The sequence below is a fragment of the Ranitomeya imitator genome, chromosome 1 (assembly GCF_032444005.1).
Source record: "Ranitomeya imitator isolate aRanImi1 chromosome 1, aRanImi1.pri, whole genome shotgun sequence".
NCBI classification, from domain to species: domain Eukaryota; kingdom Metazoa; phylum Chordata; class Amphibia; order Anura; family Dendrobatidae; genus Ranitomeya; species Ranitomeya imitator.
In genome coordinates this window covers 611794283-611866371 of record NC_091282.1, presented here as the reverse complement: position 1 = coordinate 611866371, position 72089 = coordinate 611794283, and the positions used below count along the sequence as shown (strand labels likewise).

General features: G+C 57.5%; 1 long non-coding RNA gene across 1 annotated transcript; it reads left to right on the top strand.

The window, feature by feature from the left end:
- The first annotated feature begins 35421 nt into the window (after positions 1-35421).
- LOC138637355 (uncharacterized) lies at positions 35422-69126 on the top strand. Its single transcript, XR_011312386.1, has 3 exons — positions 35422-35696; positions 37638-37955; positions 69005-69126. It is a non-coding gene; the product is annotated as an uncharacterized lncRNA (long non-coding RNA).
- The last annotated feature ends 2963 nt before the right edge of the window (positions 69127-72089 follow it).

Below are 72089 nucleotides of genomic sequence, written 5' to 3'. Positions count from 1 at the left end.
CTGCATAGTGAGTGTGTCTGGTATGGCACCTCGGCGACATTATCACCTCCTAAAATATTATACATCATATACTATAATTGAAGATGCTTATAGGCTGTGAGTCAGATCACAATAGAAGATAGCAATGGAGAGAAGAGTTGAGGGGTGTACAAAAATGTGCTATGTGGAGTTTGTCTATTTTATGTTATAAAAATGTAATGTCTACCCCCTCTGCACAGCAATGTTTCAACACACCAACTCTTATCTTCTCCTTTGTTATCTGGGAGCCTCTGAGATGTATGTGCCTGACATCAGAAGGGTCTAGTGCAGACAGCCTGGCTGTGGAGATGTGAAAGGCTTTGACCAACTGATTTTCTTCATTACCTCTCTTACCACCTCCTGCCGCCCCAGTCAGTGAACAACCCTAATGCATTCTGTGCTGTGTACCTTCAGAGCAAAATCCATGTATTACTGCCAAAGATGGCTGATCTAGAAGTTGCTCAGTGTTCATTGTCACTTTTTTTTTTTTTTTTTTATCAAAGGGTGGCTTTAAGGTACCGTCACACATAGCGACGCTGCAGCGATACCGACAACGATCCGGATCGCTGCAGCGTCGCTGTTTGGTTGCTGGAGAGCTGTCACACAGACAGCTCTCCAGCGACCAACGATCCCGAGGTCCCCGGTAACCAGGGTAAACATCGGGTAACTAAGCGCAGGGCCGCGCTTAGTAACCCGATGTTTACCCTGGTTACCATCCTAAAAAGTAAAAAAACAAACGCTACATACTTACCTTCCGCTGTCTGTCCTCGGCGCTCTGCTTCTCTGGTCTGGCTGTGAGCGCTGGGCAGCCAGAAAGCAGAGCGGTCACGTCACCGCTCTGCTTTCCGGCTGACCGACGCTCACAGCCAGAGCAGGAGGAGTGCAGAGCACAGCGCCGGGGACAGACAGCGGTAGGTAAGTATGTAGTGTTTGTTTTTTTACTTTTAGGATGGTAACCAGGGTAAACATCGGGTTACTAAGCGCGGCCCTGCGCTTAGTTACCCGATGTTTACCCTGGTTACCAGCGAAGACATCGCTGAATCGGTGTCACACACGCCGATTCAGCGATGTCTACGGGGAGTCCAGCGACGAAATAAAGTTCTGGACTTTCTTCCCCGACCAGCGATCTCCCAGCAGGGGCCTGATCGCTGCTGCCTGTCACACTGGACGATATCGCTAGCGAGGACGCTGCAACGTCACGGATCGCTAGCGATATCGTCTAGTGTGACAGTACCTTTAGTCATCTGAACGACACCGCTGGTCAACAAGGCTTCCTGCAGGACCTTCAATGATGTTGGAGATCAACTGATCTCTGAGTGGCCGGGATCACACATGCGAGAAATACGTCTGAGTCTTGCATGGTAATACCCGGCATTGCCGCCGTCACTCAGGAGCGAAGAGTGTGGCTGCATAGCAATACATGGAGCCACACGTTCCGCTCCTGAGTGACGGCAGCTATGCTGGGTATTACCATGCAAGACTCAGACGTATTTCTCGCATGTGTGATCCTGGCCTTAAAGGTCCTGATGCACTGCAGGAAGCCTCGGTCAGCAGTGGCAGCATTCAGGTGTTTAACCCTTTCAACGCTCTGGGACATGATATGTGGTGAACTGTCATATACCGGAGTGTGGTACAATTATTGTTATTATATTGTAAACCTCCTCACAGTGCTAATTAAATATTGGCCGGAGCATGAACTCAGTCGAACAAAAAAAACTTGCATGATGTGAGGGACCATCGTTTAGTGTCCGGTGTGTGGCTGTGCACAATTGGAACGCTAGTGGCTCATCACCAACTACTGAGCGACAGTTGCTTAATGGTTGTGTATAAAGGCGCCTGGTGCTAAAATCTCAATGACAATCGAGGTGCTAGATGTGGGTGATCGCATGATAAATCCTCCCTTGTAAAAGGACTTTCACAGGACTCTGCACCTACACTTACATCTGGCTTGCTTCATCCGGATTTTCCAGGGCATGCATTATTATTGTCAGGATTCTGAAGACACGCCGACTTCTAACCTACAGAAAGAGTAATGTGATTGAGGATGGAGAACAAATGGGAACGTGGATAAATATGTGGGCAGGACATTACCCGGATGGTAAACACCTCTTCCTCACAACACAAGTCATAATTAGACTCTGCAGAATCCTAGAAAAAAATAGACATCTTAATAAGGACAAAGAATCTGAGTCAATTTGAATTGTACATCAATCAGAGCATGTGCCATTGTGAAGTATCTCTGTAAACCGTGCTATAAATTATAGGAAGCATGCTCATCAACATATGTAAGTCCTAAATGAATGGGATTCTTCATAGTGAGCTACACAATTATATCTCCGTGGCTGATGCACACAGCCACTAGGTCTTTAACAGGGTTAGAGTACAGAGTCTCCCACAAATTTTAAGACCCCCATCACCCTGCTGTGACTTGGGGTTCCAGAGAGATTTGCCCAAAACAGGGACCCCCCCATCCAAAATGCTTCCAATGCATGTCTATGAGAAAAAAAATGTCCAAACTCTGGGGTCACAGCTCTGTGGTGGTAAGTACTGAAAACGAGCCCTTTTAGGGGAAGAAAGCCCAGGGTCTGCCCTTCAAATAGACATCAAAGCCGGGTTAGTGATTTATGCACTTACAGTTTGTCTCCCAGCCATCGTTCCTCACAGGCAGTGTGAAAGCAAGTAAAGACATGCCCTGTAGGCAAATCATCCCCTCCACTTCCTCCTCTGGATGGTCAGTGCTGTCACTCAAGTCTAAGACCACACCCCTTAAAGAAATAGTGCAAGAAATGATATTGAATCAAGCAGACAATAAAGTATTCGAACACTAGTCACTGCAAGCAAAAGTGGAAACACTACAGGCTGAGCCATCTACATTCAAGGTGTAGAGCAGTGTTCCCTAACTCCAGTCCTCCAGAGCCACCAACAGGTCACATTTTCAGGATTTCCTTAGTGTTGCCCAGGTGATGGAATTATTGCCTGTCCAGGTGATTCAATCATCACCTCTACAATACTCAGGAAAACCTTAAAACATGAGCCATTAGTGGCTCTTGAGGACTGGTGTTCTCACAGCAGGAGGCCCGGTCCATGTAAATTACCATATTGTGAGTTGGGTAACAGCAGCCCATTTCCCCTTGTTCCTTCCTGGGCTTAAAACGAGGGTGAAAAAAAATCAAAGTCCTAAATGAATGGCATTCTCCATAGTGAATCAATCATTATTATTTTGTAATAATCATTAATCATTAATATCATTAATATTATTTTGCTTTAATTATTGTATTGTTAACGTTGTTACTTATGACTTTTGTGTTTGAAACTGTTAAACTGTAAAGCGCTGCGGAATATGTTGGCGCTATATAAATAAAGATTATTATTATTATTATTATTATATCTCCATGGCGGTGGCACATGCCTACAACATCTTTCAGAGGGTGAGAGCATGGAATCTCACCAACATTTTATGACCCCTCTCTCCTTCCTACCACTTAGTTAGCAGAGAATATTGTTCATTTTGCCTGAAATGAAAGTGAAATGCTGCATTAAATAGAGAACAACTAACATTTTCCATAAAAAAAGCACGCCATTGTTTTTCTGGTGAAATTCCCTATACGATTGACATATCACACGCTTGGGGAAAAAGTTTTATATCCCCCAGAGTTCCCTGTTAAAATGGCCGACATTTTCATTTTTTTGGCAGATAGCTCCGCAGCCAAAGTGCACAGACACTACCCATTTTAGGGGTTGGAAGCCAAGTAAATTCCCCAGATTTTAAGATATGTTCGCCTAGCTGCGACTTGCGGTTCCGGAGAAACTAGGCCGTGGTTCTGAGGGCCACCACTCCCGTGCCGTAAATGCCAGACATTCGCCCTTACCAGAGTGGACCGCTGACAGTCTGTTCTTCAAATAGACACTGAGACACGGTTACTGGGACTTGTGGTTCCGGAGAAGCGTGCCTGGAACTGCAAGAACTCCCCTTCCATCTGATTGACAGTATCGAGAGATGAATAACAAGGGGAATGAGCATCCTTTACCCGGCACTACCCATGGGGAATGGTATTGAAAGGGAGCTCACGATCTCGGCCCCTGTTGTACGGTACCCCAAGTTACAGCTGGGTGAGGATGGTCTTAAAATTTGTGGCAGACTCTATGCTCTCATGCTCTGAAAGATTTAGTTTCTGAGTAGGTCAGCCACGGAGATATTATCGTTTAGAGGTACTCTGCCAGCAGGTTTTTACTATGAAGACAACATGTTGCAGGGGTTAAATAAACAACCTTGAAATCTCTTGCTCAGCAGTGCTTTCATTTTTGTTAACTTTATCTTACATCTCTTCAATTTAGTGATATAACATTGTTGCAACCAGAGGCACTTGTTAATTTCTATAGAAAGCCTGGTGTGGGGAGAGGCACCTTTCTTAAATCTTCTGCTTTGTTGAATGTACAGAAACATTTAGGGTAAGTTCACACAGGACGTTTTTGCTGCTTTTTTTTTCTGCAGCAAAACCTGATCATCTTGCCAGGAAAGAAGCGGTGTCAAAAATGCAGGTTTAGATGCGTTTTTGGTGTGTTTTTAGTGCGTTTTTTGGTGTTGTTTTTCTCTTTGTCCTTGCTAAAGTCCTTGTATTGTCAGCAGCAAATAATGATACCTGCGTTTTTGCTGCATTTTTTTCAACAATTCAAGTCAATGCGTGAAAAAACGCAGCAAAAACATTGAAAGAAGTGGCCTGCTCTATGTCCAAAAATCGCAGTAAAGCACAAAATACTGATCAAACAAAAAACCAATGTGTGTGCATGAGATTTCAGAAATCTCATAGGCTTTGCTGGGACTGTAAAAAGCAACTGAAAATTAGTCCAAAAATGCAGCAAAAATGCCCTGTGTGAACTTACCCTTAGAATTGAGAGTCCTCAGTGGTTGATACCTTTTAATGGCTAACTGAAAAGATGGTAACAAATTGCAGCTTTCAAGACTACACAGGTCTCTTCATCAGCCTTTATTATTATTATTATTATTATTATTATTATTATTATTAGGCACAGAATAACACATAATAATAATAATAATAATTTTTATTTATATAGCGCCAACATATTCCGCAGCGCTTTACAAATTATAGAGGGGACTTGTACAGACAATAGACATTACAGCATAACAGAAATACAGTTCAAAACAGATACCAGGAGGAATGAGGGCCCTGCTCGCAAGCTTACAAACTATGAGGAAAAGGGGAGACACGAGAGGTGGATGGTAACAATTGCATAATATGAAGAATCACATACAGTATGTATACACAACATAGCAGAAAGATAATGCAATGGATTAGACAAGTGACCTGAAGCAGAGCTATCATTATGGGAGAGTGGGACAAACTTTTGTGGCCATAACTACTGGAGCGTTCACAGATAAGGAGTGTGAATGTTTTATGGTCTTCTGCTTCAAGCCTGGCTCTGTTATGGTGACCCCCAGCAATTAACAGAATATTTTGTGTAGTGTGGCCCCAGACTGATGGCTAGGTGAGTTCCATATCTTGCACAGGGGGGGGAAGGTTTCCATATATACAGCTATATAGAACTTTGGTACAGGTCTTGAAGGAGCATCTTGCTATTATTCAACTGTACCAAATATTTTTTTTTCTCAATCTACTGGAAGATGGAGATCAACAAGCTGCTCTGCAAGTTTTGTTTTAAACTTCAGAGACATTTGCGGGATCACCTACACCGGGTTTGCAGAAAAACTGCTTCATCAGAGGAGCTGGAAAATTACCTGGACGAGGCTAAGAAAAATAGATATAAGCTGCTCACTTCATTGAGCACTGTATCTTATGACGCTCTTGATGTTAAGAAGAGCAGATTTTTAGACCCCCAGTCATTTTTGGTGGATTTTCTGGAACACCGTGGGTGTATCGTCTCAGATAAGCCATCAGAAAGGTAAGAAATCTATACTATTCAATATATGAATGTCCAGCATTTATTTAAACATTGTAACCAGGAATTCAAATAGGTGAATAATTTAAGATTTTATTGATAGCAGTCAAGTGTCAGAATCCAGTGGAAAAAAAAACAGTGTACAAAACGTTTCGGTCAGTAAACTTTGACCATCATCAGTCTTACTGGTATTATCGTAACAGGAACACATGGGCTGGGTATTATCGTGCCTAGAGAAGGACAGCCTGTGATAATGGCGTTCATGCAGCAGCGACATCCACCACTGTGCAAGAAATGCCCGTACACTGGAATCTGACACTTTACTGCTATCAATAAAGTATAATATTAATCATCTGTGGAGTGCTTGGTTACAATTTTTATTGTTCACGGATTTGGTGCCTACCAGAGCACCCAACCAATACCAGAAGTGCCATACTTTTCTGATTCAGCATTTATTTGAAGACTTAATTGAATGCAAGTAGTAAGTCATCTTTCAATGGAAGCCTATAAACAGAGGATGGACAGAAACCTGTTAGTGGAACCCGAACTTTAATTTAAAAAAAAAAAAAAAAACAGAACAAAAAAACTTGATCTTTCATCCCTTCTCTTCTGTTCGCCCTTCTTTCGGCCGAGCACGGGAGAAGGGTGGAATGGCGGCTTCAGCACCACAGGCAGAGGACAGCGCTCACTGTAACGCTATCTCTCCTGTGGAGGTAAGTGCACACGGAGGAGAATGCACACTGTTTTACATGTGCATGTGCGCGGGATGCTTTGCGGACCCTGCTGCCGGAGAAAATCAGACATGTCTATGTGTTTTCAACATGGACACACGGTCCGTAGAAACAAGCAGACATGTGCATAGACCCATTCATTTGAATAGGTCTATGTGTGTCAGTGTCTCCAGTACGTGAGAAAACTGTCACTACATGTAACGGAGACACTGACGTGTGAAACCGGCCTTAAGCTGATTTCACACGGCTGATATATTCCTGAGCCGTTATTTGTGGAATAATGGCCGTATGTGCAAAAAATCAATCCCTTTTTTCCCTGACTTTGAAAACAATTGTGTGCTTTTTTTTGTTACATAAAACAATCTGAATGAAAAGTTATTGAAATTGCTTAAACACATGATATGCTGCCAAACACGTGTATGTATGCAAAAATGAATTAATTGCAATTGTCAACATCTCTTTAGGCTACCAAATGATGCCAAGAGCATCTGTGATGAGGATGTTTCTGAAGAAGCTGGGTAAGTTTCATTTACTAGTCTGCCATTTGTAGCCACACGAATATTAGTAGGTGTTCTGCTGGTTGTAACATGTGCCCAAACATTTCAGGTCGAGCACCCACACCCCACAGCGTAGGAGACTGGCTATTGCTGGGGTCTATAAAAAACATAATTTAGATCACCCCCTCTTGGAAAGCTTCAGAAACTTTTTGAGTAAGGAGTTTGGTCAGGCAAGCATCGGTGCGATGGTAAGTGTGGTTTTCTATTAGTCTACCTGTATTTGATAGTTTCTTTACACATTCAAACACAGCATATTTCACCTGCAGGACTTTTCGCACTTCCGAATTTCAAAGCAAATTTGCTGCGTCTGAATTCATACGTGTGAAGGACTCCTTGATTTAAATGGGTCCATTCACACTATCAAAAATGTATTGGCAAGTATGCACCTGTGAATAGGTTATTGAGCATGTCCGATAATGGTGGGAAATGACACAATTATAGACATAAGCTGTATAATATTCCCCACGTAGTCACAAGTACATGTGAATAAAAACTGCACCACCAAATTCACACTGCACTCACGGTTGAGTGTGGAGCAGATTTATGGGTAGTGCATTCACAAGTGTGAAAGAGCCCCGTGTTTGACATGTATGCCCTAATGTATATCTATGTTTAATCACAGATGGACCATGTCGCAAAATTTTTATTCTATTTGGACCCAAGTGATGTGTCTACCAACTTTTTGAAATGTTTTGAGAAGAGCGAGGAATATTTCAACAAGTTTTTGGTTTCAGACACAACTGGAAATACAGTAAAGAAATACCTTGGGCATATTAAGCAGTTTATTCGTTTTTTATCATCAGAGGACTGCCCAAACAAACTAGATGAAGAAAGTAAAACAGCTGTTGGTCCTTATTTAGAAGGGTTAAAGAAAATAGAACAGAAGGCAAACCAGAAGGCCGCTAAGAGCAGAAAAGGGCCGTAAGTAGCACTCTAATACCACTGCTAAGCTCTGAGCGTATACAATGATGTTGGTAGAAAACGCATCGGAGAGATGGGGAAGTCGCAGAGATTATCACATAAGGTCTAGACTTAATGTTTCCCACACAGATTAGCTTTAAATGCTGAACTTAACAGTAGTTATAATTTTCAGTGATTAATGCTGCCATGGTAGTTTTACTTAAGCTACTCTACTCCTTCCTTGAAAACAAACTTTATACTTCCATGCCTACTTTTTTATCACCCACAGTTTGAAACATGAACCCCCTACCTTCATGTCATGTCAGAAGGTCCTCCAACTGGCAAAACCCCAAGTGAAAACCATATTTGAGCAGGCAAGCTCGGGGAAACAGCTGAGTGAAAGACACCAAACCCTGGCTGTTTATTATCTGGAGGCACTGCTCCTCCTCAAACACCTCCGTAAACCATCTCTTCCCCAAAACCTGAAGGTAAGATTTTTATAATTGCTGAAAAATAGCTGCTGCCCATTGGAAACTCGCTCCGTGTAGTGATATAAGGGGTCTCTAAACCACTATGCCAAGAAAAGTGGGCATACTCACACCTTCCTTCCACCCGCTGAATCTTCTGTTCAGTCCCCCATCCCTTAGGGTCACCGGCAGCCACCCTGGGATCTTCCTCTATTTGCTGCACTTTCAGACTTTACAGCTAATTTACAGTCACGTGATCAATGTAGGAGTGTGACATCACACGCATACCCTGATCATGTGACTTCAATGCAGCTAAGAAGTTTGAGATTCCTTCAGAAGAGGAAAATCACAGCTGCTGGTGGTGACAGAGGGATGGGTGACTGAACAGAAGCTGTGGAGGTTGGATGGAGAGTCACCAGGACATGGTAGGCAGGCGAGTATGCAGTTTTGGGATTTTATGCGATCTCACTAGCGCTAAGTCGCCATGTGAAAAGGCTCCCAGCAAACTTATCATGCAGCGCACTTGACAGGTATCGGGGACAGCAAATCACCTGATAGTCTGTGTAATGGGACCCTTATGCCATTTGTTATCTACCTCCTCTTCTAGACCAAAGAATGGCTTGAGAGGCGGCCCTATGAGACCTCAGATGGACAGAGGCTGTGTATCATAAAAACAGAGAAGGATCTAATTATATTGGATGATGAGGATGAGCAGGTGAGGCTTTTTAGGGTTATATGAATTATATAGAGCACCGTATTGTTTACCTCCTTCCAGAAACAGTGCCCCTTCTGATTTGTGGGTATGTGTTATATTTGCAGCTTAACCCTATTGAGTTTAATGGCGCTAATTTGTAACACCACACAACTGCAGATCAGATGGAGTGCTGTTCCTGCAAAGAGGAAGCAAGGCTCTACCATCACCGGAGGACCCCTCTAACACAATGTCTTCATTTTCACAGAATTTCCAAGTATATTTTATGCACATAAGGCCAAATCTTCAAAGAAAGAAAAAAAAATCAGTGCCCCAGTTCCTTGTGTCCACCAAAGGCCGACCTATAAAGAATTCAAGCAGAGACTTGGCTCGGCTTTTTTCAAGGTATGCCAACGGTGGGAATAACAATCTGCTTTTTCCTGTAGGGTCTTCCATGCATTTACCAATACAAAATTCCTGTTTCCCCTCAGTTTTCAACTACCCCAACTGTCCTGGAAGGCTGCAAAGGATGCGTTTGACAGGTGGGCGCTGGATGAACTTCCAAAGGCCAAAAGGGAAAATGTGAGGGCTTACGTGCAATATCACAAAAGGAAAAGTGTGAAGAAAGATTTGGCATACTTGGTGAGCGGAATGCTCATATTGATGACTGTTAAGAAAGATACCGAACAAGAAACTGAAACGGCAGGGTAAGAGCCCTAACCTTCTCTGCGGGCAGCCTCACACGCCATGTTTCATGGCATTACATGTGAAATGGAACTCCGGTCGAGACAAGTTAGCCCTTAACTTGATAGGGCACAACTTGCTGATTGGTGGTGGTCCTGCCACTGGGACCCCCACCAATCACCAGAACGGGGCTCTGAAATATATGGATAGGGAATAACTTGTTTTCACTGCAGTACATCCTTTAAGTAATTATGGACTAAAATACACGATTGGTACCCAATTTTTGGATGGATGGTCAACTTGGACACCAACGTAGTGAGTTTATGGTAAATTGCTTGTCCTTAACTTCACAGATGTCCAGTGGTAAAGAGAAAGAGGATCACAACAGAGGAAAAAGACAGCAATGAGGAATCTAGCAGCGAGGAATCTGGCAGCGAGGAATCTGGCAATGAGGAATCTGGCAACGAGGAATCTGGCAGCGAGGAATCTGGCAATGAGGAATCTGGCAATGAGGAATCTGGCAGCTGGGAAAAAGAGAGCTGCTATCAGAAATTGCTTGAAATATTTCCCATTCACTTGAACCACCCTATTCCCAGGTTAAGCATATGTAAAGGCATAACCAAGAATAATGCTAAGTATTGCCAGGATAAGTGGAGGCGGAGGCAATATCAACTAAGAGTTGCAGATGTTGCTGGTGAGTTCTTATATATTCATTATAACGGTAATTCTATGTCTGCATAAAACCAGGAAAGGATGTGTTGGAAAACTACATCATTGTCAAAGCAACCTTATTATTATTATTAATAATAATAATAATAATAATAATAATAATAATAATAGTTCTATAGCGCCAACATATTCCGTAGCACTTTCCATAAGGACTTGTACAGACAATAGACATTACAGCTTAACAATAACCACAGATGAAAACAGATACCAAGAAGAGTGAGGGTCCTGCTCGCAAGCTACAGTCTATGGGGAAAAGGGGAGACACGAGGTGGATGGTAACAATTGCTTTAGTTATTCGGACCAGCCATAGTGTAAGGCTCAGGTGTTCATGTAAAGCTGCATGAACCAGTTATCAGCCTAAGTATGTAGCAGTACAGACACAGAGGGCTAATACTGCATAAAGTGTATGAGAACATGATGCGAGGAGCCTGGTTATGGTTTACGGTTTGTGAATGGGCCACACAGGAATACGTAGGCTAATGCGTTGAGGCGGTAGGCCAGTCTGAACAAATGTGTTATTAATAATGTAATGCAATTCTTTTTCCCCTTGCAGGGCACTTTAGGCATAGGCCTGAAAAGGATGAGGTGGCAGCCTATATAGAAAGTCAGGGGTGGAAAAGTAACTTACCAGGACTAGACCATGTCAGGCAAGCTTGGAAGAAGCCCGAATCCAGAAAAGAAACAGACAAGAGGATGTACATAATGGATATGGTTAAATCGCAGGAATGGAGAGGACTGGTGATCACAGCGGACCACAAGAGGGGCGGCAGGAAGCTAATGACAACGCATGAGTTTAAAAAGGGAGACATCGTGTGTGATTACCACGGAGTTCTTATGGACGCAAAGGCAGCAGAAGAGCTTCAACAGACAATTAGTGAAGGAAACTGCTATATGTACTTTTTTCACTTCAAAGAGAAGTGGATGTGCATTAATGCAACTGAGGAGCCTTGCCAGTGCCACCAAAATCTGCCATCTACTTTTGGGAGAATTATTAATCATTCTACAAAAATGAACAATCTTAAACCAGAAGCTAGATGCCTTGACGGCAAAGACCCAGTAATCCTCTTTGTTGCTTTAAATGACCTCAAGCCAGGGACAGAGCTGCTGTTTGACTATGGAGTCAGGAGAAACCAATTTGGGGAAGGAGCAGATCTCCCTTGGCTGGACAGCTAGTGCATAGACTTTGTAAGAAAATACAGCAGTGACCGTTGTGACATGCGAAAAGCTGGCCCTTATCACAGCTTTATGTGCCTAATGTTCATTAAAGGGGTTTGCACTTGCACATTAAAGGGGTTTGCACATGCACATTAAAGGGGTTTTGTCATCATGAACAAAAATGGGTCATGAAGCAGATAAATATCAGAGACACATATATAAGATTATCTCAGCACAGGAACATTTATTCTAAACACATCCAATTGTGGAAATTATTATTATTATTATTATTATTATTCCAAGATATATTGATTAAAATTAACTTTATTCGTGGGAAAACCCCTGTAACCCTTTTAACCATTGTCTGAAACTTACAATTTGTCAATAAAACATTTTCTCTATTAAGTTCAATGTAGCGTAATTATTATAGTTTTAGTAATTGGCAGCTTTATTCTTGCTAATGGTGCAGGGTTTGTATAGCTATCTTGTTACTCGAGAGTGAAGCAGTGGCCAGGAATAGAGGGTATGTACATGTGAATTTTCTGTGAACTTGAATTTGCGCTGCAAATTCACACAAAAAATCTTGCAGTTCCAGGCACGCTTCGCCGGAACCACAAGTCCCAGCAACCGGGTTTTGGTGTCGATTTGAAGAACAGACTGTTAGCAAGTCCACTCTGGGAAGGGTGAATGTCTGGCGCTTACGGCACAAGAGCGGTGGCTCTCAGACCCAGGTCCTAGTTTCTCCAGAACTGTAAGTCGCAGCCGGGCTAAACTGGTATTAAAATCTGGGGAATTTCCTTGGCTTTCAACCCCTAAAATGGCTAGTGGCTGTGTGCTTAGGCTGCAGAGCTATCCAGCAAAAACGGGGGGGGGGAGGGGAATAAAACTTTTTTGCCCCTCGTGTGATATGTCAATCGTATAGAGAATTTCACCAGAAAAAAACAATGGCGTGCTTATTTTCTGCATAATGTTTGTCGTTCTCGATTCAATGTAGCATTTTAGCATTTCCCTTTCATACCAAAAGTTACAGCCAGGCAAAATGGGTCTTAAAATCTGGGGAATTCCCTCTGCTCTCACCCCCTAAAATGATTAGAGGCTGTACGCTTACGCTGCTGAGATATGCAGCAAAATTATGAAAATGTCGGCCATTTTGACAGGGAATTGGGGGTGGGGGGGAGTTAAACTTTTTTCCCCATACATATGATATGCCAATCGTATAGAGAATTTTACCAGAAAAACATTGGCGTGCTTTTTTATTTTATTTTTTTTTACACTGTCAAGATGACTGAAGATCTTGTCTTCATGTAGAATAAAATCTTGGAAACATGGAAAGCAACCTCCTACAATGCTGAGAGGGGCTTCGTGGGGAAGGGGGGACTTTTTTGCACTTTTAGAAACTGGGTTGAGGTCCGTGCAGTAAAGTACAATGGCGCTAGGCCATAAAATGTTGTGCTGCCGTGCAATTAATTGGAGTCTTTCTAATCCCTTGTTTTTATCCCAAACACATTCAGTAAAACTGAAGGGAAGGTCTCACTGCCTTGCGCCAGGTCTCTCTTCCAAGAGGATTTTTTTCCAAAATCTGAAGACGCTGGATTGACGTCCGTGAAGCAAAGGGCGTTTGTGCGATGGCTGTAAGTCTGGCGGTGCAGTGCAGTTGATGGCACTTTCTGTAGGATTTTGGGTGATGTATGCGAGGCTGCCACTCGGAGTACCTTCCTTTCTGCAGCACACAACTTTTGCTGGCCATAGCAGAGGGGGTGATGTGTTTTTTGAGTGCAAATGGCACATGCTGGTTCTTGCAATAGTTCACCTAATCAGCTTGGAAACACAGTGCCACATTCATTGCCAAATGACTGGAGTTGTAAAATGGCTGCAATTGTCGGGTGTTTTCAGAGCTTTGCTGTGCGGCCTAGAGAACAATCCTCAAACATCTGTCAATAGGGCCCAGAAGGGTCACCCCTACTCTAATTTCTGAGGGTACCCTCAAGTCACTACACTGCACATGCAGCTTCCAAGATGCTCCAGATGAAGGGGTGCGTAGCTGTAACCAAAGGACTGGCACGTTTCCCATAGGATGTTGGGTGATAATTGTCGGGTGGCCACTTGGAGATGGTCCCTAGCAGTGGTAGCCAACTGAAAATGGGTACGGCAGGAGTGGAGATTTCTTTTCACATGGCTCATTTTACACCTATAATAGCTGGACAATGGAAACGCCATAATTATGGTCATTTCTGCAAAATCCAGCACCCCATTATCCACCGACAGAGACAAGCATGGCCTGGCTTCTTTCGGCCTGGTTCACAGTTTACCATAATTGCTGGATAGATGTAATTGTGATGCCCAATACACAGCTTTAATAAAATATATAATCATGCTGACGTTTAAGAGGTTGCACCATATAGGTTTCTGCATTGTCAAGAGGAGTCTTCTGTCTACCTGCGGTCACTAGTCAGGCTGGCTTCATGGTCACTTCATCAAGCTTGATTACAAAAATAAAAACAATCACCTCCATCATGTTGAGCTTTCAGAATAGTGATATATGTTGCCTTGGCCTGCTCTTGGAGATTAACCATTGTTTGTGCAGTTTTGCAATTTGCATCCTGGCCAGAATTAGCACCAGAATAGAAATCCACCTCACCTTTATAAGGCCTACCGGCTATCAGTGACAATGCCTAGCATAAGGAATTCAGGGGCCGTGCACATCTAATTTTCTCAATTTAGGTGCTTTATAAGTGGTCAGTGACCTTCATAGCGATGGAATAAAATAGACCTCACACAATCAGGTGCAAAAAAAACACATTTATGAACCATAACAGAAATCCTCCCACTGAAAAATAAATCTAAGTCCTAAATGAATGGCATTCTGCATAGGGAGCAAATTGATCGCATCTCCATGGCAGTGACATATAGACACTAGATATTTCAGGTGGTGGGAGCACAGACTCTCCCACAAATATTAAGACCCCCTTGACCAGCTGAGACTTGGGATTCCAGAGACATTGGCCCCAAACAGGGACCCCTCCATCAAAATGCATCCAATGCATGCCTACGAGAAAAAAACATGCTAAAATTCCGGGGGTCACCGCTCTGTGCTTGTAGGTCCTGCACAGTAGCCCTTTAAGGGGAAGAAAGTCCAGGGTCTTCCTTGGCTTTCATCCCCTAAAATGTCTAGTGTCTGTGCCCTTAGGCTGCAGAGCTATCCAGCAAAAATATGAAAATGTCGGCCATTGTGACAGAAATATTTACAATTGAGAGTCCGCAGTGGTTGATGCCTTTCGATGGCTAACTGAGAAGATGGTAACAAGCTGCAGCTCTCCAGACTACGCAGGAGTCTTTATTATTATCATTATTATTATTAGGCACAGAATAACACAAAGTATGAACAACAACAAAGCAGAAAAATAATGCAATGAAAAAGACAAGTGACATGAAGCAGAGGTTTCATTATTAGAGAGGGAGGTAAACATTCGTGTCCATAAATTTTGGATGGTTCACAGATAAGGAGTGTGAGGGTTTTATTGCCCTCTGATTGGGGCCTGGTTGTTTCTTGTGATGCCCTCACTGGGTCAGAGAAAAAAAAACTCCTTAATTTATGTAGACATGCTTTACTGCACTGAGAGGGTCAACAAGTGTAATACGTTAGCTACACTGACAGCATCTCTGAAATTTGAATTCCCCCTTTAACACAAGTCATTTCAGGTCAATAATGCTAGAATCAGGGAGAGAAAGATGTATTGGCACGGGTAGATCCATCCTTTCTTATGTTATTGTGTGGTGGTGAGAATCCATTGTTATTCCCAGTTTCTGCCCTGTCTCCCCCACATACAGACCCCCAGATGGACACTTGGTACAAATAATTAGGCAGGGGTGTCAAACTGCAATCCTCAAGGCCTGCAAACAGGTTATGTTTTCAGGATTTCCTTGTACTGCACAGGTGATTTAATCACCTACACACATAATGATTGCAGCACTTTGTGCAAAGCTAAGGGAATCTTGAAAACACGCATGGTTTGCGGCCCTCGAGGAATGCAGTTTGACACCCCTGTAATTGAGTACCCCACATTAGATGTGACGCAGCTGAAACTACCTGATATATTGTACTCCTGATATGAGTTGGGGACAGGGGTGTAACTACAACAGGTGCACCGGGCCCTGGAGCCTAGGGAAAAAGACTATTGCTATTAAAGATGTGAATTATTTGGGGGCCCCGTTGGAGCTTCCGCATGAGTTTCCAGCTACGCCACTGGTTGGGGATCTTTATTTTGTCCGTGGTCATTATGAATGGACAGATTTTTGCTTTTTTCTGGTTGCAGGGAAAGGTTCCAGTGACTGTTGTAAAGGACAGGGAGCTTCTGACAATGATGTTTCTTAGATTTGGGGGCTGCCTAAAACACAGCAGTGGAGGGTCTGGAAAAATGGGTTGTAGTTGGGCATCTTTTTGCAGTAAAGGTTGTAATTTCCGTGCAGCTCCCCTTAGCACCTCCAGATTTGGATTGTAGGTAACTACTAGAGGCTCCCGGTTATTTTATTCTTTACCTTTGTAATGTAGCAGGTGATTCCTTCATATTCTAGTTGCTCTTGTAATTTGGGCTTCAATTTTTTCTTGGATGGTAGCCCTGCTTCAAAAATTTTGACAGGGAACGGGGGGGAATATTTTTTTTTCCCCAAGCGTGTGATATGTGAATCCTATAGAGAATTTCACCAGAAAAACAACGGTGTGCTTGTTTTCTGCATAATGTTTGTTGTTCTCGATTCAATGCAGCATTTCGCTTTCATTTCAGGCAAAATGAACACTATTCTCTTAAAATCTGGGGAATGTCCTTGCTGTTCAACCCCTAAAATGGCTAATATTTGTGCGCTTAGGCTGCGGAGCTATCCAGCAAAAATATGAAAATGTCGGCCATTTTCACAGGGAACGGGGGGTATAAAACTTTTTTCCCCAAGCGTGTGATATGTCAATCACATAGAGAATTTCACCAGAAAAACAACGGTGTGCTTGTTTTCTGCATAATGTTTGTCGTTCTAGATTCAAAGCAGCATTTCACTTTCATTTCAGGCAAAATGAACACTATTCTCTGCTAACTAAGTGCCAGGGGAAAGAGGGGGGTCGAAAAATATTGAGGAGACTCTGTGCTCCCACCCTCCAAAAGTTCTAGCAGCTTCATTCAACCGCCACGGAGATACGATCGATTTCCAATGCATGTCTACGATGATGCTGGGGTTCACCACTCTGCGGTCGTGGGTCCAGCGCACAAATTCTTTTCGTGGAGGAAAGCCCAGGGTCTGCCCTTTAAAAACACACCAAAAGTGCGTCGCTGAGACTTGTGGTTCCGGAGAAATGAGGCCGGGACCGTGAGCTCCCCCTTTCGATCACGCGGTGTGGTCTGGGTAAGAAACGTGACATATAGCTTTTCTTACCCGGACCAAACCCTGCAAGTGAAAAAAATATTTCAAAGTCCGAAATGAATGGGATTCCTCATAGGGAGATAAACGCTTGTATCTCCGTGGTTGACTGACATATGCACTAGATATTTCAGGTGGTGAGGGCACAGACTCTCCCACAAATGATAAAAGACCCCCCTCGACCGGCTGAGACTTGGGATTCCAGGGATATTGGCCCCAAACGGGGACCCCCCGTCAAAACGCTTCCAATGCATGTCTATGAGAAAAAACATGCCAAAACTCCGGGGATCACCGCACTTTATCGTGTTCGTTAGCCCGGTCTAGAGTCCGCACCAACAGTACACATAGTGCTGGAGAATGCCGTCCGAGGCCCGTAGAAGTGGCACACGTAGTGCTGGAGAGTGCCATCCACTGCCAGACACCAATAGTACACCTGGTGCTTGAGAATGCCGTCCAGTGCCCACACCAACAGTACACATAGTGCTGGAGGATGCCGTCTGATGCCCGTAGAAGTGGCACACGTAGCGCTGGAGAGTGCCATGCACTGCCAGACACCAATAGTACACCTGGTGCTGGAGAATGCCATCCAGTGCCCACACCAACGGTACACATAGTGCTGGAGAATGCCGTCCAGTGGCCATACCAACAGTACACATGGTGCTGGAGAATGCCGTCCAGTGCCCACACCAACAGTACACATGGTGCTGGACAATGCCGTCCGTGGCCCGTAGAAGTGGCACACGTAGCGCTGGAGAGTGCCATCCACTGCCAGACACCAATAGTACACCTGGTGCTGGAGAATGCCAACCAGTGCCCACACCAACAGTACACATAGTGCTGGAGAATGCCGTCTGATGCCCATAGAAATGGCACACGTAGTGCTGGAGAATGCCACCCAGTGCCAAACACCAATAGTACACATGGTGCTGGAGAATGCCGGGGTCGGCCATGTTTTTTCTAGACCTGGCTAACGGGACGTCTTTATCATGCTCGTTAGCCCGGTATAGAGTCGCCCCTGCTGCTGCTGGAGAGGGGCGTGGTCGGCTAACGGGACGTCTTTAATCATGCTCGTTAGCCCGGTCTAGAGTCGCCCCAGCTGCTGGAGAGGGGCGTGGTCGGTCATGTTTTTCCAGACCGGGCTAACGGGACGCCTTTATCAGGTTCGTTAGCCCGATCTAGAGTCCGCACCAACAGTACACATAGTGCTGGAGAATGCCGTCCGAGGCCCGTAGAAGTGGCACACGTAGTGCTGGAGAGTGCCATCCACTGCCAGACACCAATAGTACACCTGGTGCTTGAGAATGCCGTCCAGTGCCCACACCAACAGTACACATAGTGCTGGAGGATGCCGTCTGATGCCCGTAGAAGTGGCACACGTAGCGCTGGAGAGTGCCATCCACTGCCAGACACCAATAGTACACCTGGTGCTGGAGAATGCCATCCAGTGCCCACACCAACAGTACACATAGTGCTGGAGAATGCCGTCCAGTGGCCATACCAACAGTACACATGGTGCTGGAGAATGCCGTCCAGTGCCCACACCAACAGTACACATGGTGCTGGACAATGCCGTCCGTGGCCCGTAGAAGTGGCACACGTAGCGCTGGAGAGTGCCATCCACTGCCAGACACCAATAGTACACCTGGTGCTGGAGAATGCCAACCAGTGCCCACACCAACAGTACACATAGTGCTGGAGAATGCCGTCTGATGCCCATAGAAATGGCACACGTAGTGCTGGAGAATGCCACCCAGTGCCAAACACCAATAGTACACATGGTGCTGGAGAATGCCGGGGTCGGCCATGTTTTTTCTAGACCTGGCTAACGGGACGTCTTTATCATGCTCGTTAGCCCGGTATAGAGTCGCCCCTGCTGCTGCTGGAGAGGGGCGTGGTCGGCTAACGGGACGTCTTTAATCATGCTCGTTAGCCCGGTCTAGAGTCGCCCCTGCTGCTGCTGGAGAGGGGCGTGGTCGGCTAACGGGACGTCTTTATCATGCTCGTTAGCCCGGTCTAGAGTCGCCCCAGCTGCTGGAGAGGGGCGTGGTCGGCTAACGGGACGTCTTTAATCATGCTCGTTAGCCCGGTCTAGAGTCGCCCCAGCTGCTGGAGAGGGGCGTGGTCGGTCATGTTTTTCCAGACCGGGCTAACGGGACGCCTTTATCAGGTTCGTTAGCCCGATCTAGAGTCCGCACCAACAGTACACATAGTGCTGGAGAATGCCGTCCGAGGCCCGTAGAAGTGGCACACGTAGTGCTGGAGAGTGCCATCCACTGCCAGACACCAATAGTACACCTGGTGCTTGAGAATGCCGTCCAGTGCCCACACCAACAGTACACATAGTGCTGGAGGATGCCGTCTGATGCCCGTAGAAGTGGCACACGTAGCGCTGGAGAGTGCCATCCACTGCCAGACACCAATAGTACACCTGGTGCTGGAGAATGCCATCCAGTGCCCACACCAACGGTACACATAGTGCTGGAGAATGCCGTCCAGTGGCCATACCAACAGTACACATGGTGCTGGAGAATGCCGTCCAGTGCCCACACCAACAGTACACATGGTGCTGGACAATGCCGTCCGTGGCCCGTAGAAGTGGCACACGTAGCGCTGGAGAGTGCCATCCACTGCCAGACACCAATAGTACACCTGGTGCTGGAGAATGCCAACCAGTGCCCACACCAACAGTACACATAGTGCTGGAGAATGCCGTCTGATGCCCATAGAAATGGCACACGTAGTGCTGGAGAATGCCACCCAGTGCCAAACACCAATAGTACACCTGGTGCTGGAGAATGCCGGGGTCGGCCATGTTTTTTCTAGACCTGGCTAACGGGACGTCTTTATCATGCTCGTTAGCCCGGTCTAGAGTCGCCCCAGCTGCTGGAGAGGGGCGTGGTCGGTCATGTTTTTCCAGACCGGGCTAACGGGACGCCTTTATCAGGTTCGTTAGCCCGATCTAGAGTCCGCACCAACAGTACACATAGTGCTGGAGAATGCCGTCCGAGGCCCGTAGAAGTGGCACACGTAGTGCTGGAGAGTGCCATCCACTGCCAGACACCAATAGTACACCTGGTGCTTGAGAATGCCGTCCAGTGCCCACACCAACAGTACACATAGTGCTGGAGGATGCCGTCTGATGCCCGTAGAAGTGGCACACGTAGCGCTGGAGAGTGCCATCCACTGCCAGACACCAATAGTACACCTGGTGCTGGAGAATGCCATCCAGTGCCCACACCAACAGTACACATGGTGCTGGACAATGCCGTCCGTGGCCCGTAGAAGTGGCACACGTAGCGCTGGAGAGTGCCATCCACTGCCAGACACCAATAGTACACCTGGTGCTGGAGAATGCCAACCAGTGCCCACACCAACAGTACACATAGTGCTGGAGAATGCCGTCTGATGCCCATAGAAATGGCACACGTAGTGCTGGAGAATGCCACCCAGTGCCAAACACCAATAGTACACCTGGTGCTGGAGAATGCCGGGGTCGGCCATGTTTTTCTAGACCTGGCTAACGGGACGTCTTTATCATGCTCGTTAGCCCGGTATAGAGTCGCCCCTGCTGCTGCTGGAGAGGGGCGTGGTCGGCTAACGGGACGTCTTTAATCATACTCGTTAGCCCGGTCTAGAGTCGCCCCTGCTGCTGCTGGAGAGGGGCGTGGTCGGCTAACGGGACGTCTTTATCATGCTCGTTAGCCCGGTCTAGAGTCGCCCCAGCTGCTGGAGAGGGGCGTGGTCGGCTAACGGGACGTCTTTAATCATGCTCGTTAGCCCGGTCTAGAGTCGCCCCAGCTGCTGGAGAGGGGCGTGGTCGGTCATGTTTTTCCAGACCGGGCTAACGGGACGCCTTTATCAGGTTCGTTAGCCCGATCTAGAGTCCGCACCAACAGTACACATAGTGCTGGAGAATGCCGTCCGAGGCCCGTAGAAGTGGCACACGTAGTGCTGGAGAGTGCCATCCACTGCCAGACACCAATAGTACACCTGGTGCTTGAGAATGCCGTCCAGTGCCCACACCAACAGTACACATAGTGCTGGAGGATGCCGTCTGATGCCCGTAGAAGTGGCACACGTAGCGCTGGAGAGTGCCATCCACTGCCAGACACCAATAGTACACCTGGTGCTGGAGAATGCCATCCAGTGCCCACACCAACGGTACACATAGTGCTGGAGAATGCCGTCCAGTGGCCATACCAACAGTACACATGGTGCTGGACAATGCCGTCCAGTGCCCACACCAACAGTACACATGGTGCTGGACAATGCCGTCCGTGGCCCGTAGAAGTGGCACACGTAGCGCTGGAGAGTGCCATCCACTGCCAGACACCAATAGTACACCTGGTGCTGGAGAATGCCAACCAGTGCCCACACCAACAGTACACATAGTGCTGGAGAATGCCGTCTGATGCCCATAGAAATGGCACACGTAGTGCTGGAGAATGCCACCCAGTGCCAAACACCAATAGTACACCTGGTGCTGGAGAATGCCGGGGTCGGCCATGTTTTTCTAGACCTGGCTAACGGGACGTCTTTATCATGCTCGTTAGCCCGGTCTAGAGTCGCCTCTGCTGCTGGAGAGGGGCGTGGTCGGCTAACGGGACGTCTTTAATCATGCTCGTTAGCCCGGTCTAGAGTCGCCCCAGCTGCTGGAGAGGGGCGTGGTCGGTCTTGTTTTTCCAGACCGGGCTAACGGGACGCCTTTATCAGGTTCGTTAGCCCGATCTAGAGTCCGCACCAACAGTACACATAGTGCTGGAGAATGCCGTCCGAGGCCCGTAGAAGTGGCACACGTAGTGCTGGAGAGTGCCATCCACTGCCAGACACCAATAGTACACCTGGTGCTTGAGAATGCCGTCCAGTGCCCACACCAACAGTACACATAGTGCTGGAGGATGCCGTCTGATGCCCGTAGAAGTGGCACACGTAGCGCTGGAGAGTGCCATCCACTGCCAGACACCAATAGTACACCTGGTGCTGGAGAATGCCATCCAGTGCCCACACCAACGGTACACATAGTGCTGGAGAATGCCGTCCAGTGGCCATACCAACAGTACACATGGTGCTGGAGAATGCCGTCCAGTGCCCACACCAACAGTACACATGGTGCTGGACAATGCCGTCCGTGGCCCGTAGAAGTGGCACACGTAGCGCTGGAGAGTGCCATCCACTGCCAGACACCAATAGTACACCTGGTGCTGGAGAATGCCAACCAGTGCCCACACCAACAGTACACATAGTGCTGGAGAATGCCGTCTGATGCCCATAGAAATGGCACACGTAGTGCTGGAGAATGCCACCCAGTGCCAAACACCAATAGTACACATGGTGCTGGAGAATGCCGGGGTCGGCCATGTTTTTTCTAGACCTGGCTAACGGGACGTCTTTATCATGCTCGTTAGCCCGGTATAGAGTCGCCCCTGCTGCTGCTGGAGAGGGGCGTGGTCGGCTAACGGGACGTCTTTAATCATACTCGTTAGCCCGGTCTAGAGTCGCCCCTGCTGCTGCTGGAGAGGGGCGTGGTCGGCTAACGGGACGTCTTTATCATGCTCGTTAGCCCGGTCTAGAGTCGCCTCTGCTGCTGGAGAGGGGCGTGGTCGGCTAACGGGACGTCTTTAATCATGCTCGTTAGCCCGGTCTAGAGTCGCCCCAGCTGCTGGAGAGGGGCGTGGTCGGTCTTGTTTTTCCAGACCGGGCTAACGGGACGCCTTTATCAGGTTCGTTAGCCCGATCTAGAGTCCGCACCAACAGTACACATAGTGCTGGAGAATGCCGTCCGAGGCCCGTAGAAGTGGCACACGTAGTGCTGGAGAGTGCCATCCACTGCCAGACACCAATAGTACACCTGGTGCTTGAGAATGCCGTCCAGTGCCCACACCAACAGTACACATAGTGCTGGAGGATGCCGTCTGATGCCCGTAGAAGTGGCACACGTAGCGCTGGAGAGTGCCATCCACTGCCAGACACCAATAGTACACCTGGTGCTGGAGAATGCCATCCAGTGCCCACACCAACAGTACACATAGTGCTGGAGAATGCCGTCCAGTGGCCATACCAACAGTACACATGGTGCTGGACAATGCCGTCCGTGGCCCGTAGAAGTGGCACACGTAGCGCTGGAGAGTGCCATCCACTGCCAGACACCAATAGTACACCTGGTGCTGGAGAATGCCAACCAGTGCCCACACCAACAGTACACATAGTGCTGGAGGATGCCGTCTGATGCCCGTAGAAGTGGCACACGTAGCGCTGGAGAGTGCCATCCACTGCCAGACACCAATAGTACACCTGGTGCTGGAGAATGCCATCCAGTGCCCACACCAACAGTACACATGGTGCTGGACAATGCCGTCCGTGGCCCGTAGAAGTGGCACACGTAGCGCTGGAGAGTGCCATCCACTGCCAGACACCAATAGTACACCTGGTGCTGGAGAATGCCAACCAGTGCCCACACCAACAGTACACATAGTGCTGGAGAATGCCGTCTGATGCCCATAGAAATGGCACACGTAGTGCTGGAGAATGCCACCCAGTGCCAAACACCAATAGTACACCTGGTGCTGGAGAATGCCGGGGTCGGCCATGTTTTTTCTAGACCTGGCTAACGGGACGTCTTTATCATGCTCGTTAGCCCGGTCTAGAGTCGCCCCAGCTGCTGGAGAGGGGCGTGGTCGGTCATGTTTTTCCAGACCGGGCTAACGGGACGCCTTTATCAGGTTCGTTAGCCCGATCTAGAGTCCGCACCAACAGTACACATAGTGCTGGAGAATGCCGTCCGAGGCCCGTAGAAGTGGCACACGTAGTGCTGGAGAGTGCCATCCACTGCCAGACACCAATAGTACACCTGGTGCTTGAGAATGCCGTCCAGTGCCCACACCAACAGTACACATAGTGCTGGAGGATGCCGTCTGATGCCCGTAGAAGTGGCACACGTAGCGCTGGAGAGTGCCATCCACTGCCAGACACCAATAGTACACCTGGTGCTGGAGAATGCCATCCAGTGCCCACACCAACGGTACACATAGTGCTGGAGAATGCCGTCCAGTGGCCATACCAACAGTACACATGGTGCTGGACAATGCCGTCCAGTGCCCACACCAACAGTACACATGGTGCTGGACAATGCCGTCCGTGGCCCGTAGAAGTGGCACACGTAGCGCTGGAGAGTGCCATCCACTGCCAGACACCAATAGTACACCTGGTGCTGGAGAATGCCAACCAGTGCCCACACCAACAGTACACATAGTGCTGGAGAATGCCGTCTGATGCCCATAGAAATGGCACACGTAGTGCTGGAGAATGCCACCCAGTGCCAAACACCAATAGTACACCTGGTGCTGGAGAATGCCGGGGTCGGCCATGTTTTTCTAGACCTGGCTAACGGGACGTCTTTATCATGCTCGTTAGCCCGGTCTAGAGTCGCCTCTGCTGCTGGAGAGGGGCGTGGTCGGCTAACGGGACGTCTTTAATCATGCTCGTTAGCCCGGTCTAGAGTCGCCCCAGCTGCTGGAGAGGGGCGTGGTCGGTCTTGTTTTTCCAGACCGGGCTAACGGGACGCCTTTATCAGGTTCGTTAGCCCGATCTAGAGTCCGCACCAACAGTACACATAGTGCTGGAGAATGCCGTCCGAGGCCCGTAGAAGTGGCACACGTAGTGCTGGAGAGTGCCATCCACTGCCAGACACCAATAGTACACCTGGTGCTTGAGAATGCCGTCCAGTGCCCACACCAACAGTACACATAGTGCTGGAGGATGCCGTCTGATGCCCGTAGAAGTGGCACACGTAGCGCTGGAGAGTGCCATCCACTGCCAGACACCAATAGTACACCTGGTGCTGGAGAATGCCATCCAGTGCCCACACCAACGGTACACATAGTGCTGGAGAATGCCGTCCAGTGGCCATACCAACAGTACACATGGTGCTGGAGAATGCCGTCCAGTGCCCACACCAACAGTACACATGGTGCTGGACAATGCCGTCCGTGGCCCGTAGAAGTGGCACACGTAGCGCTGGAGAGTGCCATCCACTGCCAGACACCAATAGTACACCTGGTGCTGGAGAATGCCAACCAGTGCCCACACCAACAGTACACATAGTGCTGGAGAATGCCGTCTGATGCCCATAGAAATGGCACACGTAGTGCTGGAGAATGCCACCCAGTGCCAAACACCAATAGTACACATGGTGCTGGAGAATGCCGGGGTCGGCCATGTTTTTTCTAGACCTGGCTAACGGGACGTCTTTATCATGCTCGTTAGCCCGGTATAGAGTCGCCCCTGCTGCTGCTGGAGAGGGGCGTGGTCGGCTAACGGGACGTCTTTAATCATACTCGTTAGCCCGGTCTAGAGTCGCCCCTGCTGCTGCTGGAGAGGGGCGTGGTCGGCTAACGGGACGTCTTTATCATGCTCGTTAGCCCGGTCTAGAGTCGCCCCAGCTGCTGGAGAGGGGCGTGGTCGGCTAACGGGACGTCTTTAATCATGCTCGTTAGCCCGGTCTAGAGTCGCCCCAGCTGCTGGAGAGGGGCGTGGTCGGTCATGTTTTTCCAGACCGGGCTAACGGGACGCCTTTATCAGGTTCGTTAGCCCGATCTAGAGTCCGCACCAACAGTACACATAGTGCTGGAGAATGCCGTCCGAGGCCCGTAGAAGTGGCACACGTAGTGCTGGAGAGTGCCATCCACTGCCAGACACCAATAGTACACCTGGTGCTTGAGAATGCCGTCCAGTGCCCACACCAACAGTACACATAGTGCTGGAGGATGCCGTCTGATGCCCGTAGAAGTGGCACACGTAGCGCTGGAGAGTGCCATCCACTGCCAGACACCAATAGTACACCTGGTGCTGGAGAATGCCATCCAGTGCCCACACCAACGGTACACATAGTGCTGGAGAATGCCGTCCAGTGGCCATACCAACAGTACACATGGTGCTGGAGAATGCCGTCCAGTGCCCACACCAACAGTACACATGGTGCTGGACAATGCCGTCCGTGGCCCGTAGAAGTGGCACACGTAGCGCTGGAGAGTGCCATCCACTGCCAGACACCAATAGTACACCTGGTGCTGGAGAATGCCAACCAGTGCCCACACCAACAGTACACATAGTGCTGGAGAATGCCGTCTGATGCCCATAGAAATGGCACACGTAGTGCTGGAGAATGCCACCCAGTGCCAAACACCAATAGTACACCTGGTGCTGGAGAATGCCGGGGTCGGCCATGTTTTTCTAGACCTGGCTAACGGGACGTCTTTATCATGCTCGTTAGCCCGGTCTAGAGTCGCCTCTGCTGCTGGAGAGGGGCGTGGTCGGCTAACGGGACGTCTTTAATCATGCTCGTTAGCCCGGTCTAGAGTCGCCCCAGCTGCTGGAGAGGGGCGTGGTCGGTCTTGTTTTTCCAGACCGGGCTAACGGGACGCCTTTATCAGGTTCGTTAGCCCGATCTAGAGTCCGCACCAACAGTACACATAGTGCTGGAGAATGCCGTCCGAGGCCCGTAGAAGTGGCACACGTAGTGCTGGAGAGTGCCATCCACTGCCAGACACCAATAGTACACCTGGTGCTTGAGAATGCCGTCCAGTGCCCACACCAACAGTACACATAGTGCTGGAGGATGCCGTCTGATGCCCGTAGAAGTGGCACACGTAGCGCTGGAGAGTGCCATCCACTGCCAGACACCAATAGTACACCTGGTGCTGGAGAATGCCATCCAGTGCCCACACCAACAGTACACATAGTGCTGGAGAATGCCGTCCAGTGGCCATACCAACAGTACACATGGTGCTGGACAATGCCGTCCGTGGCCCGTAGAAGTGGCACACGTAGCGCTGGAGAGTGCCATCCACTGCCAGACACCAATAGTACACCTGGTGCTGGAGAATGCCAACCAGTGCCCACACCAACAGTACACATAGTGCTGGAGGATGCCGTCTGATGCCCGTAGAAGTGGCACACGTAGCGCTGGAGAGTGCCATCCACTGCCAGACACCAATAGTACACCTGGTGCTGGAGAATGCCATCCAGTGCCCACACCAACAGTACACATGGTGCTGGACAATGCCGTCCGTGGCCCGTAGAAGTGGCACACGTAGCGCTGGAGAGTGCCATCCACTGCCAGACACCAATAGTACACCTGGTGCTGGAGAATGCCAACCAGTGCCCACACCAACAGTACACATAGTGCTGGAGAATGCCGTCTGATGCCCATAGAAATGGCACACGTAGTGCTGGAGAATGCCACCCAGTGCCAAACACCAATAGTACACCTGGTGCTGGAGAATGCCGGGGTCGGCCATGTTTTTTCTAGACCTGGCTAACGGGACGTCTTTATCATGCTCGTTAGCCCGGTCTAGAGTCGCCCCAGCTGCTGGAGAGGGGCGTGGTCGGTCATGTTTTTCCAGACCGGGCTAACGGGACGCCTTTATCAGGTTCGTTAGCCCGATCTAGAGTCCGCACCAACAGTACACATAGTGCTGGAGAATGCCGTCCGAGGCCCGTAGAAGTGGCACACGTAGTGCTGGAGAGTGCCATCCACTGCCAGACACCAATAGTACACCTGGTGCTTGAGAATGCCGTCCAGTGCCCACACCAACAGTACACATAGTGCTGGAGGATGCCGTCTGATGCCCGTAGAAGTGGCACACGTAGCGCTGGAGAGTGCCATCCACTGCCAGACACCAATAGTACACCTGGTGCTGGAGAATGCCATCCAGTGCCCACACCAACGGTACACATAGTGCTGGAGAATGCCGTCCAGTGGCCATACCAACAGTACACATGGTGCTGGAGAATGCCGTCCAGTGCCCACACCAACAGTACACATGGTGCTGGACAATGCCGTCCGTGGCCCGTAGAAGTGGCACACGTAGCGCTGGAGAGTGCCATCCACTGCCAGACACCAATAGTACACCTGGTGCTGGAGAATGCCAACCAGTGCCCACACCAACAGTACACATAGTGCTGGAGAATGCCGTCTGATGCCCATAGAAATGGCACACGTAGTGCTGGAGAATGCCACCCAGTGCCAAACACCAATAGTACACATGGTGCTGGAGAATGCCGGGGTCGGCCATGTTTTTCTAGACCTGGCTAACGGGACGTCTTTATCATGCTCGTTAGCCCGGTATAGAGTCGCCCCTGCTGCTGGAGAGGGGCGTGGTCGGCTAACGGGACGTCTTTAATCATACTCGTTAGCCCGGTCTAGAGTCGCCCCTGCTGCTGCTGGAGAGGGGCGTGGTCGGCTAACGGGACGTCTTTATCATGCTCGTTAGCCCGGTCTAGAGTCGCCCCAGCTGCTGGAGAGGGGCGTGGTCGGCTAACGGGACGTCTTTAATCATGCTCGTTAGCCCGGTCTAGAGTCGCCCCAGCTGCTGGAGAGGGGCGTGGTCGGTCATGTTTTTCCAGACCGGGCTAACGGGACGCCTTTATCAGGTTCGTTAGCCCGATCTAGAGTCCGCACCAACAGTACACATAGTGCTGGAGAATGCCGTCCGAGGCCCGTAGAAGTGGCACACGTAGTGCTGGAGAGTGCCATCCACTGCCAGACACCAATAGTACACCTGGTGCTTGAGAATGCCGTCCAGTGCCCACACCAACAGTACACATAGTGCTGGAGGATGCCGTCTGATGCCCGTAGAAGTGGCACACGTAGCGCTGGAGAGTGCCATCCACTGCCAGACACCAATAGTACACCTGGTGCTGGAGAATGCCATCCAGTGCCCACACCAACGGTACACATAGTGCTGGAGAATGCCGTCCAGTGGCCATACCAACAGTACACATGGTGCTGGAGAATGCCGTCCAGTGCCCACACCAACAGTACACATGGTGCTGGACAATGCCGTCCGTGGCCCGTAGAAGTGGCACACGTAGCGCTGGAGAGTGCCATCCACTGCCAGACACCAATAGTACACCTGGTGCTGGAGAATGCCAACCAGTGCCCACACCAACAGTACACATAGTGCTGGAGAATGCCGTCTGATGCCCATAGAAATGGCACACGTAGTGCTGGAGAATGCCACCCAGTGCCAAACACCAATAGTACACATGGTGCTGGAGAATGCCGGGGTCGGCCATGTTTTTCTAGACCTGGCTAACGGGACGTCTTTATCATGCTCGTTAGCCCGGTATAGAGTCGCCCCTGCTGCTGCTGGAGAGGGGCGTGGTCGGCTAACGGGACGTCTTTAATCATACTCGTTAGCCCGGTCTAGAGTCGCCCCTGCTGCTGCTGGAGAGGGGCGTGGTCGGCTAACGGGACGTCTTTAATCATGCTCGTTAGCCCGGTCTAGAGTCGCCCCAGCTGCTGGAGAGGGGCGTGGTCGGTCATGTTTTTCCAGACCGGGCTAACGGGACGCCTTTATCAGGTTCGTTAGCCCGATCTAGAGTCCGCACCAACAGTACACATAGTGCTGGAGAATGCCGTCCGAGGCCCGTAGAAGTGGCACACGTAGTGCTGGAGAGTGCCATCCACTGCCAGACACCAATAGTACACCTGGTGCTTGAGAATGCCGTCCAGTGCCCACACCAACAGTACACATAGTGCTGGAGGATGCCGTCTGATGCCCGTAGAAGTGGCACACGTAGCGCTGGAGAGTGCCATCCACTGCCAGACACCAATAGTACACCTGGTGCTGGAGAATGCCATCCAGTGCCCACACCAACAGTACACATAGTGCTGGAGAATGCCGTCCAGTGGCCATACCAACAGTACACATGGTGCTGGAGAATGCCGTCCAGTGCCCACACCAACAGTACACATGGTGCTGGACAATGCCGTCCGTGGCCCGTAGAAGTGGCACACGTAGCGCTGGAGAGTGCCATCCACTGCCAGACACCAATAGTACACCTGGTGCTGGAGAATGCCAACCAGTGCCCACACCAACAGTACACATAGTGCTGGAGAATGCCGTCTGATGCCCATAGAAATGGCACACGTAGTGCTGGAGAATGCCACCCAGTGCCAAACACCAATAGTACACCTGGTGCTGGAGAATGCCGGGGTCGGCCATGTTTTTTCTAGACCTGGCTAACGGGACGTCTTTATCATGCTCGTTAGCCCGGTCTAGAGTCGCCCCAGCTGCTGGAGAGGGGCGTGGTCGGTCATGTTTTTCCAGACCGGGCTAACGGGACGCCTTTATCAGGTTCGTTAGCCCGATCTAGAGTCCGCACCAACAGTACACATAGTGCTGGAGAATGCCGTCCGAGGCCCGTAGAAGTGGCACACGTAGTGCTGGAGAGTGCCATCCACTGCCAGACACCAATAGTACACCTGGTGCTTGAGAATGCCGTCCAGTGCCCACACCAACAGTACACATAGTGCTGGAGGATGCCGTCTGATGCCCGTAGAAGTGGCACACGTAGCGCTGGAGAGTGCCATCCACTGCCAGACACCAATAGTACACCTGGTGCTGGAGAATGCCATCCAGTGCCCACACCAACAGTACACATAGTGCTGGAGAATGCCGTCCAGTGGCCATACCAACAGTACACATGGTGCTGGAGAATGCCGTCCAGTGCCCACACCAACAGTACACATGGTGCTGGACAATGCCGTCCGTGGCCCGTAGAAGTGGCACACGTAGCGCTGGAGAGTGCCATCCACTGCCAGACACCAATAGTACACCTGGTGCTGGAGAATGCCAACCAGTGCCCACACCAACAGTACACATAGTGCTGGAGAATGCCGTCTGATGCCCATAGAAATGGCACACGTAGTGCTGGAGAATGCCACCCAGTGCCAAACACCAATAGTACACATGGTGCTGGAGAATGCCGGGGTCGGCCATGTTTTTCTAGACCTGGCTAACGGGACGTCTTTATCATGCTCGTTAGCCCGGTATAGAGTCGCCCCTGCTGCTGGAGAGGGGCGTGGTCGGCTAACGGGACGTCTTTAATCATACTCGTTAGCCCGGTCTAGAGTCGCCCCTGCTGCTGCTGGAGAGGGGCGTGGTCGGCTAACGGGACATCTTTATCATGCTCGTTAGCCCGGTCTAGAGTCGCCCCTGCTGCTGGAGAGGGGCGTGGTCGGCTAACGGGACGTCTTTAATCATGCTCGTTAGCCCGGTCTAGAGTCGCCCCAGCTGCTGGAGAGGGGCGTGGTCGGTCATGTTTTTCCAGACCGGGCTAACGGGACGCCTTTATCAGGTTCGTTAGCCCGATCTAGAGTCCGCACCAACAGTACACATAGTGCTGGAGAATGCCGTCCGAGGCCCGTAGAAGTGGCACACGTAGTGCTGGAGAGTGCCATCCACTGCCAGACACCAATAGTACACCTGGTGCTTGAGAATGCCGTCCAGTGCCCACACCAACAGTACACATAGTGCTGGAGGATGCCGTCTGATGCCCGTAGAAGTGGCACACGTAGCGCTGGAGAGTGCCATCCACTGCCAGACACCAATAGTACACCTGGTGCTGGAGAATGCCATCCAGTGCCCACACCAACGGTACACATAGTGCTGGAGAATGCCGTCCAGTGGCCATACCAACAGTACACATGGTGCTGGAGAATGCCGTCCAGTGCCCACACCAACAGTACACATGGTGCTGGACAATGCCGTCCGTGGCCCGTAGAAGTGGCACACGTAGCGCTGGAGAGTGCCATCCACTGCCAGACACCAATAGTACACCTGGTGCTGGAGAATGCCAACCAGTGCCCACACCAACAGTACACATAGTGCTGGAGAATGCCGTCTGATGCCCATAGAAATGGCACACGTAGTGCTGGAGAATGCCACCCAGTGCCAAACACCAATAGTACACCTGGTGCTGGAGAATGCCGGGGTCGGCCATGTTTTTCTAGACCTGGCTAACGGGACGTCTTTATCATGCTCGTTAGCCCGGTCTAGAGTCGCCCCAGCTGCTGGAGAGGGGCGTGGTCGGCTAACGGGACGTCTTTAATCATGCTCGTTAGCCCGGTATAGAGTCGCCCCAGCTGCTGGAGAGGGGCGTGGTCGGTCATGTTTTTCCAGACCGGGCTAACGGGACGCCTTTATCAGGTTCGTTAGCCCGATCTAGAGTCCGCACCAACAGTACACATAGTGCTGGAGAATGCCGTCCGAGGCCCGTAGAAGTGGCACACGTAGTGCTGGAGAGTGCCATCCACTGCCAGACACCAATAGTACACCTGGTGCTTGAGAATGCCGTCCAGTGCCCACACCAACAGTACACATAGTGCTGGAGGATGCCGTCTGATGCCCGTAGAAGTGGCACACGTAGCGCTGGAGAGTGCCATCCACTGCCAGACACCAATAGTACACCTGGTGCTGGAGAATGCCATCCAGTGCCCACACCAACAGTACACATGGTGCTGGACAATGCCGTCCGTGGCCCGTAGAAGTGGCACACGTAGCGCTGGAGAGTGCCATCCACTGCCAGACACCAATAGTACACCTGGTGCTGGAGAATGCCAACCAGTGCCCACACCAACAGTACACATAGTGCTGGAGAATGCCGTCTGATGCCCATAGAAATGGCACACGTAGTGCTGGAGAATGCCACCCAGTGCCAAACACCAATAGTACACCTGGTGCTGGAGAATGCCGGGGTCGGCCATGTTTTTTCTAGACCTGGCTAACGGGACGTCTTTATCATGCTCGTTAGCCCGGTCTAGAGTCGCCCCAGCTGCTGGAGAGGGGCGTGGTCGGCTAACGGGACGTCTTTATCATGCTCGTTAGCCCGGTCTAGAGTCGCCCCAGCTGCTGGAGAGGGGCGTGGTCGGTCATGTTTTTCCAGACCGGGCTAACGGGACGCCTTTATCAGGTTCGTTAGCCCGATCTAGAGTCCGCACCAACAGTACACATAGTGCTGGAGAATGCCGTCCGAGGCCCGTAGAAGTGGCACACGTAGTGCTGGAGAGTGCCATCCACTGCCAGACACCAATAGTACACCTGGTGCTTGAGAATGCCGTCCAGTGCCCACACCAACAGTACACATAGTGCTGGAGGATGCCGTCTGATGCCCGTAGAAGTGGCACACGTAGCGCTGGAGAGTGCCATCCACTGCCAGACACCAATAGTACACCTGGTGCTGGAGAATGCCATCCAGTGCCCACACCAACGGTACACATAGTGCTGGAGAATGCCGTCCAGTGGCCATACCAACAGTACACATGGTGCTGGAGAATGCCGTCCAGTGCCCACACCAACAGTACACATGGTGCTGGACAATGCCGTCCGTGGCCCGTAGAAGTGGCACACGTAGCGCTGGAGAGTGCCATCCACTGCCAGACACCAATAGTACACCTGGTGCTGGAGAATGCCAACCAGTGCCCACACCAACAGTACACATAGTGCTGGAGAATGCCGTCTGATGCCCATAGAAATGGCACACGTAGTGCTGGAGAATGCCACCCAGTGCCAAACACCAATAGTACACCTGGTGCTGGAGAATGCCGTGGTCGGCCATGTTTTTCTAGACCTGGCTAACGGGACGTCTTTATCATGCTCGTTAGCCCGGTATAGAGTCGCCCCTGCTGCTGGAGAGGGGCGTGGTCGGCTAACGGGACGTCTTTAATCATGCTCGTTAGCCCGGTATAGAGTCGCCCCTGCTGCTGGAGAGGGGCGTGGTCGGCTAACGGGACGCCTTTAATCATGCTCGTTAGCCCGGTATAGAGTCGCCCCAGCTGCTGGAGAGGGGCGTGGTCGGCCATGTTTTTTCTAGACCTGGCTAACGGGACGTCTTTATCATGCTCGTTAGCCCGGTCTAGAGTCGCCCCTGCTGCTGCTGGAGAGGGGCGTGGTCGGCTAACGGGACGTCTTTATCATGCTCGTTAGCCCGGTCTAGAGTCGCCCCTGCTGCTGCTGGAGAGGGGCGTGGTCGGCTAACGGGACGTCTTTAATCATGCTCGTTAGCCCGGTCTAGAGTCGCCCCAGCTGCTGGAGAGGGGCGTGGTCGGTCATGTTTTTCCAGACCGGGCTAACGGGACGCCTTTATCAGGTTCGTTAGCCCGATCTAGAGTCCGCACCAACAGTACACATAGTGCTGGAGAATGCCGTCCGAGGCCCGTAGAAGTGGCACACGTAGTGCTGGAGAGTGCCATCCACTGCCAGACACCAATAGTACACCTGGTGCTTGAGAATGCCGTCCAGTGCCCACACCAACAGTACACATAGTGCTGGAGGATGCCGTCTGATGCCCGTAGAAGTGGCACACGTAGCGCTGGAGAGTGCCATCCACTGCCAGACACCAATAGTACACCTGGTGCTGGAGAATGCCATCCAGTGCCCACACCAACGGTACACATAGTGCTGGAGAATGCCGTCCAGTGGCCATACCAACAGTACACATGGTGCTGGAGAATGCCGTCCAGTGCCCACACCAACAGTACACATGGTGCTGGACAATGCCGTCCGTGGCCCGTAGAAGTGGCACACGTAGCGCTGGAGAGTGCCATCCACTGCCAGACACCAATAGTACACCTGGTGCTGGAGAATGCCAACCAGTGCCCACACCAACAGTACACATAGTGCTGGAGAATGCCGTCTGATGCCCATAGAAATGGCACACGTAGTGCTGGAGAATGCCACCCAGTGCCAAACACCAATAGTACACCTGGTGCTGGAGAATGCCGTGGTCGGCCATGTTTTTCTAGACCTGGCTAACGGGACGTCTTTATCATGCTCGTTAGCCCGGTATAGAGTCGCCCCTGCTGCTGGAGAGGGGCGTGGTCGGCTAACGGGACGTCTTTAATCATGCTCGTTAGCCCGGTATAGAGTCGCCCCTGCTGCTGGAGAGGGGCGTGGTCGGCTAACGGGACGCCTTTAATCATGCTCGTTAGCCCGGTATAGAGTCGCCCCTGCTGCTGGAGAGGGGCGTGGTCGGCTAACGGGACGTCTTTAATCATGCTCGTTAGCCCGGTCTAGAGTCGCCCCTGCTGCTGGAGAGGGGCGTGGTCGGCTAACGGGACGTCTTTAATCATGCTCGTTAGCCCGGTCTAGAGTCGCCCCTGCTGCTGGAGAGGGGCGTGGTCGGCTAACGGGACGCCTTTAATCATGCTCGTTAGCCCGGTATAGAGTCGCCCCTGCTGCTGGAGAGGGGCGTGGTCGGCTAACGGGACGCATTTATCATGTTCGTTAGCCCGGTCTAGAGTCGCCCCAGCTGCTGCTGGAGAGGGGCGTGGTCGGCAGTGGCTGGCCGGGGGGCGGGGTTACGGCGCTATGGCAACCATGATCCGGCCTGCATGGAAGGTGGAAGGGGGAGGAGTGGTGTGACACGCCGGGCTGCCTGTAGTGGAGGCTCGGGGGGCGGAGTCAGCACCGTGCAGCAGCCGCACACTGACATGCTCTCCCCGGCTCTTCCCGCCTCTTCCCGGTACAGTGAAGCCGGGGGAAGGGCGGCCGGGCTCTGTGTGTGACATGGCGCCGAGCCCGCCCCCTGCTTCCCCGCTCCGGCTGCAGCAGCCATGACGTCACCTGTGAGCGCCGGCTTTGAACCGTGGAGCTGCCGGCCGGTAAGTACGTGCCCGTATCGGCACCACCGCTGCATGTCTGTATGGGGTCAGCTGTGGGGGGCACGGCCGGGGAGACCGGGGTCCCTGCAGTCTGTATGGGGTCAGCTGTGGGGGCACTGCGGGGGAGACAGGCTGTCCCCGTAAGGGGACGGTGAGAAGAGCACAGTGTATGGGGTCAGCTGTGGGGGCACTGTGGGGGAGACAGGCTGTCCCCGTAAGGGGACGGTGAGAAGAGCACAGTGTATAGGGTCAGCTGTGGGGGCACTGTGGGGGAGACAGGCTGTCCCCGTAAGGGGACGGTGAGGAGAGCACAGAGTGTGGGGGCACTGTGGGGGAGACAGGCTGTCCCCGTAAGGGGACGGTGAGGAGAGCACAGTGTGTGGGGGCACTGTGGGGGAGACAGGCTGTCCCCGTAAGTGGACGGTGAGAAGAGAACAGTGTATGGGGTTAGCTGTGGGGGAGACAGGCTGTCCCCGTAAGGGGACGGTGAGAAGAGCACAGTGTATGGGGTCAGCTGTGGGGGAGACAGGCTGTCCCCGTAAGGGGACGGTGAGGAGAGCACAGTGTGTGGGGGCACTGTGGGGGAGACAGGCTGTCCCCGTAAGGGGACGGTGAGGAGAGCACAGTGTATGGGGTTAGCTGTGGGGAAGACAGGCTGTCCCCGTAAGGGGACGGTGAGAAGAGCACAGTGTATGGGGTCAGCTGTGGGGGCACTGTGGGGGAGACAGGCTGTCCCCGTAAGGGGACGGTGAGGAGAGCACAGTGTGTGGGGGCACTGTGGGGGAGACAGGCTGTCCCCGTAAGTGGACGGTGAGAAGAGAACAGTGTATGGGGTTAGCTGTGGGGGAGACAGGCTGTCCCCGTAAGGGGACGGTGAGAAGGGAACAGTGTATGGGGTCAGCTGTGGGGGCACTGTGGGGGAGACAGGCTGTCCCCGTAAGGGGACGGTGAGAAGAGCACAGTGTATGGGGTCAGCTGTGGGGGCACTGTGGGGGAGACAGGCTGTCCCCGTAAGGGGACGGTGAGGAGAGCACAGTGTGTGGGGGCACTGTGGGGGAGACAGGCTGTCCCCGTAAGGGGACGGTGAGGAGAGCACAGTGTATGGGGTTAGCTGTGGGGGAGACAGGCTGTCCCCGTAAGGGGACGGTGAGAAGAGCACAGTGTATGGGGTCAGCTGTGGGGGCACTGTGGGGGAGACAGGCTGTCCCCGTAAGGGGACGGTGAGGAGAGCACAGTGTGTGGGGGCACTGTGGGGGAGACAGGCTGTCCCCGTAAGTGGACGGTGAGAAGAGAACAGTGTATGGGGTTAGCTGTGGGGGAGACAGGCTGTCCCCGGAAGGGGACGGTGAGAAGGGAACAGTGTATGGGGTCAGCTGTGGGGGCACTGTGGGGGAGACAGGCTGTCCCCGTAAGGGGACGGTGAGGAGAGCACAGTGTGTGGGGGCACTGTGGGGGAGACAGGCTGTCCCCGTAAGTGGACGGTGAGAAGAGAACAGTGTATGGGGTTAGCTGTGGGGGAGACAGGCTGTCCCCGTAAGGGGACGGTGAGAAGAGCACAGTGTATGGGGTCAGCTGTGGGGGCACTGTGGGGGAGACAGGCTGTCCCCGTAAGGGGACGGTGAGAAGAGAACAGTGTATGGGGTCAGCTGTGGGGGCACTGTGGGGGAGACAGGCTGTCCCCGTAAGGGGACGGTGAGAAGAGAACAGTGTATGGGGTCAGCTGTGGGGGGCACTTCGGGCGAGACAGGCGGTCCCCGGAAGGGGATGGTGAGAGAGGCACAGTGAATGGGGTCAGCTGTGGGGGGCATGGCAGGGGTACAGGCAGTCCCTGGGGGGTGAGGGGAGGGTTAGGGGGGCTGTGTTGTCACTGCTATGAACACTAATTATAAAATACAATATTTCCCTTATTAATTTTTATTTTTTTCTTTCCCTGTCTCTCAGTAGGTAACAGAGCGTCACCCACAGGAAGCTCTTGGGCAGTCGCCGGCTCGCTGTGTCTCTGCTGGGAATATACGCTCATGGAAGAAGGGGTTAATGTACCAGTAGACTTAATAGGACTTAGAATAAAAATTATTTAAAAATTCAATAATTTCCTTTTTTTTTTTTCAAATAGGTAGCAAGGCATCGTGGACACTGGCTCAAGAACTGGCGGGACAAGGACTCCAAGTTTCCCTAATGGACGACATCGCTATGGAGGAACACTGCTCTCCGGCCTCCATCATCATGTGGAGCAGCTAAGCCTCTTCATCCTCGGTTCGGGTAAGTGACAATCCATGTATGTATGGTCTAAGGAGCTGTCATGGCACATGTACATACATGTATGTGTATACATGTATATACAGTCAGTTGTCATGGCACTCGGGAAGTCACACCAGGGGGCTGTGTGGCTCTGTAGACCTCTACAGCACCACACAGCCCCCTCTACACCAATCCACAGCCATCCTCAGCCCCTCAGAGACAGCACCCATCCTCTGACACCCTCCTCCAGGGCCTGACACCCTCCTCCAGGGCCTGACACCCTCCTCCAGGGCCTGACACCCTCCTCCAGGGCCTGACACCCTCCTCCAGGGCCTGACACCCTCCTCCAGGGCCTGACACCCTCCTCCAGGGCCTGACAGCCTCCTCCAGGGCCTGACAGCCTCCTCCAGGGCCTGACAGCCTCCTCCAGGGCCTGACAGCCTCCTCCAGGGCCTGACAGCCTCCTCCAGGGCCTGACAGCCTCCTCCAGGGCCTGACAGCCTCCTCCAGGGCCTGACAGCCTCCTCCAGGGCCTGACAGCCTCCTCCAGGGCCTGACAGCCTCCTCCAGGGCCTGACAGCCTCCTCCAGGGCCTGACAGCCTCCTCCAGGGCCTGACAGCCTCCTCCAGGGCCTGACAGCCTCCTCCAGGGCCTGACAGCCTCCTCCAGGGCCTGACAGCCTCCTCCAGGGCCTGACAGCCTCCTCCAGGGCCTGACAGCCTCCTCCAGGGCCTGACAGCCTCCTCCAGGGCCTGACAGCCTCCTCCAGGGCCTGACAGCCTCCTCCAGGGCCTGACAGCCTCCTCCAGGGCCTGACAGCCTCCTCCAGGGCCTGACAGCCTCCTCCAGGGCCTGACAGCCTCCTCCAGGGCCTGACAGCCTCCTCCAGGGCCTGACAGCCTCCTCCAGGGCCTGACAGCCTCCTCCAGGGCCTGACAGCCTCCTCCAGGGCCTGACAGCCTCCTCCAGGGCCTGACAGCCTCCTCCAGGGCCTGACAGCCTACTCCAGGGCCTGACAGCCTCCTCCAGGGCCTGACACCCTCCTCCAGCCTCTGACACCCTCCTCCATGGCCTGACACCCTCCTCCATGGCCTGACAGCCTCCTCCAGGGCCTGACAGCCTCCTCCAGGGCCTGACAGCCTCCTCCAGGGCCTGACAGCCTCCTCCAGGGCCTGACAGCCTCCTCCAGGGCCTGACAGCCTCCTCCAGGGCCTGACAGCCTCCTCCAGGGCCTGACAGCCTCCTCCAGGGCCTGACAGCCTCCTCCAGGGCCTGACAGCCTCCTCCAGGGCCTGACAGCCTCCTCCAGGGCCTGACAGCCTCCTCCAGGGCCTGACAGCCTCCTCCAGGGCCTGACAGCCTCCTCCAGGGCCTGACAGCCTCCTCCAGGGCCTGACAGCCTCCTCCAGCCTCTGACACCCTCCTCCAGCCTCTGACACCCTCCTCCATGGCCTGACACCCTCCTCCATGGCCTGACAGCCTCCTCCAGGGCCTGACAGCCTCCTCCAGGGCCTGACAGCCTCCTCCAGGGCCTGACAGCCTCCTCCAGGGCCTGACAGCCTCCTCCAGGGCCTGACACCCTCCTCCAGGGCCTGACACCCTCCTCCAGGGCCTGACACCCTCCTCCAGGGCCTGACACCCTCCTCCAGGGCCTGACACCCTCCTCCAGGGCCTGACACCCTCCTCCAGGGCCTGACACCCTCCTCCAGGGCCTGACACCCTCCTCCAGGGCCTGACACCCTCCTCCAGGGCCTGACACCCTCCTCCAGGGCCTGACACCCTCCTCCAGGGCCTGACACCCTCCTCCAGGGCCTGACACCCTCCTCCAGGGCCTGACACCCTCCTCCAGGGCCTGACACCCTCCTCCAGGGCCTGACACCCTCCTCCAGGGCCTGACACCCTCCTCCAGGGCCTGACACCCTCCTCCAGGGCCTGACACCCTCCTCCAGGGCCTGACACCCTCCTCCAGGGCCTGACACCCTCCTCCAGGGCCTGACACCCTCCTCCAGGGCCTGACACCCTCCTCCAGGGCCTGACACCCTCCTCCAGGGCCTGACACCCTCCTCCAGGGCCTGACACCCTCCTCCAGGGCCTGACACCCTCCTCCAGGGCCTGACACCCTCCTCCAGGGCCTGACACCCTCCTCCAGGGCCTGACACCCTCCTCCAGGGCCTGACACCCTCCTCCAGGGCCTGACACCCTCCTCCAGGGCCTGACACCCTCCTCCAGGGCCTGACACCCTCCTCCAGGGCCTGACACCCTCCTCCAGGGCCTGACACCCTCCTCCAGGGCCTGACACCCTCCTCCAGGGCCTGACACCCTCCTCCAGGGCCTGACACCCTCCTCCAGGGCCTGACACCCTCCTCCAGGGCCTGACACCCTCCTCCAGGGCCTGACACCCTCCTCCAGGGCCTGACACCCTCCTCCAGGGCCTGACACCCTCCTCCAGGGCCTGACACCCTCCTCCAGGGCCTGACACCCTCCTCCAGGGCCTGACACCCTCCTCCAGGGCCTGACACCCTCCTCCAGGGCCTGACACCCTCCTCCAGGGCCTGACACCCTCCTCCAGGGCCTGACACCCTCCTCCAGGGCCTGACACCCTCCTCCAGGGCCTGACACCCTCCTCCAGGGCCTGACACCCTCCTCCAGGGCCTGACACCCTCCTCCAGGGCCTGACACCCTCCTCCAGGGCCTGACACCCTCCTCCAGGGCCTGACACCCTCCTCCAGGGCCTGACACCCTCCTCCAGGGCCTGACACCCTCCTCCAGGGCCTGACACCCTCCTCCAGGGCCTGACACCCTCCTCCAGGGCCTGACACCCTCCTCCAGGGCCTGACACCCTCCTCCAGGGCCTGACACCCTCCTCCAGGGCCTGACACCCTCCTCCAGGGCCTGACACCCTCCTCCAGGGCCTGACACCCTCCTCCAGGGCCTGACACCCTCCTCCAGGGCCTGACACCCTCCTCCAGGGCCTGACACCCTCCTCCAGGGCCTGACACCCTCCTCCAGGGCCTGACACCCTCCTCCAGGGCCTGACACCCTCCTCCAGGGCCTGACACCCTCCTCCAGGGCCTGACACCCTCCTCCAGGGCCTGACACCCTCCTCCAGGGCCTGACACCCTCCTCCAGGGCCTGACACCCTCCTCCAGGGCCTGACACCCTCCTCCAGGGCCTGACACCCTCCTCCAGGGCCTGACACCCTCCTCCAGGGCCTGACACCCTCCTCCAGGGCCTGACACCCTCCTCCAGGGCCTGACACCCTCCTCCAGGGCCTGACACCCTCCTCCAGGGCCTGACACCCTCCTCCAGGGCCTGACACCCTCCTCCAGGGCCTGACACCCTCCTCCAGGGCCTGACACCCTCCTCCAGGGCCTGACACCCTCCTCCAGGGCCTGACACCCTCCTCCAGGGCCTGACACCCTCCTCCAGGGCCTGACACCCTCCTCCAGGGCCTGACACCCTCCTCCAGGGCCTGACACCCTCCTCCAGGGCCTGACACCCTCCTCCAGGGCCTGACACCCTCCTCCAGGGCCTGACACCCTCCTCCAGGGCCTGACACCCTCCTCCAGGGCCTGACACCCTCCTCCAGGGCCTGACACCCTCCTCCAGGGCCTGACACCCTCCTCCAGGGCCTGACACCCTCCTCCAGGGCCTGACACCCTCCTCCAGGGCCTGACACCCTCCTCCAGGGCCTGACACCCTCCTCCAGGGCCTGACACCCTCCTCCAGGGCCTGACACCCTCCTCCAGGGCCTGACACCCTCCTCCAGGGCCTGACACCCTCCTCCAGGGCCTGACACCCTCCTCCAGGGCCTGACACCCTCCTCCAGGGCCTGACACCCTCCTCCAGGGCCTGACACCCTCCTCCAGGGCCTGACACCCTCCTCCAGGGCCTGACACCCTCCTCCAGGGCCTGACACCCTCCTCCAGGGCCTGACACCCTCCTCCAGGGCCTGACACCCTCCTCCAGGGCCTGACACCCTCCTCCAGGGCCTGACACCCTCCTCCAGGGCCTGACACCCTCCTCCAGGGCCTGACACCCTCCTCCAGGGCCTGACACCCTCCTCCAGGGCCTGACACCCTCCTCCAGGGCCTGACACCCTCCTCCAGGGCCTGACACCCTCCTCCAGGGCCTGACACCCTCCTCCAGGGCCTGACACCCTCCTCCAGGGCCTGACACCCTCCTCCAGGGCCTGACACCCTCCTCCAGGGCCTGACACCCTCCTCCAGGGCCTGACACCCTCCTCCAGGGCCTGACACCCTCCTCCAGGGCCTGACACCCTCCTCCAGGGCCTGACACCCTCCTCCAGGGCCTGACACCCTCCTCCAGGGCCTGACACCCTCCTCCAGGGCCTGACACCCTCCTCCAGGGCCTGACACCCTCCTCCAGGGCCTGACACCCTCCTCCAGGGCCTGACACCCTCCTCCAGGGCCTGACACCCTCCTCCAGGGCCTGACACCCTCCTCCAGGGCCTGACACCCTCCTCCAGGGCCTGACACCCTCCTCCAGGGCCTGACACCCTCCTCCAGGGCCTGACACCCTCCTCCAGGGCCTGACACCCTCCTCCAGGGCCTGACACCCTCCTCCAGGGCCTGACACCCTCCTCCAGGGCCTGACACCCTCCTCCAGGGCCTGACACCCTCCTCCAGGGCCTGACACCCTCCTCCAGGGCCTGACACCCTCCTCCAGGGCCTGACACCCTCCTCCAGGGCCTGACACCCTCCTCCAGGGCCTGACACCCTCCTCCAGGGCCTGACACCCTCCTCCAGGGCCTGACACCCTCCTCCAGGGCCTGACACCCTCCTCCAGGGCCTGACACCCTCCTCCAGGGCCTGACACCCTCCTCCAGGGCCTGACACCCTCCTCCAGGGCCTGACACCCTCCTCCAGGGCCTGACACCCTCCTCCAGGGCCTGACACCCTCCTCCAGGGCCTGACACCCTCCTCCAGGGCCTGACACCCTCCTCCAGGGCCTGACACCCTCCTCCAGGGCCTGACACCCTCCTCCAGGGCCTGACACCCTCCTCCAGGGCCTGACACCCTCCTCCAGGGCCTGACACCCTCCTCCAGGGCCTGACACCCTCCTCCAGGGCCTGACACCCTCCTCCAGGGCCTGACACCCTCCTCCAGGGCCTGACACCCTCCTCCAGGGCCTGACACCCTCCTCCAGGGCCTGACACCCTCCTCCAGGGCCTGACACCCTCCTCCAGGGCCTGACACCCTCCTCCAGGGCCTGACACCCTCCTCCAGGGCCTGACACCCTCCTCCAGGGCCTGACACCCTCCTCCAGGGCCTGACACCCTCCTCCAGGGCCTGACACCCTCCTCCAGGGCCTGACACCCTCCTCCAGGGCCTGACACCCTCCTCCAGGGCCTGACACCCTCCTCCAGGGCCTGACACCCTCCTCCAGGGCCTGACACCCTCCTCCAGGGCCTGACACCCTCCTCCAGGGCCTGACACCCTCCTCCAGGGCCTGACACCCTCCTCCAGGGCCTGACACCCTCCTCCAGGGCCTGACACCCTCCTCCAGGGCCTGACACCCTCCTCCAGGGCCTGACACCCTCCTCCAGGGCCTGACACCCTCCTCCAGGGCCTGACACCCTCCTCCAGGGCCTGACACCCTCCTCCAGGGCCTGACACCCTCCTCCAGGGCCTGACACCCTCCTCCAGGGCCTGACACCCTCCTCCAGGGCCTGACACCCTCCTCCAGGGCCTGACACCCTCCTCCAGGGCCTGACACCCTCCTCCAGGGCCTGACACCCTCCTCCAGGGCCTGACACCCTCCTCCAGGGCCTGACACCCTCCTCCAGGGCCTGACACCCTCCTCCAGGGCCTGACACCCTCCTCCAGGGCCTGACACCCTCCTCCAGGGCCTGACACCCTCCTCCAGGGCCTGACACCCTCCTCCAGGGCCTGACACCCTCCTCCAGGGCCTGACACCCTCCTCCAGGGCCTGACACCCTCCTCCAGGGCCTGACACCCTCCTCCAGGGCCTGACACCCTCCTCCAGGGCCTGACACCCTCCTCCAGGGCCTGACACCCTCCTCCAGGGCCTGACACCCTCCTCCAGGGCCTGACACCCTCCTCCAGGGCCTGACACCCTCCTCCAGGGCCTGACACCCTCCTCCAGGGCCTGACACCCTCCTCCAGGGCCTGACACCCTCCTCCAGGGCCTGACACCCTCCTCCAGGGCCTGACACCCTCCTCCAGGGCCTGACACCCTCCTCCAGGGCCTGACACCCTCCTCCAGGGCCTGACACCCTCCTCCAGGGCCTGACACCCTCCTCCAGGGCCTGACACCCTCCTCCAGGGCCTGACACCCTCCTCCAGGGCCTGACACCCTCCTCCAGGGCCTGACACCCTCCTCCAGGGCCTGACACCCTCCTCCAGGGCCTGACACCCTCCTCCAGGGCCTGACACCCTCCTCCAGGGCCTGACACCCTCCTCCAGGGCCTGACACCCTCCTCCAGGGCCTGACACCCTCCTCCAGGGCCTGACACCCTCCTCCAGGGCCTGACACCCTCCTCCAGGGCCTGACACCCTCCTCCAGGGCCTGACACCCTCCTCCAGGGCCTGACACCCTCCTCCAGGGCCTGACACCCTCCTCCAGGGCCTGACACCCTCCTCCAGGGCCTGACACCCTCCTCCAGGGCCTGACACCCTCCTCCAGGGCCTGACACCCTCCTCCAGGGCCTGACACCCTCCTCCAGGGCCTGACACCCTCCTCCAGGGCCTGACACCCTCCTCCAGGGCCTGACACCCTCCTCCAGGGCCTGACACCCTCCTCCAGGGCCTGACACCCTCCTCCAGGGCCTGACACCCTCCTCCAGGGCCTGACACCCTCCTCCAGGGCCTGACACCCTCCTCCAGGGCCTGACACCCTCCTCCAGGGCCTGACACCCTCCTCCAGGGCCTGACACCCTCCTCCAGGGCCTGACACCCTCCTCCAGGGCCTGACACCCTCCTCCAGGGCCTGACACCCTCCTCCAGGGCCTGACACCCTCCTCCAGGGCCTGACACCCTCCTCCAGGGCCTGACACCCTCCTCCAGGGCCTGACACCCTCCTCCAGGGCCTGACACCCTCCTCCAGGGCCTGACACCCTCCTCCAGGGCCTGACACCCTCCTCCAGGGCCTGACACCCTCCTCCAGGGCCTGACACCCTCCTCCAGGGCCTGACACCCTCCTCCAGGGCCTGACACCCTCCTCCAGGGCCTGACACCCTCCTCCAGGGCCTGACACCCTCCTCCAGGGCCTGACACCCTCCTCCAGGGCCTGACACCCTCCTCCAGGGCCTGACACCCTCCTCCAGGGCCTGACACCCTCCTCCAGGGCCTGACACCCTCCTCCAGGGCCTGACACCCTCCTCCAGGGCCTGACACCCTCCTCCAGGGCCTGACACCCTCCTCCAGGGCCTGACACCCTCCTCCAGGGCCTGACACCCTCCTCCAGGGCCTGACACCCTCCTCCAGGGCCTGACACCCTCCTCCAGGGCCTGACACCCTCCTCCAGGGCCTGACACCCTCCTCCAGGGCCTGACACCCTCCTCCAGGGCCTGACACCCTCCTCCAGGGCCTGACACCCTCCTCCAGGGCCTGACACCCTCCTCCAGGGCCTGACACCCTCCTCCAGGGCCTGACACCCTCCTCCAGGGCCTGACACCCTCCTCCAGGGCCTGACACCCTCCTCCAGGGCCTGACACCCTCCTCCAGGGCCTGACACCCTCCTCCAGGGCCTGACACCCTCCTCCAGGGCCTGACACCCTCCTCCAGGGCCTGACACCCTCCTCCAGGGCCTGACACCCTCCTCCAGGGCCTGACACCCTCCTCCAGGGCCTGACACCCTCCTCCAGGGCCTGACACCCTCCTCCAGGGCCTGACACCCTCCTCCAGCCTCTGACACCCTCCTCCATGGCCTGACACCCTCCTCCAGCCTCTGACACCATCCTCCATGGCCTGACACCCTCCTCCAGGGCCTGACACCCTCCTCCAGGGCCTGACACCCTCCTTCAGCCTCTGACACCCTCCTTCAGCCTCTGACACCCTCCTTCAGCCTCTGACACCCTCCTCCAGCCTCTGACACCCTCCTCCAGCCTCTGACACCCTCCTCCATGGCCTGACACCCTCCTCCAGGGCCTGACACCCTCCTCCAGCCTCTGACACCCTCCTTCAGCCTCTGACACCCTCCTCCAGGGCCTGACACCCTCCTCCAGGGCCTGACACCCTCCTCCAGGGCCTGACACCCTCCTCCAGGGCCTGACACCCTCCTCCAGCCTCTGACACCCTCCTCCAGGGCCTGACACCCTCTTCCATGGCCTGACACCCTCCTCCAGCCTCTGACACCCTCCTCCATGGCCTGACACCCTCCTCCAGCCTCTGACACCCTCCTCCAGGGCCTGACACCCTCCTCCAGGGCCTGACACCCTCCTCCAGCCTCTGACACCCTCCTCCATGGCCTGACACCCTCCTCCAGCCTCTGACACCCTCCTCCATGGCCTGACACCCTCCTCCATGGCCTGACACCCTCCTCCATGGCCTGACACCCTCCTCCATGGCCTGACACCCTCCTCCATGGCCTGACACCCTCCTCCATGGCCTGACACCCTCCTCCATGGCCTGACACCCTCCTCCATGGCCTGACACCCTCCTCCATGGCCTGACACCCTCCTCCAGCCTCTGACACCCTCCTCCATGGCCTGACACCCTCCTCCAGCCTCTGACACCCTCCTCCATGGCCTGACACCCTCCTCCAGGGCCTGACACCCTCCTCCAGGGCCTGACACCCTCCTCCAGGGCCTGACACCCTCCTCCAGGGCCTGACACCCTCCTCCAGGGCCTGACACCCTCCTCCAGGGCCTGACACCCTCCTCCAGGGCCTGACACCCTCCTCCAGGGCCTGACACCCTCCTCCAGGGCCTGACACCCTCCTCCAGGGCCTGACACCCTCCTCCAGGGCCTGACACCCTCCTCCAGGGCCTGACACCCTCCTCCAGGGCCTGACACCCTCCTCCAGGGCCTGACACCCTCCTCCAGGGCCTGACACCCTCCTCCAGGGCCTGACACCCTCCTCCAGGGCCTGACACCCTCCTCCAGGGCCTGACACCCTCCTCCAGGGCCTGACACCCTCCTCCATGGCCTGACACCCTCCTCCAGGGCCTGACACCCTCCTCCAGCCTCTGACACCCTCCTCCATCCTCTGACACCCTCCTCCATCCTGTGACACCCTCCTCCAGGGCCTGACACCCTCTTCCAGCCTCTGACACCCTCCTCCAGCCTCTGACACCCTCCTCCATGGCCTGACACCCTCCTCCATGGCCTGACACCCTCCTCCATGGCCTGACACCCTCCTCCATGGCCTGACACCCTCCTCCATGGCCTGACACCCTCCTCCATGGCCTGACACCCTCCTCCATGGCCTGACACCCTCCTCCATGGCCTGACACCCTCCTCCATGGCCTGACACCCTCCTCCAGCCTCTGACACCCTCCTCCATGGCCTGACACCCTCCTCCAGCCTCTGACACCCTCCTCCATGGCCTGACACCCTCCTCCAGGGCCTGACACCCTCCTCCAGGGCCTGACACCCTCCTCCAGGGCCTGACACCCTCCTCCAGGGCCTGACACCCTCCTCCAGGGCCTGACACCCTCCTCCAGGGCCTGACACCCTCCTCCAGGGCCTGACACCCTCCTCCAGGGCCTGACACCCTCCTCCAGGGCCTGACACCCTCCTCCAGGGCCTGACACCCTCCTCCAGGGCCTGACACCCTCCTCCAGGGCCTGACACCCTCCTCCAGGGCCTGACACCCTCCTCCAGGGCCTGACACCCTCCTCCAGGGCCTGACACCCTCCTCCAGGGCCTGACACCCTCCTCCAGGGCCTGACACCCTCCTCCAGGGCCTGACACCCTCCTCCAGGGCCTGACACCCTCCTCCAGGGCCTGACACCCTCCTCCAGGGCCTGACACCCTCCTCCAGGGCCTGACACCCTCCTCCAGGGCCTGACACCCTCCTCCAGGGCCTGACACCCTCCTCCAGGGCCTGACACCCTCCTCCAGGGCCTGACACCCTCCTCCAGGGCCTGACACCCTCCTCCAGGGCCTGACACCCTCCTCCAGGGCCTGACACCCTCCTCCAGGGCCTGACACCCTCCTCCAGGGCCTGACACCCTCCTCCAGGGCCTGACACCCTCCCCCATGGCCTGACACCCTCCCCCATGGCCTGACACCCTCCTCCAGTGCCTGACACCCTCCTCCAGTGCCTGACACCCTCCTCCAGTGCCTGACACCCTCCTCCAGTGCCTGACACCCTCCTCCAGTGCCTGACACCCTCCTCCAGTGCCTGACACCCTCCTCCATGGCCTGACACCCTCCTCCATGGCCTGACACCCTCCTCCAGGGCCTGACACCCTCCTCCAGCCTCTGACACCCTCCTCCATCCTCTGACACCCTCCTCCATCCTGTGACACCCTCCTCCAGGGCCTGACACCCTCTTCCAGCCTCTGACACCCTCCTCCAGCCTCTGACACCCTCCTCCATGGCCTGACACCCTCCTCCAGCCTCTGACACCCTCCTCCATGGCCTGACACCCTCCTCCATGGCCTGACACCCTCCTCCAGCCTCTGACACCCTCCTCCAGGGCCTGACACCCTCCTCCAGGGCCTGACACCCTCCTCCAGGGCCTGACACCCTCCTCCAGGGCCTGACACCCTCCTCCAGCCTCTGACACCCTCCTCCATGGCCTGACACCCTCCTCCAGCCTCTGACACCATCCTCCATGGCCTGACACCCTCCTCCAGGGCCTGACACCCTCCTCCAGGGCCTGACACCCTCCTTCAGCCTCTGACACCCTCCTTCAGCCTCTGACACCCTCCTTCAGCCTCTGACACCCTCCTCCAGCCTCTGACACCCTCCTCCAGCCTCTGACACCCTCCTCCATGGCCTGACACCCTCCTCCAGGGCCTGACACCCTCCTCTAGCCTCTGACACCCTCCTTCAGCCTCTGACACCCTCCTCCATCCTGTGACACCCTCCTCCAGCCTCTGACACCCTCCTCCATGGCCTGACACCCTCCTCCATCCTGTGACACCCTCCTCCAGGGCCTGACACCCTCCTCCAGGGCCTGACACCCTGATCCAGCCTCTGACACCCTCCTCCATCCTGTGACACCCTCCTCCAGCCTCTGACACCCTCCTCCAGCCTCTGCCACCCTCCTCCATGGCCTGACACCCTCCTCCAGCCTCTGACACCCTCCTCCAGCCTCTGACACCCTCCTCCAGCCTCTGACACCCTCCTCCAGCCTCTGACACCCTCCTCCATACTGTGACACCCTCCTCCAGCCTCTGACACCCTCCTCCAGCCTCTGACACCCTCCTCCATGGCCTGACACCCTCCTCCAGGGCCTGACACCCTCCTCCAGCCTCTGACACCCTCCTCCAGCCTCTGACACCCTCCTGCAGCCTCTGACACCCTCCTCCATGGCCTGACACCCTCCTCCATGGCCTGACACCCTCCTCCAGCCTCTGACACCCTCCTCCATGGCCTGACACCCTCCTCCAGGGCCTGACACCCTCCTCCAGGGCCTGACACCCTCCTCCAGCCTCTGACACCCTCCTCCATGGCCTGACACCCTCCTCCAGCCTATGACACCCTCCTCCATGGCCTGACACCCTCCTCCAGCCTCTGACACCCTCCTCCAGCCTCTGACACCCTCCTCCAGTGCCTGACACCCTCCTCCATGGCCTGACACCCTCCTCCAGTGCCTGACACCCTCCTCCAGCCTCTGACACCCTCCTCCAGCCTCTGACACCCTCCTCCAGCCTCTGACACCCTCCTCCAGCCTCTGACACCCTCCTCCATGGCCTGACACCCTCCTCCAGCCTCTGACACCCTCCTCCATGGCCTGACACCCTCCTCCAGCCTCTGACACCCTCCTCCATGGCCTGACACCCTCCTCCAGTGCCTGACACCCTCCTCCAGTGCCTGACACCCTCCTCCAGTGCCTGACACCCTCCTCCAGTGCCTGACACCCTCCTCCAGCCTCTGACACCCTCCTCCAGCCTCTGACACCCTCCTCCAGCCTCTGACACCCTCCTCCAGCCTCTGACACCCTCCTCCAGCCTCTGACACCCTCCTCCAGCCTCTGACACCCTCCTCCATGGCCTGACACCCTCCTCCATGGCCTGACACCCTCCTCCAGCCTCTGACACCCTCCTCCAGCCTCTCACACCCTCCTCCAGCCTCTGACACCCTCCTCCATGGCCTGACACCCTCCTCCAGCCTCTGACACCCTCCTCCATGGCCTGACACCCTCCTCCAGCCTCTGACACCCTCCTCCAGGGCCTGACACCCTCCTCCAGGGCCTGACACCCTCCTCCAGGGCCTGACACCCTCCTCCAGGGCCTGACACCCTCCTCCAGGGCCTGACACCCTCCTCCAGGGCCTGACACCCTCCTCCAGGGCCTGACACCCTCCTCCAGCCTCTGACACCCTCCTCCATGGCCTGACACCCTCCTCCAGCCTCTGACACCCTCCTCCAGCCTCTGACACCCTCCTCCAGCCTCTGACACCCTCCTCCAGCCTCTGACACCCTCCTCCAGCCTCTGACACCCTCCTCCAGCCTCTGACACCCTCCTCCAGCCTCTGACACCCTCCTCCAGGGCCTGACACCCTCCTCCAGGGCCTGACACCCTCTTCCAGGGCCTGACACCCTCCTCCAGGGCCTGACACCCTCCTCCAGGGCCTGACACCCTCCTCCAGGGCCTGACACCCTCCTCCAGGGCCTGACACCCTCCTCCAGCCTCTGACACCCTCCTCCATGGCCTGACACCCTCCTCCAGCCTCTGACACCATCCTCCATGGCCTGACACCCTCCTCCAGGGCCTGACACCCTCCTCCAGGGCCTGACACCCTCCTTCAGCCTCTGACACCCTCCTTCAGCCTCTGACACCCTCCTTCAGCCTCTGACACCCTCCTCCAGCCTCTGACACCCTCCTCCAGCCTCTGACACCCTCCTCCATGGCCTGACACCCTCCTCCAGGGCCTGACACCCTCCTCTAGCCTCTGACACCCTCCTTCAGCCTCTGACACCCTCCTCCATCCTGTGACACCCTCCTCCAGCCTCTGACACCCTCCTCCATGGCCTGACACCCTCCTCCATCCTGTGACACCCTCCTCCAGGGCCTGACACCCTCCTCCAGGGCCTGACACCCTGATCCAGCCTCTGACACCCTCCTCCATCCTGTGACACCCTCCTCCAGCCTCTGACACCCTCCTCCAGCCTCTGCCACCCTCCTCCATGGCCTGACACCCTCCTCCAGCCTCTGACACCCTCCTCCAGCCTCTGACACCCTCCTCCAGCCTCTGACACCCTCCTCCAGCCTCTGACACCCTCCTCCATACTGTGACACCCTCCTCCAGCCTCTGACACCCTCCTCCAGCCTCTGACACCCTCCTCCATGGCCTGACACCCTCCTCCAGGGCCTGACACCCTCCTCCAGCCTCTGACACCCTCCTCCAGCCTCTGACACCCTCCTCCATGGCCTGACACCCTCCTCCAGGGCCTGACACCCTCCTCCAGGGCCTGACACCCTCCTCCAGCCTCTGACACCCTCCTCCATGGCCTGACACCCTCCTCCAGCCTCTGACACCCTCCTCCATGGCCTGACACCCTCCTCCAGCCTATGACACCCTCCTCCATGGCCTGACACCCTCCTCCAGCCTCTGACACCCTCCTCCAGCCTCTGACACCCTCCTCCAGTGCCTGACACCCTCCTCCATGGCCTGACACCCTCCTCCATGGCCTGACACCCTCCTCCAGCCTCTGACACCCTCCTCCAGCCTCTGACACCCTCCTCCAGCGCCTGACACCCTCCTCCAGCGCCTGACACCCTCCTCCAGGGCCTGACACCCTGCTCCAGCCTCTGACACCCTCCTCCATCCTCTGACACCCTCTTCCATCCTCTGACACCCTCCTCCATCCTCTGACACCCTCCTCCATGGCCTGACACCCTCCTCCATCCTCTGACACCCTCCTCCAGTGCCTGACACCCTCCTCCATCCTGTAACACCCTCCTCCAGCCTCTGACACCCTCCTCCAGTGCCTGACACCCTCCTCCAGTGCCTGACACCCTCCTCCAGTGCCTGACACCCTCCTCCAGCCTCTGACACCCTCCTCCAGCCTCTGACACCCTCCTCCAGCCTCTGACACCCTCCTCCAGCCTCTGACACCCTCCTCCAGCCTCTGACACCCTCCTCCAGCCTCTGACACCCTCCTCCAGCCTCTGACACCCTCCTCCATGGCCTGACACCCTCCTCCAGCCTCTGACACCCTCCTCCAGCCTCTCACACCCTCCTCCAGCCTCTGACACCCTCCTCCATGGCCTGACACCCTCCTCCAGCCTCTGACACCCTCCTCCATGGCCTGACACCCTCCTCCAGCCTCTGACACCCTCCTCCAGGGCCTGACACCCTCCTCCAGGGCCTGACACCCTCCTCCAGGGCCTGACACCCTCCTCCAGGGCCTGACACCCTCCTCCAGGGCCTGACACCCTCCTCCAGCCTCTGACACCCTCCTCCAGCCTCTGACACCCTCCTCCAGCCTCTGACACCCTCCTCCAGCCTCTGACACCCTCCTCCAGCCTCTGACACCCTCCTCCAGCCTCTGACACCCTCCTCCAGCCTCTGACACCCTCCTCCAGGGCCTGACACCCTCCTCCAGGGCCTGACACCCTCCTCCAGGGCCTGACACCCTCCTCCAGGGCCTGACACCCTCCTCCAGGGCCTGACACCCTCCTCCAGGGCCTGACACCCTCCTCCAGGGCCTGACACCCTCCTCCAGGGCCTGACACCCTCCTCCAGGGCCTGACACCCTCCTCCAGGGCCTGACACCCTCCTCCAGGGCCTGACACCCTCCTCCAGGGCCTGACACCCTCCTCCAGGGCCTGACACCCTCCTCCAGGGCCTGACACCCTCCTCCAGGGCCTGACACCCTCCTCCAGGGCCTGACACCCTCCTCCAGGGCCTGACACCCTCCTCCAGGGCCTGACACCCTCCTCCAGGGCCTGACACCCTCCTCCAGGGCCTGACACCCTCCTCCAGGGCCTGACACCCTCCTCCAGGGCCTGACACCCTCCTCCAGGGCCTGACACCCTCCTCCAGGGCCTGACACCCTCCTCCAGGGCCTGACACCCTCCTCCAGGGCCTGACACCCTCCTCCAGGGCCTGACACCCTCCTCCAGGGCCTGACACCCTCCTCCAGGGCCTGACACCCTCCTCCAGGGCCTGACACCCTCCTCCAGGGCCTGACACCCTCCTCCAGGGCCTGACACCCTCCTCCAGGGCCTGACACCCTCCTCCAGGGCCTGACACCCTCCTCCAGGGCCTGACACCCTCCTCCAGGGCCTGACACCCTCCTCCAGGGCCTGACACCCTCCTCCAGGGCCTGACACCCTCCTCCAGGGCCTGACACCCTCCTCCAGGGCCTGACACCCTCCTCCAGGGCCTGACACCCTCCTCCAGGGCCTGACACCCTCCTCCAGGGCCTGACACCCTCCTCCAGGGCCTGACACCCTCCTCCAGGGCCTGACACCCTCCTCCAGGGCCTGACACCCTCCTCCAGGGCCTGACACCCTCCTCCAGGGCCTGACACCCTCCTCCAGGGCCTGACACCCTCCTCCATCCTCTGACACCCTCCTCCATCCTGTGACACCCTCCTCCATCCTGTGACACCCTCCTCCAGGGCCTGACACCCTCCTCCAGCCTCTGACACCCTCCTCCATGGCCTGACACCCTCCTCCAGGGCCTGACACCCTCCTCCAGGGCCTGACACCCTCCTCCAGGGCCTGACACCCTCCTCCAGGGCCTGACACCCTCCTCCAGGGCCTGACACCCTCCTCCAGGGCCTGACACCCTCCTCCAGGGCCTGACACCCTCCTCCAGGGCCTGACACCCTCCTCCAGGGCCTGACACCCTCCTCCAGGGCCTGACACCCTCCTCCAGGGCCTGACACCCTCCTCCAGGGCCTGACACCCTCCTCCAGGGCCTGACACCCTCCTCCAGGGCCTGACACCCTCCTCCAGCCTCTGACACCCTCCTCCATGGCCTGACACCCTCCTCCAGCCTCTGACACCCTCCTCCATGGCCTGACACCCTCCTCCAGCCTCTGACACCCTCCTCCAGCCTCTGACACCCTCCTCCAGCCTCTGACACCCTCCTCCAGCCTCTGACACCCTCCTCCAGCCTCTGACACCCTCCTCCAGCCTCTGACACCCTCCTCCATGGCCTGACACCCTCCTCCATGGCCTGACACCCTCCTCCATGGCCTGACACCCTCCTCCATGGCCTGACACCCTCCTCCAGGGCCTGACACCCTCCTCCATGGCCTGACACCCTCCTCCAGCCTCTGACACCCTCCTCCATGGCCTGACACCCTCCTCCAGGGCCTGACACCCTCCTCCATGGCCTGACACCCTCCTCCAGCCTCTGACACCCTCCTCCAGGGCCTGACACCCTCCTCCAGGGCCTGACACCCTCCTCCAGGGCCTGACACCCTCCTCCAGGGCCTGACACCCTCCTCCAGCCTCTGACACCCTCCTTCAGCCTCTGACACCCTCCTCCAGGGCCTGACACCCTCCTCCAGGGCCTGACACCCTCCTCCAGGGCCTGACACCCTCCTCCAGGGCCTGACACCCTCCTCCAGGGCCTGACACCCTCCTCCAGGGCCTGACACCCTCCTCCAGGGCCTGACACCCTCCTCCAGGGCCTGACACCCTCCTCCAGGGCCTGACACCCTCCTCCAGGGCCTGACACCCTCCTCCAGGGCCTGACACCCTCCTCCAGGGCCTGACACCCTCCTCCAGGGCCTGACACCCTCCTCCAGGGCCTGACACCCTCCTCCAGGGCCTGACACCCTCCTCCAGGGCCTGACACCCTCCTCCAGGGCCTGACACCCTCCTCCAGGGCCTGACACCCTCCTCCAGGGCCTGACACCCTCCTCCAGGGCCTGACACCCTCCTCCAGGGCCTGACACCCTCCTCCAGGGCCTGACACCCTCCTCCAGGGCCTGACACCCTCCTCCAGGGCCTGACACCCTCCTCCAGGGCCTGACACCCTCCTCCAGGGCCTGACACCCTCCTCCAGGGCCTGACACCCTCCTCCAGGGCCTGACACCCTCCTCCAGGGCCTGACACCCTCCTCCAGGGCCTGACACCCTCCTCCAGGGCCTGACACCCTCCTCCAGGGCCTGACACCCTCCTCCAGGGCCTGACACCCTCCTCCAGGGCCTGACACCCTCCTCCAGGGCCTGACACCCTCCTCCAGCGCATGACACCCTCCTCCAGCGCCTGACACCCTCCTCCAGCGCCTGACACCCTCCTCCAGCGCCTGACACCCTCCTCCAGGGCCTGACACCCTCTTCCAGCCTCTGACACCCTCTTCCAGCCTCTGACACCCTCTTCCAGCCTCTGACACCCTCCTCCAGCCTCTGACACCCTCCTCCAGCCTCTGACACCCTCCTCCAGCCTCTGACACCCTCCTCCATACTGTGACACCCTCCTCCAGCCTCTGACACCCTCCTCCAGCCTCTGACACCCTCCTCCATGGCCTGACACCCTCCTCCAGGGCCTGACACCCTCCTCCAGCCTCTGACACCCTCCTCCAGCCTCTGACACCCTCCTGCAGCCTCTGACACCCTCCTCCATGGCCTGACACCCTCCTCCATGGCCTGACACCCTCCTCCAGCCTATGACACCCTCCTCCAGACTCTGACACCCTCCTCCATGGCCTGACACCCTCCTCCATGGCCTGACACCCTCCTCCAGGGCCTGACACCCTCCTCCAGGGCCTGACACCCTCCTCCAGCCTCTGACACCCTCCTCCATGGCCTGACACCCTCCTCCAGCCTCTGACACCCTCCTCCATGGCCTGACACCCTCCTCCAGCCTATGACACCCTCCTCCATGGCCTGACACCCTCCTCCAGCCTCTGACACCCTCCTCCAGCCTCTGACACCCTCCTCCAGTGCCTGACACCCTCCTCCATGGCCTGACACCCTCCTCCAGCCTCTGACACCCTCCTCCAGCCTCTGACACCCTCCTCCAGCGCCTGACACCCTCCTCCAGCGCCTGACACCCTCCTCCAGGGCCTGACACCCTGCTCCAGCCTCTGACACCCTCCTCCATCCTCTGACACCCTCTTCCATCCTCTGACACCCTCCTCCATCCTCTGACACCCTCCTCCATGGCCTGACACCCTCCTCCATCCTCTGACACCCTCCTCCAGTGCCTGACACCCTCCTCCATCCTGTAACACCCTCCTCCAGCCTCTGACACCCTCCTCCATGGCCTGACACCCTCCTCCAGTGCCTGACACCCTCCTCCAGTGCCTGACACCCTCCTCCAGCCTCTGACACCCTCCTCCAGCCTCTGACACCCTCCTCCAGCCTCTGACACCCTCCTCCAGCCTCTGACACCCTCCTCCATGGCCTGACACCCTCCTCCAGCCTCTGACACCCTCCTCCATGGCCTGACACCCTCCTCCAGCCTCTGACACCCTCCTCCATGGCCTGACACCCTCCTCCAGTGCCTGACACCCTCCTCCAGTGCCTGACACCCTCCTCCAGTGCCTGACACCCTCCTCCAGCCTCTGACACCCTCCTCCAGCCTCTGACACCCTCCTCCAGCCTCTGACACCCTCCTCCAGCCTCTGACACCCTCCTCCAGCCTCTGACACCCTCCTCCAGCCTCTGACACCCTCCTCCATGGCCTGACACCCTCCTCCAGCCTCTGACACCCTCCTCCAGCCTCTCACACCCTCCTCCAGCCTCTGACACCCTCCTCCATGGCCTGACACCCTCCTCCAGCCTCTGACACCCTCCTCCATGGCCTGACACCCTCCTCCAGCCTCTGACACCCTCCTCCAGGGCCTGACACCCTCCTCCAGGGCCTGACACCCTCCTCCAGGGCCTGACACCCTCCTCCAGGGCCTGACACCCTCCTCCAGGGCCTGACACCCTCCTCCAGCCTCTGACACCCTCCTCCATGGCCTGACACCCTCCTCCAGCCTCTGACACCCTCCTCCATGGCCTGACACCCTCCTCCAGCCTCTGACACCCTCCTCCAGCCTCTGACACCCTCCTCCAGCCTCTGACACCCTCCTCCAGCCTCTGACACCCTCCTCCAGCCTCTGACACCCTCCTCCAGCCTCTGACACCCTCCTCCAGGGCCTGACACCCTCCTCCAGGGCCTGACACCCTCTTCCAGGGCCTGACACCCTCCTCCAGGGCCTGACACCCTCCTCCAGGGCCTGACACCCTCCTCCAGGGCCTGACACCCTCCTCCAGGGCCTGACACCCTCCTCCAGGGCCTGACACCCACCTCCAGGGCCTGACACCCTCCTCCAGGGCCTGACACCCTCCTCCAGGGCTTGACACCCTCCTCCAGGGCCTGACACCCTCCTCCAGGGCCTGACACCCTCCTCCAGGGCCTGACACCCTCCTCCAGGGCCTGACACCCTCCTCCAGGGCCTGACACCCTCCTCCAGGGCCTGACACCCTCCTCCAGGGCCTGACACCCTCCTCCAGGGCCTGACACCCTCCTCCAGGGCCTGACACCCTCCCCCATGGCCTGACACCCTCCCCCATGGCCTGACACCCTCCCCCATGGCCTGACACCCTCCCCCATGGCCTGACACCCTCCTCCAGTGCCTGACACCCTCCTCCATGGCCTGACACCCTCCTCCATGGCCTGACACCCTCCTCCAGGGCCTGACACCCTCCTCCAGCCTCTGACACCCTCCTCCATCCTCTGACACCCTCCTCCATCCTGTGACACCCTCCTCCAGGGCCTGACACCCTCTTCCAGCCTCTGACACCCTCCTCCAGCCTCTGACACCCTCCTCCATGGCCTGACACCCTCCTCCAGCCTCTGACACCCTCCTCCATGGCCTGACACCCTCCTCCATGGCCTGACACCCTCCTCCAGCCTCTGACACCCTCCTCCAGGGCCTGACACCCTCCTCCAGGGCCTGACACCCTCCTCCAGGGCCTGACACCCTCCTCCAGCCTCTGACACCCTCCTCCATGGCCTGACACCCTCCTCCAGCCTCTGACACCATCCTCCATGGCCTGACACCCTCCTCCAGGGCCTGACACCCTCCTCCAGGGCCTGACACCCTCCTTCAGCCTCTGACACCCTCCTTCAGCCTCTGACACCCTCCTTCAGCCTCTGACACCCTCCTCCAGCCTCTGACACCCTCCTCCAGCCTCTGACACCCTCCTCCAGCCTCTGACACCCTCCTCCATGGCCTGACACCCTCCTCCAGGGCCTGACACCCTCCTCCAGCCTCTGACACCCTCCTTCAGCCTCTGACACCCTCCTCCAGGGCCTGACACCCTCCTCCAGGGCCTGACACCCTCCTCCAGGGCCTGACACCCTCCTCCAGGGCCTGACACCCTCCTCCAGCCTCTGACACCCTCTTCCATGGCCTGACACCCTCCTCCATGGCCTGACACCCTCCTCCAGGGCCTGACACCCTCCTCCAGGGCCTGACACCCTCCTTCAGCCTCTGACACCCTCCTCCATGGCCTGACACCCTCCTCCATGGCCTGACACCCTCCTCCATGGCCTGACACCCTCCTCCATGGCCTGACACCCTCCTCCATGGCCTGACACCCTCCTCCATGGCCTGACACCCTCCTCCATGGCCTGACACCCTCCTCCATGGCCTGACACCCTCCTCCAGGGCCTGACACCCTCTTCCATGGCCTGACACCCTCCTCCAGCCTCTGACACCCTCCTCCATGGCCTGACACCCTCCTCCAGCCTCTGACACCCTCCTCCAGGGCCTGACACCCTCCTCCAGGGCCTGACACCCTCCTCCAGCCTCTGACACCCTCCTCCATGGCCTGACACCCTCCTCCAGCCTCTGACACCCTCCTCCAGGGCCTGACACCCTCCTCCAGGGCCTGACACCCTCCTCCAGGGCCTGACACCCTCCTCCAGGGCCTGACACCCTCCTCCAGGGCCTGACACCCTCCTCCAGGGCCTGACACCCTCCTCCAGGGCCTGACACCCTCCTCCAGGGCCTGACACCCTCCTCCAGGGCCTGACACCCTCCTCCAGGGCCTGACACCCTCCTCCAGGGCCTGACACCCTCCTCCAGGGCCTGACACCCTCCTCCAGGGCCTGACACCCTCCTCCAGGGCCTGACACCCTCCTCCAGGGCCTGACACCCTCCTCCAGCCTCTGACACCCTCTTCCATGGCCTGACACCCTCCTCCAGGGCCTGGCACCCTCCTCCAGCCTCTGACACCCTCCTCCATGGCCTGACACCCTCCTCCATGGCCTGACACCCTCCTCCATGGCCTGACACCCTCCTCCATGGCCTGACACCCTCCTCCAGGGCCTGACACCCTCCTCCATGGCCTGACACCCTCCTCCAGGGCCTGACACCCTCCTCCAGGGCCTGACACCCTCCTTCAGCCTCTGACACCCTCCTCCATGGCCTGACACCCTCCTCCATGGCCTGACACCCTCCTCCATGGCCTGACACCCTCCTCCATGGCCTGACACCCTCCTCCATGGCCTGACACCCTCCTCCATGGCCTGACACCCTCCTCCATGGCCTGACACCCTCCTCCATGGCCTGACACCCTCCTCCATGGCCTGACACCCTCCTCCATGGCCTGACACCCTCCTCCATGGCCTGACACCCTCCTCCATGGCCTGACACCCTCCTCCATGGCCTGACACCCTCCTCCATGGCCTGACACCCTCCTCCAGCCTCTGACACCCTCCTCCATGGCCTGACACCCTCCTCCAGCCTCTGACACCCTCCTCCATGGCCTGACACCCTCCTCCATGGCCTGACACCCTCCTCCAGGGCCTGACACCCTCCTCCAGGGCCTGACACCCTCCTCCAGGGCCTGACACCCTCCTCCAGGGCCTGACACCCTCCTCCAGGGCCTGACACCCTCCTCCAGGGCCTGACACCCTCCTCCAGGGCCTGACACCCTCCTCCAGGGCCTGACACCCTCCTCCAGGGCCTGACACCCTCCTCCAGGGCCTGACACCCTCCTCCAGGGCCTGACACCCTCCTCCAGGGCCTGACACCCTCCTCCAGGGCCTGACACCCTCCTCCAGGGCCTGACACCCTCCTCCAGGGCCTGACACCCTCCTCCAGGGCCTGACACCCTCCTCCAGGGCCTGACACCCTCCTCCAGGGCCTGACACCCTCCTCCAGGGCCTGACACCCTCCTCCAGGGCCTGACACCCTCCTCCAGGGCCTGACACCCTCCTCCAGGGCCTGACACCCTCCTCCAGGGCCTGACACCCTCCTCCAGGGCCTGACACCCTCCTCCAGGGCCTGACACCCTCCTCCAGGGCCTGACACCCTCCTCCAGGGCCTGACACCCTCCTCCAGGGCCTGACACCCTCCTCCAGGGCCTGACACCCTCCTCCAGGGCCTGACACCCTCCTCCAGGGCCTGACACCCTCCCCCATGGCCTGACACCCTCCCCCATGGCCTGACACCCTCCTCCAGTGCCTGACACCCTCCTCCAGTGCCTGACACCCTCCTCCAGTGCCTGACACCCTCCTCCAGTGCCTGACACCCTCCTCCAGTGCCTGACACCCTCCTCCAGTGCCTGACACCCTCCTCCAGTGCCTGACACCCTCCTCCATGGCCTGACACCCTCCTCCATGGCCTGACACCCTCCTCCAGGGCCTGACACCCTCCTCCAGCCTCTGACACCCTCCTCCATCCTCTGACACCCTCCTCCATCCTGTGACACCCTCCTCCAGGGCCTGACACCCTCTTCCAGCCTCTGACACCCTCCTCCAGCCTCTGACACCCTCCTCCATGGCCTGACACCCTCCTCCAGCCTCTGACACCCTCCTCCATGGCCTGACACCCTCCTCCATGGCCTGACACCCTCCTCCAGCCTCTGACACCCTCCTCCAGGGCCTGACACCCTCCTCCAGGGCCTGACACCCTCCTCCAGGGCCTGACACCCTCCTCCAGGGCCTGACACCCTCCTCCAGCCTCTGACACCCTCCTCCATGGCCTGACACCCTCCTCCAGCCTCTGACACCATCCTCCATGGCCTGACACCCTCCTCCAGGGCCTGACACCCTCCTCCAGGGCCTGACACCCTCCTTCAGCCTCTGACACCCTCCTTCAGCCTCTGACACCCTCCTTCAGCCTCTGACACCCTCCTCCAGCCTCTGACACCCTCCTCCAGCCTCTGACACCCTCCTCCATGGCCTGACACCCTCCTCCAGGGCCTGACACCCTCCTCCAGGGCCTGACACCCTCCTTCAGCCTCTGACACCCTCCTTCAGCCTCTGACACCCTCCTTCAGCCTCTGACACCCTCCTCCATCCTGTGACACCCTCCTCCAGCCTCTGACACCCTCCTCCATGGCCTGACACCCTCCTCCATGGCCTGACACCCTCCTCCAGCCTATGACACCCTCCTCCAGACTCTGACACCCTCCTCCATGGCCTGACACCCTCCTCCAGGGCCTGACACCCTCCTCCAGGGCCTGACACCCTCCTCCAGCCTCTGACACCCTCCTCCATGGCCTGACACCCTCCTCCAGCCTCTGACACCCTCCTCCATGGCCTGACACCCTCCTCCAGCCTATGACACCCTCCTCCATGGCCTGACACCCTCCTCCAGCCTCTGACACCCTCCTCCAGCCTCTGACACCCTCCTCCAGTGCCTGACACCCTCCTCCATGGCCTGACACCCTCCTCCAGCCTCTGACACCCTCCTCCAGCCTCTGACACCCTCCTCCAGCGCCTGACACCCTCCTCCAGCGCCTGACACCCTCCTCCAGGGCCTGACACCCTGCTCCAGCCTCTGACACCCTCCTCCATCCTCTGACACCCTCTTCCATCCTCTGACACCCTCCTCCATGGCCTGACACCCTCCTCCATCCTCTGACACCCTCCTCCAGTGCCTGACACCCTCCTCCATCCTGTAACACCCTCCTCCAGCCTCTGACACCCTCCTCCAGTGCCTGACACCCTCCTCCAGTGCCTGACACCCTCCTCCAGTGCCTGACACCCTCCTCCAGCCTCTGACACCCTCCTCCAGCCTCTGACACCCTCCTCCAGCCTCTGACACCCTCCTCCAGCCTCTGACACCCTCCTCCATGGCCTGACACCCTCCTCCAGCCTCTGACACCCTCCTCCATGGCCTGACACCCTCCTCCAGCCTCTGACACCCTCCTCCATGGCCTGACACCCTCCTCCAGTGCCTGACACCCTCCTCCAGTGCCTGACACCCTCCTCCAGTGCCTGACACCCTCCTCCAGTGCCTGACACCCTCCTCCAGCCTCTGACACCCTCCTCCAGCCTCTGACACCCTCCTCCAGCCTCTGACACCCTCCTCCAGCCTCTGACACCCTCCTCCAGCCTCTGACACCCTCCTCCAGCCTCTGACACCCTCCTCCAGCCTCTGACACCCTCCTCCATGGCCTGACACCCTCCTCCAGCCTCTGACACCCTCCTCCAGCCTCTCACACCCTCCTCCAGCCTCTGACACCCTCCTCCATGGCCTGACACCCTCCTCCAGCCTCTGACACCCTCCTCCATGGCCTGACACCCTCCTCCAGCCTCTGACACCCTCCTCCAGGGCCTGACACCCTCCTCCAGGGCCTGACACCCTCCTCCAGGGCCTGACACCCTCCTCCAGGGCCTGACACCCTCCTCCAGGGCCTGACACCCTCCTCCAGGGCCTGACACCCTCCTCCAGCCTCTGACACCCTCCTCCATGGCCTGACACCCTCCTCCAGCCTCTGACACCCTCCTCCAGCCTCTGACACCCTCCTCCAGCCTCTGACACCCTCCTCCAGCCTCTGACACCCTCCTCCAGCCTCTGACACCCTCCTCCAGCCTCTGACACCCTCCTCCAGCCTCTGACACCCTCCTCCAGGGCCTGACACCCTCCTCCAGGGCCTGACACCCTCTTCCAGGGCCTGACACCCTCCTCCAGGGCCTGACACCCTCCTCCAGGGCCTGACACCCTCCTCCAGGGCCTGACACCCTCCTCCAGGGCCTGACACCCTCCTCCAGCCTCTGACACCCTCCTCCATGGCCTGACACCCTCCTCCAGCCTCTGACACCATCCTCCATGGCCTGACACCCTCCTCCAGGGCCTGACACCCTCCTCCAGGGCCTGACACCCTCCTTCAGCCTCTGACACCCTCCTTCAGCCTCTGACACCCTCCTTCAGCCTCTGACACCCTCCTCCAGCCTCTGACACCCTCCTCCAGCCTCTGACACCCTCCTCCATGGCCTGACACCCTCCTCCAGGGCCTGACACCCTCCTCTAGCCTCTGACACCCTCCTTCAGCCTCTGACACCCTCCTCCATCCTGTGACACCCTCCTCCAGCCTCTGACACCCTCCTCCATGGCCTGACACCCTCCTCCATCCTGTGACACCCTCCTCCAGGGCCTGACACCCTCCTCCAGGGCCTGACACCCTGATCCAGCCTCTGACACCCTCCTCCATCCTGTGACACCCTCCTCCAGCCTCTGACACCCTCCTCCAGCCTCTGCCACCCTCCTCCATGGCCTGACACCCTCCTCCAGCCTCTGACACCCTCCTCCAGCCTCTGACACCCTCCTCCAGCCTCTGACACCCTCCTCCAGCCTCTGACACCCTCCTCCATACTGTGACACCCTCCTCCAGCCTCTGACACCCTCCTCCAGCCTCTGACACCCTCCTCCATGGCCTGACACCCTCCTCCAGGGCCTGACACCCTCCTCCAGCCTCTGACACCCTCCTGCAGCCTCTGACACCCTCCTCCATGGCCTGACACCCTCCTCCATGGCCTGACACCCTCCTCCAGCCTATGACACCCTCCTCCAGACTCTGACACCCTCCTCCATGGCCTGACACCCTCCTCCAGGGCCTGACACCCTCCTCCAGGGCCTGACACCCTCCTCCAGCCTCTGACACCCTCCTCCATGGCCTGACACCCTCCTCCAGCCTCTGACACCCTCCTCCATGGCCTGACACCCTCCTCCAGCCTATGACACCCTCCTCCATGGCCTGACACCCTCCTCCAGCCTCTGACACCCTCCTCCAGCCTCTGACACCCTCCTCCAGTGCCTGACACCCTCCTCCATGGCCTGACACCCTCCTCCAGCCTCTGACACCCTCCTCCAGCCTCTGACACCCTCCTCCAGCGCCTGACACCCTCCTCCAGCGCCTGACACCCTCCTCCAGGGCCTGACACCCTGCTCCAGCCTCTGACACCCTCCTCCATCCTCTGACACCCTCTTCCATCCTCTGACACCCTCCTCCATCCTCTGACACCCTCCTCCATGGCCTGACACCCTCCTCCATCCTCTGACACCCTCCTCCAGTGCCTGACACCCTCCTCCATCCTGTAACACCCTCCTCCAGCCTCTGACACCCTCCTCCAGTGCCTGACACCCTCCTCCAGTGCCTGACACCCTCCTCCAGTGCCTGACACCCTCCTCCAGCCTCTGACACCCTCCTCCAGCCTCTGACACCCTCCTCCAGCCTCTGACACCCTCCTCCAGCCTCTGACACCCTCCTCCATGGCCTGACACCCTCCTCCAGCCTCTGACACCCTCCTCCATGGCCTGACACCCTCCTCCAGCCTCTGACACCCTCCTCCATGGCCTGACACCCTCCTCCAGTGCCTGACACCCTCCTCCAGTGCCTGACACCCTCCTCCAGTGCCTGACACCCTCCTCCAGTGCCTGACACCCTCCTCCAGCCTCTGACACCCTCCTCCAGCCTCTGACACCCTCCTCCAGCCTCTGACACCCTCCTCCAGCCTCTGACACCCTCCTCCAGCCTCTGACACCCTCCTCCAGCCTCTGACACCCTCCTCCAGCCTCTGACACCCTCCTCCATGGCCTGACACCCTCCTCCAGCCTCTGACACCCTCCTCCAGCCTCTCACACCCTCCTCCAGCCTCTGACACCCTCCTCCATGGCCTGACACCCTCCTCCAGCCTCTGACACCCTCCTCCATGGCCTGACACCCTCCTCCAGCCTCTGACACCCTCCTCCAGGGCCTGACACCCTCCTCCAGGGCCTGACACCCTCCTCCAGGGCCTGACACCCTCCTCCAGGGCCTGACACCCTCCTCCAGGGCCTGACACCCTCCTCCAGGGCCTGACACCCTCCTCCAGCCTCTGACACCCTCCTCCATGGCCTGACACCCTCCTCCAGCCTCTGACACCCTCCTCCAGCCTCTGACACCCTCCTCCAGCCTCTGACACCCTCCTCCAGCCTCTGACACCCTCCTCCAGCCTCTGACACCCTCCTCCAGCCTCTGACACCCTCCTCCAGGGCCTGACACCCTCCTCCAGGGCCTGACACCCTCTTCCAGGGCCTGACACCCTCCTCCAGGGCCTGACACCCTCCTCCAGGGCCTGACACCCTCCTCCAGGGCCTGACACCCTCCTCCAGGGCCTGACACCCTCCTCCAGGGCCTGACACCCTCCTCCAGGGCCTGACACCCTCCTCCAGGGCCTGACACCCTCCTCCAGGGCCTGACACCCTCCTCCAGGGCCTGACACCCTCCTCCAGGGCCTGACACCCTCCTCCAGGGCCTGACACCCTCCTCCAGGGCCTGACACCCTCCTCCAGGGCCTGACACCCTCCTCCAGGGCCTGACACCCTCCTCCAGGGCCTGACACCCTCCTCCAGGGCCTGACACCCTCCTCCAGGGCCTGACACCCTCCTCCAGGGCCTGACACCCTCCCCCATGGCCTGACACCCTCCCCCATGGCCTGACACCCTCCTCCAGTGCCTGACACCCTCCTCCAGTGCCTGACACCCTCCTCCAGTGCCTGACACCCTCCTCCAGTGCCTGACACCCTCCTCCAGTGCCTGACACCCTCCTCCAGTGCCTGACACCCTCCTCCATGGCCTGACACCCTCCTCCATGGCCTGACACCCTCCTCCATGGCCTGACACCCTCCTCCAGGGCCTGACACCCTCCTCCAGCCTCTGACACCCTCCTCCATCCTCTGACACCCTCCTCCATCCTGTGACACCCTCCTCCAGCCTCTGACACCCTCCTTCAGCCTCTGACACCCTCCTCCATCCTGTGACACCCTCCTCCAGGGCCTGACACCCTCTTCCAGCCTCTGACACCCTCCTCCAGCCTCTGACACCCTCCTCCATGGCCTGACACCCTCCTCCAGCCTCTGACACCCTCCTCCATGGCCTGACACCCTCCTCCATGGCCTGACACCCTCCTCCAGCCTCTGACACCCTCCTCCAGGGCCTGACACCCTCCTCCAGGGCCTGACACCCTCCTCCAGGGCCTGACACCCTCCTCCAGCCTCTGACACCCTCCTCCATGGCCTGACACCCTCCTCCAGCCTCTGACACCATCCTCCATGGCCTGACACCCTCCTCCAGGGCCTGACACCCTCCTCCAGGGCCTGACACCCTCCTTCAGCCTCTGACACCCTCCTTCAGCCTCTGACACCCTCCTTCAGCCTCTGACACCCTCCTCCAGCCTCTGACACCCTCCTCCAGCCTCTGACACCCTCCTCCATGGCCTGACACCCTCCTCCAGCCTCTGACACCCTCCTTCAGCCTCTGACACCCTCCTCCATCCTGTGACACCCTCCTCCAGCCTCTGACACCCTCCTCCATGGCCTGACACCCTCCTCCATCCTGTGACACCCTCCTCCAGGGCCTGACACCCTCCTCCAGGGCCTGACACCCTGATCCAGCCTCTGACACCCTCCTCCATCCTGTGACACCCTCCTCCAGCCTCTGACACCCTCCTCCAGCCTCTGCCACCCTCCTCCATGGCCTGACACCCTCCTCCAGCCTCTGACACCCTCCTCCAGCCTCTGACACCCTCCTCCAGCCTCTGACACCCTCCTCCAGCCTCTGACACCCTCCTCCATACTGTGACACCCTCCTCCAGCCTCTGACACCCTCCTCCAGCCTCTGACACCCTCCTCCATGGCCTGACACCCTCCTCCAGGGCCTGACACCCTCCTCCAGCCTCTGACACCCTCCTCCAGCCTCTGACACCCTCCTGCAGCCTCTGACACCCTCCTCCATGGCCTGACACCCTCCTCCATGGCCTGACACCCTCCTCCAGCCTATGACACCCTCCTCCAGACTCTGACACCCTCCTCCATGGCCTGACACCCTCCTCCAGGGCCTGACACCCTCCTCCAGGGCCTGACACCCTCCTCCAGCCTCTGACACCCTCCTCCATGGCCTGACACCCTCCTCCAGCCTCTGACACCCTCCTCCATGGCCTGACACCCTCCTCCAGCCTATGACACCCTCCTCCATGGCCTGACACCCTCCTCCAGCCTCTGACACCCTCCTCCAGCCTCTGACACCCTCCTCCAGTGCCTGACACCCTCCTCCATGGCCTGACACCCTCCTCCAGCCTCTGACACCCTCCTCCAGCCTCTGACACCCTCCTCCAGCGCCTGACACCCTCCTCCAGCGCCTGACACCCTCCTCCAGGGCCTGACACCCTGCTCCAGCCTCTGACACCCTCCTCCATCCTCTGACACCCTCCTCCATCCTCTGACACCCTCCTCCATGGCCTGACACCCTCCTCCATCCTGTAACACCCTCCTCCAGCCTCTGACACCCTCCTCCATGGCCTGACACCCTCCTCCAGTGCCTGACACCCTCCTCCAGTGCCTGACACCCTCCTCCAGCCTCTGACACCCTCCTCCAGCCTCTGACACCCTCCTCCAGCCTCTGACACCCTCCTCCAGCCTCTGACACCCTCCTCCAGCCTCTGACACCCTCCTCCATGGCCTGACACCCTCCTCCAGCCTCTGACACCCTCCTCCATGGCCTGACACCCTCCTCCAGCCTCTGACACCCTCCTCCATGGCCTGACACCCTCCTCCAGTGCCTGACACCCTCCTCCAGTGCCTGACACCCTCCTCCAGTGCCTGACACCCTCCTCCAGTGCCTGACACCCTCCTCCAGCCTCTGACACCCTCCTCCAGCCTCTGACACCCTCCTCCAGCCTCTGACACCCTCCTCCAGCCTCTGACACCCTCCTCCAGCCTCTGACACCCTCCTCCATGGCCTGACACCCTCCTCCAGCCTCTGACACCCTCCTCCAGGGCCTGACACCCTCCTCCAGCCTCTGACACCCTCCTCCATGGCCTGACACCCTCCTCCAGCCTCTGACACCCTCCTCCATGGCCTGACACCCTCCTCCAGCCTCTGACACCCTCCTCCAGGGCCTGACACCCTCCTCCAGGGCCTGACACCCTCCTCCAGGGCCTGACACCCTCCTCCAGGGCCTGACACCCTCCTCCAGCCTCTGACACCCTCCTCCATGGCCTGACACCCTCCTCCAGCCTCTGACACCCTCCTCCAGCCTCTGACACCCTCCTCCAGCCTCTGACACCCTCCTCCAGCCTCTGACACCCTCCTCCAGCCTCTGACACCCTCCTCCAGCCTCTGACACCCTCCTCCAGCCTCTGACACCCTCCTCCAGCCTCTGACACCCTCCTCCAGGGCCTGACACCCTCCTCCAGGGCCTGACACCCTCCTCCAGGGCCTGACACCCTCCTCCAGGGCCTGACACCCTCCTCCAGGGCCTGACACCCTCCTCCAGGGCCTGACACCCTCCTCCAGGGCCTGACACCCTCCTCCAGGGCCTGACACCCTCCTCCAGGGCCTGACACCCTCCTCCAGGGCCTGACACCCTCCTCCAGGGCCTGACACCCTCCTCCAGGGCCTGACACCCTCCTCCAGGGCCTGACACCCTCCTCCAGGGCCTGACACCCTCCTCCAGGGCCTGACACCCTCCTCCAGGGCCTGACACCCTCCTCCAGGGCCTGACACCCTCCTCCAGGGCCTGACACCCTCCTCCAGGGCCTGACACCCTCCTCCAGGGCCTGACACCCTCCTCCAGGGCCTGACACCCTCCTCCAGGGCCTGACACCCTCCTCCAGGGCCTGACACCCTCCTCCAGCCCCCTTTTCAGTACTATAATCCCAACCTCACGCCATTTACTTTTTATAGTATTCTGCATTGTGCAATATGTTTTTAATTAGATTTTTTTCTTTCCACAGGTTGAAAGCAGAGCTTGGAATTTGTTTCATTTTAAAGCAGTTTTTTTTCTTATTGTTTTTTGTGATAAATGTATTTTGCCTCGGTCTCATCAATTTTTCCACAAATAAAAAGTTTAACATGATTTTGTTTGCCTCTCTAGTATATTGGTGGGGTAAAGTGTTGATTGAATATATTCAGATGCCGAATATGTCCAAATAGGTCTATTAGTACCGATTATAAATGGTTATAGTGGGGGATATCTGGGAAAGACCCTCACACACCTTCAGCAGTGGCACTTGTCGGGCTGTCTTCACCCTGCCAATGGTAACTCATTGTGTCCCGTACGCGGGGGATGCTAGGTGTCCAGCACCACAGAACCCAGCCACATTGTGTCGTCACCACCCTCCTGCTATGATGGCATTGGGCCCTCATCACTATGTGTTAATATATGTGCAGCGCTATCGGATTGTGCTATAAGTGAAATAAAATGTGTTCACCATTACTTCCATAGCGCTGTACATATATCACCAACACTCAGAGACCATAGATTACGAGCCCTATCAGTATGTTTCTATAGCATATAAACAGCTACTATATAGACTGCATATGCACTATATGTACACACGCTATTAGTCCAGGGTCACACTTGTGTGTGCAATGTGAGAAACGCATCAATACCCGGCACTCATGATTGGAGTATATATTTATATGCAGCTGAATGCTACTTTTCTGAGTTTCGGCAGCAGTGCCGGGTATTGATGCCAGAGACTCATGCGAGTTTCTTGTATTGCACACGCAAATGTGACCCTGGCCTCACACCCATGCATTCGCTTTTCTGTACCTATATACCCAAACACACACTGTATGCATCAAATACACTCTGCATGCATATATACACACTGATGCTCTCCTCTGTATTATACACACACACTATACGTGCATTAAGAATAATCATTTTAACATGGGCACCACAGACTATAAAAAAATCTGTCACATATGTGCAACCAGCGCTAAGGTTGGGAAGAGGAAAAATGAAACGAACAAAAAAAAAGTCAAATTCCCTGGGGAGCAGGGGGACAAGTGATGTTGCTGTGTGCTTTCGGGGAAGAAAGCCCACGGTTTCCCCTTTAAAAAGACACCAAAAGTGCGTCGCTGAGACTTGTGGTTCCGGAGAAACGAGGCCGGGACCGTGAGCTCCCCCTTTCGATGAAAATCACGCGGTGTGGTCTGGGTAAGAAACGTGACATATAGATTTTCTTACCCGGACCAAACCCTGCCAGTGAAAAAAATATTTCAAAGTCCGAAATGAATGGGATTCCTCATAGGGAGATAAACGCTTGTATCTCCGTGGTTGACTGACATATGCACTAGATATGTCAGGTGGTGAGGGCACAGACTCTCCCACAAATGATAAAAGACCCCCCTTGACCGGCTGAGACTTGGGATTCCAGGGATATTGGCCCCAAACGGGGACCCCCCCATCAAAACGCTTCCGATGCATGTCTATGAGAAAAAACATGCCAAAACTCCGGGGGTCACCGCTCTACGGTCGTAGGTCTGCTTTTGCACCCGAAACCCTCTAATAAGCTTTAAAACAGGCTGTAGAGAGAAAAGGAGCATGAACTGACGCACGGCCATTGAAAACATGCTCATAAGGAGGTTGCGGCGACCGCACACAATTGCGTAGGCGCCCGCTGCAACCCACAGTTCGGTAGAAGAGTGCCTACACACATCATACAGGATGATTTGATGGAAAAAAAACAATGAAAACCTTACCGTGTGAGTGTCCAGAAACGTGGGGGAATCCTGGCCATATGTGGTCCCTATCGGAAAAATGTATGGAGCCTTCTCAAACTGTTCCTCTTTAGTGTTAACGGGACATACTGTGTATATATATATATATATATATATATATATATATATATATATATATATATATATATATATATATATATATATATATATATGTGTGACCTACTTGACATTACATACATACAAGCGTAGGAGTGTCCAGGAAGGTGTGGGGGAATCCTGGCCCTACGTGGTCCCTATGGGAAAAATGAATGGAGCCTTCTCAAACTGTTCCTCTTTAGTGTTAACGGGACATACTGTATATATATGTCACCTACTTAACATTACATATATTACACACATACAAGTGTTTGTTTTTTACACCGTAAAGCAACTCTTTAATTGGCAGCGGACAGTCACATATAGCTGTCCGTTAAACAACTCAGCGAAGCGTATTTTGGCGCCACAAAAAAAACACGACAATGTATGCTTTTGCACCCGAAACCATCTAATAAGCTTTAAAACGGGATGTAGAGAGAAAAGGAGCATGAATCGACGCACGGCCATTGATAACATGCTCATAAGGAGGTTGCGGTGAACGCCTGCAATTGCGCAGGCGTCCGCTGCAACCCACAGTTCGGTAGAAGAGTACCTACACACATGATACAGGATGATTTGATGGAAAAAAAAAACATTGAAAACCTTACCGTGTGAGCGTAGGAGTGTCCAGGAAGGTGTGGGGGAATCCTGTCCATACGTGGTCCCTATCGGAAAAATGTATGGAGCTTTCTCAAATGGGATTCCCCATAGGGAGATAAACGCTTATATCTCTGTGGTTGACTGACATATGCACTAGATATTTCAGGTGGTGGGAGCACAGACTCTCCCACAAATTTTATGACCTGCCTCGACCGGCTGAGACTTGGTATTCCAGAGATATTGGCCCCAAACGGGGACCCCCCCCCCCCCTCCATAAAATCGCTTCCAATGCATGTCTATGAGAAAAACATGCCAAAACTCCGGGGGTCACCGCTCTGCGGTCGTAGGTCCTGCGCAAAAGTTCTTTTCGGAGAAGAAAGCCCAGGCTTTCCCCTTTAAAAAGACACCAAAAGCGCGTCGCTGAGACTTGCGGTTCCAGAGGAATAAGGCCGGGACCGTGAGCTCCCCCTTCAATTAAAATGACACCGTCGTTTTCTGGGTAAGAAACGGGGACCTAGCCGACTCTTACCCGGATCTCACTCTGCCAGTGGTAAAAATATTTGAAAGTCCTAAATGAATGGGTTTCCTCATAGGGAGACAAACGTTTTTATCTCC